Source organism: Coffea arabica, chromosome 4e (genome assembly GCF_036785885.1).
Source record: "Coffea arabica cultivar ET-39 chromosome 4e, Coffea Arabica ET-39 HiFi, whole genome shotgun sequence".
Lineage (NCBI taxonomy): Eukaryota > Viridiplantae > Streptophyta > Magnoliopsida > Gentianales > Rubiaceae > Coffea > Coffea arabica.
In genome coordinates this window covers 9,136,227-9,207,228 of record NC_092317.1, presented here as the reverse complement: position 1 = coordinate 9,207,228, position 71,002 = coordinate 9,136,227, and the positions used below count along the sequence as shown (strand labels likewise).

Genomic DNA, 71,002 nt, shown 5'->3' with positions numbered 1-71,002 from the left:
AAAAAGAAATTTGAGAAAATCTTTTCATTTTTATGTTTTTGGATCTCTTAAAGTGAAAAAAAAGAAAGAATAACCATTCCAACTTTTTTATTTTTAATTCTATATAAAAAATTTAAATACATTTAAAATTTTTTTACCATACTAATTAGATTAACGATGAGGTAAAATGTCTAGAAAATAATGTTAGGGATTAAAGCGATTGTGCCATTATAATTTAAAGAGATAAAGTGATAATAATAATGTAGTAATGTTATAAAATAAAATGGTATTTTTGTCCAAAATTTCTTAACATGTTGAGTTGAATTACTTATATGGGTGAAATAACTAAAAGATAACGTTAAGGAATAAACTGATAGTAGTGATATAGTTTAAAGGGTTAAAGTGATAATACTCCTATAAAAAATTTACTCTTTCTTTAATATTCCAAACATATCCAAGTACCATAAGTCCATCACCAAAGCGACATCCATATATGAAAAAATTAAAGCCACATACAGCAAAGAACCAAAACAAATTTTTTTTTTTAAAAAAAAGAAGAAACAAAAACAAAAAAAAGTCCATCATCTATGAGGCACGCAAAAAAGAGCTACTTTTTTAACCCCATTTTTGTTTAAATTTTTTTTAATTTATTTGTAAAATTTGTTTTGAAAGTATATCCAAGGACTTCATTAAATTCAAGAAAACGACATGTTAGTTAGCCTGGAAACCTTAATGACAATAGCACATGCTTTTGCTCTACAAATCAACTCAAAATGAAAAGCACATAGTCCAAGTGGAATTCCATTCCACTCATCAAAAGTCCTCCTTTCTTTTCTTCCCTTAAAAAAAAAAGAAAGAAAAAAAAACCCATAAAATCACATATTCCGCTTTTGGTCCAAATTTAAAATAGCTTCCAACCGCAAACATCGCCGCGACTCCAAACCAAGAAACGCCACGTAAGAGAATGCTGACATGGCAATATCAAAACCTCACAAGTCGCCACTTGTCGGCCGGCCTAGCGAACACATGGCCCTGATGGAGGCGTAGTATCCGCCAATTATCAAAAAAATTCGTTGGGGTTGGTAGGACCCACCCATTCTTTTGAAAGCTATGTCATCACATGGAGATTTGTTTGTTCCCTTTCCCTGACGATGTTCTTTCATCTTTGTTCTCTCAACCAATCTTAGCCGTTGATTAAGGATAGGTGAAGAAAAATGTGTGCTTTGATCAATGTTCAAAAGTGTTAATCGACTTTTTTGCAATGACTAGAGACAAAACTAACGTGAAGGTCATTGTTAAGGGAGGAAAGGTAGGGTTCAAATAAAGGCAGGGGCATGTTAGTAGGTGATCTCCTTTTTTTTTTTATTTTGGTACAAGGGGAAGGCTAAGGCCTCTTAGAAGGTGATGATGCTTCATGGATAATGATCAATTAGAGTCTTCTTCTTCTTCTTCTTCCTCAAGGAAAAAATTTTGTTTTGGGTTATGATCACATGGTCATGTTTTGTGATTATGGAAAAGATTGGGTTAAAATGTCAAACGCGTTTCAATAGTGATGGAATGTAAAATCAACCATCATTTTATGCGTGATGTAATCGATTAGGTTTTACTTTTTAGAGTGTTTGTTGAAGTTGTTAGGGCTTAATGCATTTGAGATTTGTTTCCTCTTTCTAGATTTAATTAATTCGTTGAGAGTCAAACCATTGTTACTATACTCGACCATAGGGAGTGATCAAATCAAGTAATGGAGATGAAGGGTCATTATTTGGTTGGTGGATTTGCTAAATCGATATCAAGGAATTAACTGTTTTGTTTTAACGTAGAAGAACTAAGTAATTGAGTAGAGACCACAACATTCATTATCATGTCACTTCTTTAACTAGATAAACCTTATTGGTAAGAATATTTCTAACCACACTCAATGATTACATATTAACTGCACCCATCGGAGAAACCACCATCAGACCAAACCGATGCCATTGCACTCGCTAGTGAAACTTCCAGAAAATCCTGAAAATGAATATAAGTTAAAGGATTCGATCCCTAAACCTCTCTTCTGATGGCCAACTACTCTAAAGGTAGTTAGTTTCCAATTTAACTTCACTTGAGGCGAGAACTTGAAAGCAAATCAAAACGAAAATCTATTTTTCTTGCATAGACTAAGCTCTGATTATGCATTTCTTTTCATTTATCCTTATTATTAAAGATAAACCCACCTTAAATGATGGGGGATTTGGCTTGACGAATACCTATTTTATTAAGAGGGGCATCAAACTTTACCTCTTTTTTTTGTTAAAAAAAATATGAATGAATTGTACCCGATTCCTAATATAAGGACATTGTGTCCTATCTAGCCTAATTAATATGAGGACGGTAGAGACTACAAGGATGCATGTTGCAGCCCTTGTTGGCTAAAGAGTCCGCAACTTCATTAAAATGCCTCAAGAAATGAGTGATAGAAAATGGGCGCATTTAATTTAGTGCTAACATGTTGGCCTGAGTGTGCAAACTAGTTATGGTACAGAAATTTTGTTCGATTGATCAAACATCAATTGTAGAAAACAATACACTACATACGAATCAAACCCTCAATGCTGAAGCTTCATGATTTCCATTTTCGAAATTTGAAGATGCATTTGAGCTTTGAAGAAGAAAGAAAATGTCCAAACGGCGCATACACACAAGAAGAACAAGAATTAGAGTCTGATGTATTCACTCACCATAAGGTGGCGTGGCGATGAATTTAATTTGGCCAAAAAATTTGACAAGAAACTTGCATCTTGGGAAGGCCATACAAGCTAGCTAGGTAGCTAGTTGATTGGTGCCAATTTTGGCGCAATTTGGCCCTGATGTGGATGATTTTGATTGGGTTTCATGGCGGGAATGGGCTTTTGCCAGGAAAAGAAAGTTTCTGCTTGTTAACTTCCTGACAAAATGGTAGTGATTTAGGCCAAGTTGTGGTGGAACCACCATGGATGGCGGCTGGTTTCCCTCAACTTTGTTGGATTCTCGTGATCTCGACAATGATCATAGATTCTGGACCAGGAAAGGAGGCTGTGTGTTATTCAAATCATTGAAAAGTCTTCCGGTAATTTACAATCTGGCTTCCTTTGAGCAACTGACTTGGTTGCGCAGGCCTCCATGAAATAAGAAGGATGATAAGATGGGAAAGAGAATTTTGGGGGAAGAAAAAAGAAAATAATAATAATAATTTTCTCTTGTATTTATACACTTTTTCTTTTTATTCTTGTATTTTCTTCATTTTATCTATTTACTTTTTCTAATTAATCTTATATTTTCAAAAATATAACACTTGAAATATATTTTAACGAGTGACCATACAAAAATACTCATTATACTTTTGAAACAGAACATTGGCTTTGGCAATAGCTCCATTCTGGTTGCGTTTTTTCTTACTTCATGTGTGGATGGATAGGTCAATTCTCCACCTTTTTCTTTTCCCTTCTTTGAGGAAATTTTCACTCTTTTTCTCTTCTTTTTTATCGACAAAAATTTAGGTGATTATGATTTTGGTCACCGTCACGGGTCAAAACAGAACGAGACCACATGCGACTTACAAAAATAATTACGGATTAATCACCAAGCCAATCCTGAAACATACATTCCAATCAAAGTAATAATTGCTTAAATCCATTCCAATCCCAAAGTACAAATTCTAATCCAATTCGATTTAAAAAACCAAGAAGGAAGAACCTCCAAGTGACATCGTGGACGCCTTGAAAAATTTGTAGTGGTTACAACGTACGTGTCACACATTTATGGGCTGATAGAGTCATTAGACAACAGAGACATGTTGGTGTGTATCAAACTATCAATCAATTTTTTCTCCATCCATTTGGGAAAGAATCTGTCACCTAATGCTGTATGTCTTTGATTCTTGACCAATCATACATGAGATTATCACATGCAGGATACTGTATTTTCACATCAGAAACTAGCAACCATATCCAAATATATTAATTTGTCCAATTAATTATTCAGGTCTCCAGCCAAAAATTTTAGTTTTTTATCCATAGTTTATAGTCACAAAGTCTGAATCTTCCCCATGAATTCATCCTTGTCTTTTTGACCTTCATGTGGTGAATATCATGCAAATCCTTGATATATCATCACCTGGTTGAACCACTTCCATTGTGTCCCCTATATAATATTGAAGGTGAGAAAAATCTAATCCCACCCTTATCACAAAAGTTGTTGTGGTGAATTAGAAAATTGTATATTTCTGATACAAAATCTTGGTTCTAATGTCACTGCATGTGTTATCTTGTACTTCTATCATTTAGGATCATTGGAATTTGAAACCTTACATTCCAAATCTACTTTTTTAAGAGCATTGGGACCCAAAATGTTTATGCTTGGATCATATAATAACAATCTTTTTTTTTTTTTGTTCAAAAAATAATGAATTCATTAACCTTAATGGCCTTTCAAATTCCAAATTCTAGAGGATCATATAATAACAGTCGAAAGTAGTCGAACATAGAGTAAAAAGCTAAAAACCTAAAGAGTTAAAATCACTTTGAAATGAGCCTCATTAGAGAGACACATTGTCTAAATAATCGGCAAAAACTAGAGAGAGATCCCTGTTCAGAACCCTTTTTTATTTACCTATGAAAACCTTAGCCAAAATTTTTTTCCTATTCTTTCTTGGTCAAAATTACCACTTTATTATTTTTTAATCCAAGGGAAGAGGAGACTTCAAATTTTACAATGAGGAAGGTGTAAAAGGAAAGGCTTGAGAATCAAATCAAAGATCTCGCAATCATTTGGCTAATACCCCGACCAGTTAAGTTGAGTTTTGGGGATATATTCATCCTTGTCATTAATAAGCCTACATAAGAGTGTTAGTAAAACTTCCCGTTTGGATAGCTATTGTTAGGAGTTTTTGTAGAAAATGCACTATAGTGATTTGATATATATGAAATAAAATGATAATTGAGAAATGCGTTTGCGAAAAACGTAAAAATTTTCACGATACAAACTACGATCCAAATAAGCCTGCACAAATTTGTAGTACGTGAAAAATGCATGGACCACAGCTGCACTTGTATAGAGCGGAGCATAGAAGAAGAAGGTATCATATGCCTGTACATGATTACACAGAGCTTCTGCATTCATCAATTGGACACATGGAAATGAAACCTGAAGATATAAACATGGCATGTGGCCAAGGCAGGAAAAAGTGGCCGGATTAAGTAGTGCTACCAATCAGGATTGCACTTTGATCTTCCAAAACATCATTCTTGTGCTGAAAGCCCAAAAGGGATGTTTAGTCTTAATTTTCTTCCATCCGCATGTGGTAGACATAATGGACATCACAACTGATACACGAATAAATTGACAATCGGGGCTGCTTTAGTTGATGTAGATTTTCTATATACCTTGTGGGGTTTTTTGGTGGTGGGAAGGGACTTGGAATCATCTTTATTTTTTCATTTTCTAGATAATATATATTTTTTATAATTTGCCTTTCCCCTTTTCTATTTGATTGTCATTTTCCAAAAGTATATTTCGGTTTTGTTGTGGGTTATGGGATGATTCTCTTTTTCATGACAAAAGGGTGTTCTACTGTTGCCTAGGCTTACATTTGTCCCCAACCAATTTTCAAAAATTAAGTTTGTCTTTCTTTCGAAATAGAAAGATCCACCAACCAATTAAACTAGTAAAAAATTTTTGGGTAAAATACACTTTACCCCCTTGTGATTTAGCAATTTTTCACATAAACCTCCTGTAATTTCAAAGTTTATATATAACTCCCTCATAGTTTGTATAAAAGTATCAAAGTGATGGAAATAATCATTTGTAATGGAACCAATGAAAATGTTGAAATTACCCTTATTTAAAAATTAAAATGACTGAAATGGCCAAAATATATAAACATAATATGCATGACACTCTAATCCCGTATGATTTTATATTTTACCATATAACCCCCTTATGATTTTCAAAATATATACATAACCTCCGGTGGTTATTAAATAATTTTCAACTTTACATAGGGGCATTTTTGACATTTTAGTTGATTCCGTTATAGAATGCAAATTTCGTCATTTTGCCACTTTAATCCAAATCATGAGGGATTTATGTATAGTTTTTGAAAATATAGGAAGATTATATAAAAAGTGCTAAACTGCATGGAGGTAAAGTGTTTTTTACCCATTTTTTTTTTCTAATAATACACAATACTCAAAGAAAAAAAAAGAAGTTTTGCAATTGAAATTTCTTTTCACCTAAAATTTTGTCTTCGTTGATGTTCAACCCCAATATTTTTAGATATTGGCTCCAATGTAATCTTGATATTGTCATTTGGTACAATTGCCACTCTAAAATTCCCAAAAGAGTTGTAATAGGCTGAATTGAAAATGAAAATAATTCCTCCTACACTTTAAGACTTGCTTGTAGAAGGTAGAGGTATCAATTACAAGCTAATTATGTTGATCCGACTAAAGTCGCCCACCAATAACCCACTCAAACCCACCAAATAATTTTGAATGCATTTAAATGAGTACCCAATTAAACTCATTTAATTGGTGGGTAGTGGACTGATTCGACCCACCAATTTATACTAATTTAAAAATAATTATATATTTGAACTCAACTTTTAGTGAGTATTAAGCAAATAAATTTAAATTTCGTACCAATCTAATAATATTTCTTGTCAAAAAACATGCAAAAATAAGTAAAATTTTAAATGACCCATAAATGGATAATTAGGTATACCCATACCTATTTATTAAATGGTTATAAATTGGTACTCATTTATTTAAATTGGTATAAATGAGTTGACCCAATTATCACCTATCCAAACTGGCTCGACTCACCAATTTTGACACCTCTGATAGAGGGAGACAAAAATTTTCATTTTGAAAAACGCATTCTTCTTGTATTTAGCTCAAGTTTTAGGTTTTTTTTTTTTGGGCAGTCTAAATTTCTACTGTATATCTTCTTAGGAAATTTTGAATGTGAATTCACGTATTCTCAATAAATAATGGACATGATTAAAAACCATCAATTTCGATTTTTGAATAACTGTTAATCCTGTACCAAAAAGATAATACTAAAGAAAAACTTAAACTCAAAACAAGAGTTGCAATTTAAGTAGATGTATTATTGGCAATTTCCCAAACATTTTATTGTCTCATTTCCTTTTCAAGTATTGGTCGCTTTCTTCATACAGCCATTTGGCTCCTCGAAATAAATAAATAAACAAACCCAAAAAAAATGAAAAATAATGGAAGGTAAAAGGCTATAAGAGGTTTTAAATTCGATTAATTTTGTGTCCGCTAATTAATTATCCAATAGTATTTAGCTCATGATGTAGCTCTACAGTGCAAGGTTTTTGTTGGGCCTTAAGCCGTCTGCAACAATACTTTGCTGATGTCGCCTTTTGAATAGCAGATACGAAGTGGGCTTCATCCTTCAAGCTCAACACGGATGGTTCCAATTCCTCCTTAGGAAATCCTGGTAAAGCCGGTGGAGGGGGACTCATTCGAACGAATGGTTGGGAGGTTTCTCCAGAAACCTAGGAGTTGCTTCTAACAATGCTGCTGAACTTTGGTTACTTAGAGATGGACTCATTCTTGCGCCTCTTTCCCTACAAATAACAGCACTAAAATATTGAAGTGATTGTTCATCTTATCAAAACTTCTAACTGCAACACTCATGCAGGACACTTACGCAGACCTTACCAGCATGCTCTTTTAAGCATATCTACAAAGAAGCTAATAGATGCGCAGATTTTTTAGCGAAAATGGGAGGAAAGCAGGAGCAAGATTTTGTATGTTTTTCTTTGGCCCCTAATTGTATTTTGAAACTCTTAGAGGATGGCTGTAGAGGCTTCAGTTTGCCTCATTCTGTAAACGCTACTTCTTAATTAATTTATCTCTCTTTCTTACCAATTAAAAAGGATACCATGTTGGCCTCAGCAATACACAAGTCATCATAAAGATAACAGTAATGAAAGAAGTTTTATGTGAATTCGGAGCAACTATTATGTATACTGGTAATGACATTAAACAAGCAACTACGATCTCTCTTTTCTTTTTTATTTTACGTCCTAGTAATAATTTTCCCTCTAATTTTTTTTCTTGTCAATCACCAACGTCTTTTCGATTTCTATTATAATCTATTCTAGTTGTATCCATGGTCCAAAGAATCAGCCGAGTCATCATCGGAACGGAATTCTCAGTTCCGATACTGGGACGAGATGATTTCAAGATATATGGAATGCCAAGAACTCGGTCGAGAAGTCTCCGACAAGGATAGAAAAATGGCCAAGTCACACCGAGTCGTCCTGAATCAACTCAAATCCAACAAAAAAAATTCGTTTTAGAGATTTTCTTTTGCTAATTTTTTATTATTTTTTTGTTTAGCAGATTTTTTTATATTATTCAAAATGTTAGAATATTAAATATTTCTAAATTTGTGTTTCGCCGAGACCTCAATCGATATATCGAAACCGATGTAAAACAGTTCGAATTGACACCGTGACTTTAAACCATGGTTGTATCCTTCCACCTTCCCCTTTTAAGGCCTAAGAGTTGATCAAAAAACACACACACAGGTCAAATCTAGTCTTTAGTTCAATTCTCGAGCCTTTCTTTTACTCATTTCTCCTTGTAAGGCTTACAGTCTATTCATCTTTGAACTACAACAGAGCATCACTCATGTCATCAGATTTACATCTTTGGTTTGACCTTCAAGACGTCTCATTTCCTATATCCTTTCAGTCACCTATAAATAGATAAGGGAGCAATACTCAGGTCAAATTCAACTCTAAATTGGTTGCATAATTCGTATTAGCATGTGACAGATTTTTTTTCATGACTGAATGTTGTTCAAACAAGGCGGTTTTAGGCTGGTTTAGAAGGGATCCACTTTGCAACTAAGAGAAACTTGGATTTCTCCATGACACATTTATATATATATATATAAAATGCTTAGCTAAAGTTCAATCTGTGATCCAATTCTTTAAGGAAAAAGATAGGGGAATAGCTCCCCCCCCCCCCACCCCAAACACAAAAAAAGGCTTAGTTTGAATAGTCATTTTTCCGAATCACCTTTTTATTTATCAAATAGTAATTTTTCTGTATCACGTGTATCACATCTCAAAAAAAAAAAGGGGTTATATTATATTATTTTTAAAAAATTTTCAAATAATCTTAAATCTAAAATGGGCCCAACGTTGCAAGACAAGTACATGACAATTCAGGTTTTTAGCCCAAATGGAAAATCAAGTAACCGCTTAAGACCTCCTATTTTTTGGATACTGAGCCCAAGAGGTGGTTTGACGGTGGAGAGCTTCTTCATTTGTATCCTAGCCCAATGATAAAAGCTATGGTACCCGGTAGGAGACCAAAAAAACAACAATAAAAAAGAAAAGGGTATTAGCTGTTGCCATTGTAAGAAATTGCGGGTGCTTAAGCAAAGCAAATTGCTGAAAGTTTGCTATTGTCATCGAGTAAGTCTCCAATTTTAAACCACAGTCAAGATGAAAATTAAACCTGAATGATTTTCTGAGACATAATTTATAGGAATTCTCTCATCAATTTGTAATCAATAATTTGACAAAATAGTTTAACATAATCTTAATCCTACCACGTAAAGCATGATTAGTCACCTTGCTGATGCAAAAAAATTGCATTCATTCTTTTTCATTTTTAGCAGAAAAAAGGTGAAATATTAAGAAGTACGGAAAGAGAAGGAGAAATTGAACTTAAGACAACTAGTTCTTAAAACCTCAACCTCAGCATCTATTGTTCATTTACTAGTGTTAGTACTTCTTTAATGACTTATGTTTGTCGATTTGATGATCAGGTTTGTTTGGACAGTAGACTATTTGTCCAAATATATTTGCTGACATCACCATTACAATTTTCAATACAACTTTTTATCTTCCTAATTACCTTTTTATCTCACATACATCACATCACAAAAAATGCTACAGTAAAAATATCTCAAATAATTTACAATCCAAACAATTGCACCTAGAGAATTTTGAATTTCTCCATCTCTTCTAAGAAGTTTTGGATTACGGTTTTCTAAAGAAAAATTTTTACATTTTTCAATCACATTTTTACCTCATATATATCAAATCGCTACAGTATTTTTTTTAAAAATATATAAAAGCTCCTAATAATAGTAATCCAAAAGGGGACTTGGTTTCTAATAAAGTGTTATTTAATTAAATTTTCTTGTCCTGTTAGTTGACATAGTGCAAATCATGCATTCGTTATTTTTGTTTGCTACAAAACAATTTATACAAACTGTCGCATGCTCCTTTTCCAATTCCGTAGTTGGCCATGGGATTAGCAATTAATTATTTCCCTGACCTAAAAAACAGAAAACTAATTATGTCCCTCTCTTAGCCTTTTTTTTTTTCAAAAATATTATTATTATAATTATTATTCTAGTCCTAAAAACTTGAATGGCAATGGCAGATTTCCATAATAATTGAGCTCACTCAAGTTTTACTCTAGTCCATATCTAAATTATTCATTTTACTAACCATAAAAAGTAAAAACCAGCTATATATTGTCATTAGCAATTCATGCTCATCAACTTAATTAATCTTGTCATTTGTCGCTCTTTAGAACCCACGAGTCTACATGTGTAGTTTGAAGCCAGCCAATGACTCTTGAGTGTCCCGGGGGCAAAGTGTTCGTGCTTCCTGGGTGCCGGGAGGAGAGTTGTATGCAAGATGTGAAACAAATAAGAGGAGGTGCAGGAAATCAAGGAGCAACATTGACCTAAGGATAAAAACAAAACCTCGCAGAATCTCTCTCGGATGTTCTTATATCAAGATTGTTTAGTTTTATAGTAGATTTGTCCAATGAGTGTCTTGTAGATGATACTTGTTACGATGGATTTTAGGTGTTATTTTTTGAGAAAATAAAGTTAAACTGGGCATATATTTGAAATGTTTAGGGGTAATTACATATGAATGTATGAATGTATATAGTTATTTAGGTATATTGTCAAGGGAAAAAAGGCAGAAACAATTGTCAATATAATTGTTTGAAAACCGTGCGTATCAAAAAGTTATATAAGTCATTGTTAATCACTCGTACAATCTTATACAGCGTCATAATTCTTTTCGAAACTGTCTTATCAACAAATTATAATTCATTGTTAATTACTTGTACAACCTTATACAGCTACGGAATTTTTACATATAGGCCCTATGTGAACTGTGACCGAATATCATATCATTGTTGTGAAATAGTACAAGTTGTTAATAATGAGTTATATAACTTGTTTAGATAGTGTTACCGTTTAGGAATAATTGCACTAACAACTGTTCTTATTCTTGTTTAGATAGTGCCTGTACGGCTCGAAAAATCCTCAATTAAAATTTTAATCTTTATTAGCTGCAATTAAAAATCTCCGGTTATAAATAACAAACTTTTTAAATTCCGATATCTTACCTTGAATCATTTTGGAAACAATTTGGATAGTGAAATTATTCCAAATAATATTTCGCTTGCATCATAAACATATTTTCCAACCCACTTTTTTATATTTCCAACCATTTTTTTATCTCACATACATCACATCACAAAAAGTGCTACAGTAATTATTCCAAATAATATTTTAAATAATACTCTATCCAAACAAATACATACGAAACATGAAATGTTCATCCCCCAAAAAAAAGTAATTTCTTTAATTAAGATGTACAATTTCGAGCACTACATGGTAATAGATACAAGTTCAAGCCACTCTAGTATTTATTTACTTCTTGGCTACAAATTTGAAATATAATAAATAATTGATCTAAGTTCATCAAATAGACTTTGAATTTTGAATTATAAGACATCTCTTGATTTATAATTATGTACTTAAATCCAAAAATTCTAGTAATTTAACTATACATTCGTGAAATCTACTAATTCTATTAGGATAGAGATTTTTTTAGTAGGATAGAGAATAAAATCCTTCCAAAAAAGGATAGAAATTAAATTTCACAAGAACAAAAAAATAAAAATAAAAAAATAATATATATATATATATATAGCAACTACAGCAAGAAGCCAAAGGATAGAATTTCACAAAAAGGTCGGGACCATTGTACTAATTCTCCCAAACCAAAGATATCAGATCACTAAGGAGTAGTCCCCTTCGTTGCCGTTAATCCACGCGCCATCTATGAAAAGTCGACTTTACGAAGTTACAACTTACAACTCCCGAACTGGACCAGACCAGAGTCGCCAGCTTTACGTCAAACAAAGTCCGAACTACCTACAACTGTCAGCAGATGAATTTCCCAGAAAACCCCTACTGTCCTCCATCTCCCAGACTCCCTTGTCTTGTCTACCCCTGTGAAATTCCCAAAGTAGCCTTACTCCCTCCTCTTCCTCCGCGGAATTCTCTGGGCAAAAACAAAATGAATAGTGACGTTTGGCTCATCTTCAGAGATAAGAAAAGGAGCCGTTTTCCCATTAAATGCTAGCATGACCTATGTATATAAAATTATACATCTTCCTCTGTCCATATAGCCATTACATTTGCTTTTGTTTTTTTTTTTTAGAGCAGCCATTACTTTCGTTATTTGTTAATTTCACAAATGTTACATAAAATATTTAGCCCGTTTGGATTGCATTTTTTTTCGAAATTTTTCTAAAAAAAAATAGCATCGTAATACTTTTTAAAAATGTGATAAGTGAAGAAACTTTAGTCTAGTAATTAAGGTTGGAATTTCAAATTTTAATTATATTAAATTCCGACCTCTTTTCTCACTTTGAAACCTCATCGCTTTCGAAAAAAATGATGTGATGTATCTAAGGTGAGATGGTAAAAAAATGCATTCGACATCAATCTCAAAAAATTTGAAAATAATTCTCAAAAATGGCAATTCAAAATTTTTCACAAGTAGTGTAATAAATATAACACATAAGATATTCTTGTAAAGTGAGTGAAATGTGTATATTTAAATTCTTTGTTACAAAATTTTTTAAAATAAAGCTCTATCAGTATTGAAAATATTAATTCATAACGAATTGAGACAATATAATATGGTAAGAATTTAAATTTCAGGTGCGAACATCCAAAATGCAATTCCATGTTGCCAAACAAGCACTAAATGACACGTCCAAAATTGCACCAAAATGGAGCATAATAAGAGCCATCAATGACATTTATCGCACTGCAACTTACCTCCTCTACTTCTTCATTTCTTCTTCTTCTTTTTTGGCTTTATTGTTGTCAGCAATGTACATGCTTTTTTCACTCAAATACCAAGACCCTTCTACCCTTTTTGATTGTAGGCATAAAGGGTCTCTTCTCTTTGGTCGTCCCACTTTTCTCGCTTCTTGCATTGGAAAATCTCGTGACTCTCAATGCAGATTGGTAATTTAATTACACCCCATTTTCCTTGCTTCTATTGCAACAATCCACAGGTTTCCTGTGTTTTCATGTGTCTGCTTGTTTTTCTTGAAGTTTTTCAAACTTGTCGTATTCACATTGTTGGTTTTCTAGGAATAATACTATATTAGTTGAGTATAAACATGGTTTCATGGCAATTAGTATATTCTATTCTTGGTGCATTTTGAATTCAAAAGATTCTTTCTTTATAAGTTATACTCAATCTTTTTATTTATTTAGTCGATTTTCTATTCTTGGGGAGAAGATGGGGCTGACCCTTTATTTCTAGCTTTCAGTTGAGTGAAGGGGAGGTTTGTTTTTTAAAAGCACATTTTCTAGTGTGTGAGTGTGTGAGGAAAGGTGTGGTTGAATGATGATTTGTTGTTTATGTTTGTTTTTTATATCAGGTGCAAAAATGGCTAGTGGCCTCTCCAAACTTTTGGCAAATGTCTTTCTTTGAGGAAAGGTACCACATCTAGCTTTAAGTTGTTTATGCAATACATTGAGGTTGAACCCTTAAAGTCTGTATGCTTTTTGTGTTTTTTTTTTTTTTTTTTTGTATAAAATCTTTATCAAAATGTCTGCTAGAGGTTACCAAGTATTTACTTTTTAGCTGAAACACCTAAGTTGCTTTTTGTTTTTTTAATTTTTTTGTGGAAATAAAAGCTCGAATCCTGTGGAAATCATACCGTGTTACTTTTGGTTGATATTTTTGATGGCTTGTTCTTTTTTGAGTCTTTTGGTGTTTGCTATGATGATCCGTAATTTTTAGCATTTTAATGTACTTTTGGTTTTCTTTTCTGGAGAAGAAAATGTCTGGGAATTGTGTAATTCAACTGCGTATGCATGATTGAGTGGCTTTTGGGGTGAAAATGGGCTTTTGAATGTCAATTTCCGGTGAATTTCAGGTTGTGAATGGAGCATTCTCTTGTAACTTGTGAAAGCTAACAATTTTAGTGCCTTAAGTGGTATATGCCTTTCGGAGGTGATGGATGGAAGGAGGCATTCTGTTGATGTTCCTATCTCGAGAGCATTAGTAGCACTTAGGAGAGTGAGATCTCTTAGAGATCCATCAACCAATTCACTGAGCAAGTTTTCTCCTTTGGTGGAGAATCTGAACTGGGAAACGAATTCAAACAATGCAATTACTTTGGGTTTTGAAAATAAGACAAAGGAATTTGTCAATGTTGAAACAGGCATGTTTGATATTGAAGACCGGAGGCTAGATGATGAAAGGGATCGCCATGGAAATGGTCAACAGCTGTACTACTCAAGAAAATCTAATGCCGAGTTAGTCTCACATGAAGATTCTTGTCAGGATGGAAACAAGGGCTCTGCCCCTGTCAGGAATATGCATGTTGAAGGATCTACTATAGGTCAACCAAGCCTGGAGATGTTATGTGCAAACAAATCACTAAGTGAGAGATATTGCAGCAATCACAGGGACAAAGGATTGGAGTTGGCTTGTGTAGCATCTTCCACCGACTGTTTGGAGGGGGTGGGATCATGTAATGAACCAAATGAAGGATCAATACATGATGAAAAGCTTTATCGTAATAGATATAGTAAAAAATACCAAAATAGGAAGCAAAGTAGATCATGTAGATCAGCAGCGGGTGATGTCCTGAGTCGTGTTGGCAGTCCTTCCTTATCCATGAGTGATGCTCTGCTTGGAGGATCAAGCTGTGGAATATCTTTGAATGGAGATGAGGATGCTGATGCTTTGGATTCTAGGCAATGTGGATGTGGTATAGGCCATTGTTGGTCAAGACCACCTAGGCTTAGAGAGTCAAATCATCATCTTGATGCAGAAGACCAACCTTTTTTACCAGCTGGTGCAGGGGAGGCACACACTTCTGAATGGAGAAGGGGATGCAACCACATGAACAATGGAGTTACTTTATATTCAGAAAGTCCTCGAAGTCTTAGTCAAAAGTTCAGGCCAAAATCATTTAGTGACTTGGTGGGCCAAAATCTGGTGGCGAGGTCTCTTCTAAGTTCAATCTCAAATGGGAGGATAAGTTCCTTTTATCTCTTTCATGGTCCCTGTGGTACTGGTAAAACATCTGCTGCTAGGATTTTTGCTGCTGCATTGAATTGTCTTTCACCTGATACTGCCAAACCTTGTGGTCATTGTCGAGAATGTTTCCTATTCTTCTCTGGAAAGGGAAGCAATGTCAAGGAAGTGGATTCTCTGAAAGTCAATAAAACACAAAGGATTAGAGCAATCATTAAGAATGCTGAGAATTCTCTGTCATCTTCACCTTTCAAGGTTTTGATAATTGATGAGTGCCACTTATTGCGAGAGGATACATGGGCAACATTTTTGAACAATCTTGAGGACATTTCTTGCCGTGTTGTCTTCATAATGGTAACTCCTGACCTTCATAAGTTGCCCCGTAGTGCAGTATCACGGTCTCAAAGATACCATTTTCCAAAAATAAAACAAGCCGATATTGCCAGTCGATTGGGAAAAATTTGTCTGGAAGAAGGATTTGACTTTGACCAAGATGCTTTGGACTACATTGCCACTAAATCAAATGGCTCACTACGAGATGCTGAGATGATGCTTGAGCAGTTGAGTTTGATTGGGAAAAAGATTACGATGACCCTGGTCTATGAATTGGTAGGTGTTATACTCTGAATTCAGAATTCTTTTTCTCACATATCGGCAAACTAACTTTGTGTTGCATTGGTCAGATGGGAGTTGTTTCTGATGACGAATTGTTTGATTTACTGCATCTAGCACTATCGTCTAATACTCCTGAAACAGTTAAAAGGGCCAGAGAGCTAATGAGATCAAGGATAGATCCCTTGCATCTCGTCTCACAACTAGCAAATATCATAATGGATGGTCTTGCTGGAAAATGTCAAGAAGAAGCCTCCGAAATCCCAAGAAGGCTTTTTGGAAGAAGTACATGTAAGTCTTAATTTCAAATTTTTAACCTTAAAGGACAGTAGGAGTATAACTGCTTTCATAACTATCATTGCCTTATTTCAAAATCTATCTTATACTAATTTAAAGATATTTGTTAATACTGATACTACATCACATATATCATTTTCTTCATGTCTGCTTTCTAAAGAAGTGCTACTTTTATGGCATAGCTGAAGCTGACATGCAGCAATTAAGTCATGCTCTTAAAATACTTTCTGAAACTGAAAAGCAACTGAGGATGTCAAAGAACCAGACTACTTGGCTTACTGTAGCTCTTCTTCAGTTAAGTTCTGTGGGGTCTTCACTGGATTCTAATGAATCGAGGTTGTGCATAAAAACCATGCAGCCAAGAGGTGAGAATGGTTAGGATATGTACACTACTCTTATTTCCTTGCTTTAGGTACCAAGTGTTTGGTTTTTATAAGAGATTATATTGGTGCATTTCATGTTTAAGCTCTAGTTTTTACTGCAGATGGTGATTTTTGCAGCACCTCATCCACTACTGAGAGTTTGAAGCATCTTGTAACCTGTGCACGCGACAGCAGCGAGTCTTGCAAGATGGGGATGCAGGGCCGTGAGCAGACTTTAGAATCTGTATGGAAGACAGCTGCTGGTATATGTGAATCTAGTTCATTGAAGAGCTTCCTGCAGAAAAGGGGGAAGTTATTGTCTATTAATCTTAGACAAGGTATTATTCCTGCATATATTCTCACACTCAAAATAGATTGTTGATGGGAACTTACAGAAAAGGGGGAAGTTATTGTCTATTAATCTTAGACAAGGTATTATTCCTACCTATATTCTCACACTCAAAATAGATTTTTGATGGGAAATTGACTTGCTAAGTTCAATGGTTATACAAAGGGCTTTAGTGGCTACTTGTTTTGAATGCAAAGTCTTCCTAAAGTAGCTCGTTCAGTATGTTTCACTTCCCTATGTTTTTCTTGGTTTACACTGAGGGAAAGGTGCAAGAAAGATTTGGTCTGCTGATTTTGATAAATGTAAGTTCCAAACTGGTTCTTTCTTCTGTTTATGCAATGTCTGTGTTTCAATTAATTTTGTAGGATTCATAAAACTGATCATTATTTTGAAATATATGGCAAATAATTGTAAACATTTAGAAGATATTTGTGGAAGGCATGTACTTGTGTTGAATAACTGGGACCGAACTGGTCAACTTCTATTGTAACAATGATTGCTTTCCATGGTCAAGTACTCTTCTTACAACTGATCTTTGGGTTTATACCTCATAGTGCACAGAAAACTCGACAATGGGGATCTTAAACCAATCATCATAGAAGAATGGGAAAAAAGTTTCCAATACAACAAAAAAGGAAATATGCCTTGTCATTTATATGAAGGATTGATAATAGATAATCATCAAATTTAAACTCTTTTACGCGAGGGATTCCACACCATGGCTTTTTGAAACACCTTTTAAAGTTGTATTGGCCGTAAGAACTTTCTAGCTTAGTCTTTATCTCAAGTAGTATGGCAAACATCTGGTCCCACAGAGTGATAGTGGTCATCACTGTATGGTTTATATGGGATACAAGAGAGCTATTTGGCTGCATATTGCAGCAAAGACAAGCTCTTGGCAACTTACATGACATTAACAGTCAAGAATGGACTAGCCGATTTGTCAGCTAAATTTGTTTTTGCTAGTTGTTGTTACTTATACATTACTCCTTGGAATTTTCAATTATCAATTCAGAAGTATTAAAGAAAAATGAATAAAGAAAGTCTTACGGCTTAGGTCCATCACTGGTTTGGTTTCTGCTTTTGTTTTTTGTCTAACCTGCTCTTCCGCTGTTGACGATCTAATTGATGTTACAAAGTCCTTGTACCAGTTCACACAGTTCTTACTCCCGTTTGACTTGTAACTATAGCAGATTCTATTAAAGCTTCTGGTTTAACAAAGTTGTTTTTTCAATCTCAGGTCTAGCTGTAGTTGAATTGGGGTTTTACCATTCAAAATATGTGTCAAAAGCTGAGAAGAAATGGAAAGTCATAGCAGGTGCACTTCAGAATGCTCTGGGCTATAATGTTGAAATAAGAATCAATCTTATTCTGGATTCTGCTGGAAAAGAACACGCCAAAGTGAAGAAGCGATATTTCAGCTTTTCAAGTTGTTCCAGGAGGTTGCATCATAGGTCACAATCCACCACGGAGTGTGAAAGCAACCCATCAGAGAAATTGGATTCCATTTCTACAAAACCCTTAACAGTGGATAAGTATGTCGAAACGGGTTCCTCTGAAAGTGGTTCTCATAATTCACATGCCTGTTGTATTGGAAAAGAGCTGGTGAGAACTATAAGAAATACTGATGGAAATGCACTAAGTATTGCTTTGATGACACCAAAACATCAACTGGGAGCTGATAAGTATCGAAACTGTGGGTGCCAAGATCTATTTGCCCCAGAACAAGGGAAACAACCTGGCTGCTTTCCTAGAACACTGAAGTTTCAAAAGGCAAATGCCTCAACTACTTCTGAGACAATTTTCTGGAGGACCTGTTTGGAAAATAACCTGGCATCAGCAGTTCCTCATCCTGTAACTCAGACACATTTCTGTCCAAGCGATCCAGTTGTTTCTTGCTGCAGATCAGTCAATCTCAATAACAGCTGCAGAAATCATGTTCGGTGAGTTCTCTAAACTGCTTGCAATATGTTTCTCAATTACCTGTTTTTTTTTTTGTCTATTGCAAGTATCAACAGCTACCATGAAAGCCATGCATATACATCGATCACATTTCCTAAGGTTCAAAAAGCCTTTGTTGAACTAATGAGAAAATGTAATGATTTTTGCAGGCTTGGCAGTTAAAAGATCAACATCAAAGTAAACACCAAAAGAATGGATTGTGCCTTGCTGCTGATGAATATGTATCGGTAGCATAGCAGGGATGGTAAAAGCATACCAGTAGAACATTGAATTTGCTTCATAGAATATCAAATTTGCTGACTTCGCAATTAGATAGCAAAACTATCTAACTTCATGACTTTGCCTCTTGTTAGTGCTAACCTAGCTTGCTTGGTGTTGATAAGTCTTGATAGTTGAAGGAAGAGATCCATATCAGTTGCTGAGTCTCCGGTCCAAGGTCATCAGCTAGATTTTAGTTTACAGCTAATATTATTGTTGCCAACTCCATATCTGGTGCTGTAACCGTGGCTTTATGTATGAAAAATTCATAACTAAATTTTTTTTGGGAATGTTTTAATTTTATGCACAGATTAATTCTATCTTTAATCTGCTAGCTAGTTATATTTTAAGTTTTCATCTTGTACCAATCCACTATAATTCTATGCCAAACATTTTCTTGGCACTAAATTAAATTGATATGTGGTGAAATCAGATGGAAGTTTGAGACATAAGAGCCATGAATATGGTGATAGAACAATAATGTAGGCATTCAAGCAACAATTGCAAACCCGCCAAAAAAAAAGGGTAAAATAACAAGAAGATTTTCACTGTTTCCTTGAAAATGGCTCATCTCATTTCAAGGTGATTGATGAGGCCTCGATCCTCAATGTTCTTTGGACTAAGCTCTTTTTGCCATAGATTTTCTTTCAATTTGTTTGAATTGGTTTTCACAAACAAAACTTTCTTAAATAAATTATAAATAACTAATTGTTATTTAAAAGTTTCTTTTAGAAATCAAATGCATGGCTAATTAAGTTTTTATGTCAAACATTTCAGGGAGAAAGTACCTAGCTAAAACTAATTTGCTTAAAATCATTCAAAAGTGATAGGTTGCATTTTTGTTATAACTTTTATGAATTGTTTCCCTCTTTTATTTTAGTAAATATTGCATTAATTGATGAATTCTACTTATATTTGATAATTAGTGTTGATGGTAAGGATTCGGAGTGAAAAGGAGTTAAGAACATGAATTTTAACTAATTTCTGTGTAATTCAGCGTGGGCACATCAAAATTAAAACTCTGCGCGTCCGAAAAGCTCAGGAGTTGAAGCGCAATCTCCAACCGTGAATTGAGGTTCCAAGAGTCTCCGATGTTTCACCAGATGGATAGGATGATTTGTCTTGTTGGGATAAGATATGATTTGAAGGAACAATTTGAATTCAATTAGTGGTAGTAGTAGGAAACAAAAACAATAGCGTATTTTTATCGTTTCCTTATCTCTTCGTTTGAGAGGAGCCTAGTCAATAGTTAGGAGGTATTCCCTGACAAGAAACAAATAAACGATTTCTTTTCTTCTTGATCGCAATTGGAGAATGGCCGCAGGGATTAATTCAAATATTTTGATGCATGGCTTTTTCCATTACGATGAACTAAGCTTTTAATTCTAGTCAAGAAACAACGAAAGACTTGGTTCATCTAAAATTGTGAAATTGAATTAATTATATTTATTTCTTTTATTTACTGACATTCGTATGTCCTCTGCTTTAATTTCTTATGGCTATTATGTTGTTTGAATATCAAGAGCGCCCGATATTTAATGCAATCTAAAAACCTAAAATCAATTAGAGTAATTAAATCCGTAATTGTTTAATTGCTTTAAACTAGTGGTAACTGGAATGATTGGATTTGTGTCAAGGGGATATATGGGATAATTTAAAATAACCCTTGTAGCGTGTTATTTGATTAGAACATGGCTTCTTTAATTCTTAAAGCAATTGAGAAATTGAACTCTAAGGTCATACCTAGGGTTATTTCTTGATTAGGACAATGGTTAACGGTCGTACCTTAACCACCAATACAATAAGAAGGAGTTGATTGTCATCGATTGTTTGGAAGTTATAACTTATTTATCAGTGAATAATGAAATTATCATTGCATCGATGATCAATTGAGTGAATCATTTCCGAAGTTATTTCTTGACTAGAGTTTATTTATTATTATTTCATTTTTAATAAATTATTAGTTAGGCCTTTTATTTGAGTTGTTTAATTATTCCCATTTTTATTAAAACCCCCTTATTCTGGACTCTAAATGAAACAAATTTTCTCAAGTCCCTGTGGATTCGATCTTGTTCATTGGTATGTACAAAAATTTGTATTTTATTTGAGTAGGTGTTTATTATTGCACAGACTCGACACCTGTTAAAAAGTGAGATTGTGTTCATTTCTAGCTACTCAATGATATAATCACAACTAAGATATTGCAGCTGTACAAACCTAGGGTGATGCATCCTCGATCTTTCGAAGGATATCAAAATTTGTTAAACAGCATATTTAAGGTAATATAAAAAGGCCTTGAATTTGTAGTAAATCTTCTAAATTCTATTGTAATTTGTTTACTTTCTGAAAATGTATTATTAAGTTCTTTTTCACACATGTTTAATTGAAAGAATGAGTAGCTACATAACAATGCCAAGACAATGGCCAACTTCTAGAATATAGACTTTTTTATATAATAATTCGCTAATATGAGTAATTTTAAAATTTTGTGGAATTTAATATCTGCAGAAATTCCTTAAATTAAGTAAAAAAATGTTGAGATCACTTGATCCAAAAGCCAAAATCAAGAAAAATAATCACTTCGCTGCGAAGAACTTGAATCACATTAATAAACCAAAAAACCACAGTGGTAATAAAATCTTTCAATTGAGTTATTGAAATTTTCTTTATCAAGAATGATAAAAATATAATCTCTAACTCTTGGACAATTACACTTTTAAGATTGATGCTGGTGCAAGCTTCATGATAGTGTGGAGCAACTTCGCAGGGGAATAGACAATAGCTGGAACAGCTCCTTAGAATATGGGATTTTTTTTTTTTTTTATCAATTATCAATTGTATCCCTACTCCTACACCTACTCTCACTACGGGGAGACTCAACTGAACCTACGGGGAACAGAACCACCACCGGACCAGACAGGTCCACAACGCACCCGTCTGGATTTGAAGCATCTATGTTTCTTTGCATATTGATTTCTCATTCTTTAAAAGTAAAATAATATAAATAAAACAAAATAAAATAGATTGATAATGCAAAGCTTTGAGACATACCATATATCTTGTACCCACCCCATGGCTGAATGAAAGGACGGTGATCTGAAAAGAAGCTATTGTATGAGCAACGCTTCATGTCATGAGCAAAATTTACACAATCTTCAAAAGTATGATGATGATGGTTTCCAAATGAATCAATAATCAATAATTTGTATGGGAACTCAAGATAGACATACACCAGTTATTTCAGTATTTTCTTTCTATTATAATTAATCGAACTGGAGAACTATAGCTATGTTTATTATTTTGTTAAACAATTTTCAATATTGGTAAGAAATTATTTTTACTTGGCATCGATATTCTCGTAGAAATTATTGTCTCCGTCTTGGTCAAAACGTTGGTTTCTATTGCCGACAGCAAATCTGAGTCTCCCTGGAATTTGCCGAGGCGTCGATCGTACTTGAGATGATATTCATCTTGATATGGGAAAAGAAGACAAGTTGAGCAGTCAAAAAGACTATAACACTTCCTAATTTCTTGAAAAAGTCCACGTTACTACGATGTGCATACACACCACAACAAAACCATAAATAATGCATTGATCCTTCTGCACGAAATTGTATACGATTTAGAGGTTGATAGTAAGACGAAGTTTTGGAGAAATAGGATGGGGTTGGTAAGACGTTTCATTTCATCTGTAACCGATAAGTCATGGGTTCGAGTCATCAAGGGAAGTAAGTGGAAAATCACTGTTGATCCTCTTTTTTTTTTAAAAAAAAAAAGACTCCATCCTATTTTCTAATATTTTATCACGTGAATAACCAGTATTCTTTTTCGAATCGGCGAGAATAACCCGTAATTTTTTTTAAAGGAAAGGAGGAAAAGAATATATAATTCATACACAAAAGAGTTATTTACGTAGAAAAAGTTAAAAACTTTTGAACTCCGTTGAATAGATCAATTTTACAATAAATCCACAATCACAAAATCATTGTAGTAGAAACTTTGATTTCAATTCAACAGTGTGATGCATACATTAACCACATTTTAACATAAAAGAGGGTAGATAATGGTTACCTTTATATAAGGTTTCGAATTCTTCTTTGTCTTCACAAGTCGGTTGCTTGCAATCGGCTATTTGTATTGCATGTGTAGATAGAAAAAGTTACCCGTCTAATTAGCAAAACTTATAATAGTAGTTTCCTATTAAGTCAAGGAAACAGCTTATGTAATTTCACATTGCAAACAAGGAAATACGAAGATGTACTACTGTTACCATCTTTGGCAGCCAACAAACCCCCCACTTTCTTTAAATTAACCCTTTAATCACTTAATCTTGAGTTAAGAATTGATAACTTTTGAGAATGACAAACATAAAATAGCTTGATGGCTGCATAAGCTACGTATTATTTTCCACTCTATATATTAGGAAAGCAAACTCCACCTCAAACTTGAGGTCAAATATTGATAGGTAGACACAGAACAGAAGCAGATACCAGATTGTTAAAAATAGAAGATATACGTACACCACCACACATTGTCTTTATTCCAATTTAGAGAGGTAAATGCTCCACAATGTCAGATGTAACATGGCACTCTGTCACATCAGAGTGAGTCCAACAAAAAGTCACAAGCATGATTCTCACGCAAGTGAAAATTCTCAGTAAGGTTTCCTTGTGCAAGTAACTTGCTCCCCTTTCTTGACCCGGAAAACCTTGACAGTGAGATCAAAAGAATTCACCACGCCATGCATAGGCCGAGTAGACTTGGCTAGTTTCAAGATACCTGTTAGAAAGGTGTACCTGCATGCATACACTTGCAGATCTAGTTTCCAAAAAATGAAGCCTTCATATTTGATGAACAAGCGCCAATACTTGCTTTGATTAACTATTCCCAACATGGAACCTGGATTTCTGCTAACAGAGCCTAGCGGATTCATTTCCTGTAAGAAGAGATGTTTGTGGAAAAAGGACTCTTGTTGTCCACTTTGGTACCGTCAGGTATCAGAGAAAAGTTTTCTAGAACTGACTAGCAATTTGGTCTTTGCAAATATGGGCTTCAAAATGCAAATTTTCTGCACTCTTTGTGCATGAACAACATTAGGCTCTCTCAAGATCCCACCCAGCATTTTTGGTCAAACTTAATTGAGGTGTAGACAGATCATGAAGCATCTATCATTTGGCCAACAAGGCTCTTAGCGTGAGACGCTTTTCCAGTTCAACTTGCTTCTAATTTGCGTCTGGGATCTGCTGCTGCAATTGATTTATCGCAGAGTGCTTAATCAGTAGACTTGGCAATGCAAGTCTTGCAAAGTGACAAACTGGATTTTAACCATGTTCCCTGTAAAAAAGCTTCAGTACTAAGAGATTCTTCAGCTCTAAATGACAAGCATCTTTGAGTTCTATCAGGGTCATAGAAAGAACAAACAGTTTGGAGCTGAATGTAGGCTGACTTGAGAGGGATATGTCTATGAAAAACCTCTATATTAGTCTCCCACTGCTTCAGAAATACTCGTGGCCTCTTTTATAGGTTCAAAATGGACCTTCTGGCAATTCTTATCCTGCATTTGCTACTTTGTTCTTCCATCAGCAGAAAGATGCATATAAAAATAAACAACTTTTTGCTTGAGAAAAGGGTTGTGCAGGAAAACCTGGCGTCAAAGAAAAGAGTGAAGATAACATCCTAGTTATTAAAGCTACAAGTAAATGAATATGAAAAGTTATTGTACAGCTGTAAATGCCTCAAAAGGACAGGAAAATGATAGTAGGTAACACAGCAAATATTGCTCAAACACTAAGATGATCCATGATGATCAAGGTCACAATACATGTTATTCTTTTACTTTTACCTCTTTGCTTTCTCTGTGTGCATTTTAGGAAAAAGAGTGTAGAGGGAGGCCTGTATTGCATTGACAAGGTCAAAATGCAGGATCCCAAAATAATCAAGCTCAGTAATACCAAAGCGTGTGATAATAGATAACGTCGCCTCGTCGCCTCCTTTATTTAACCAAACATGTGATAACATATACAATCTGATTACCAGAGACCACTGTCTCATAGGATTTAGTAAACTTACTACTGAAAGACTAAACATTCAGAGCATTATAAGGTAACCTTGCCTTGGCATAATAAAGGCACTTGTAGAGGAGACGCACTAAAGCACACCTATAAATGATGCATGCTAGTGGACTGTGTCTGGACATCCAAATAAAATTTGTCCTGGAGGCTGAAATAGAAATGATACTACCAAATCCAAAGTTTGCAACACTTAAAATTTCATTTTGTCAGCTAAAAGTTTCACATCAGGTCTTTATTAATGACCTTTTCAAATTTACCACTTTGCACTTAAGCATTCCCTTTAATATTATCTTTTCCAATTCCAATAATTTCCCTATATGTTACAGTAGAAGTTCTCCAACCAACTAATGGCTCTAAATTATTTACAAATCCATACTTCTATAATTTACCACACTGTGATATAACAAGTCAGATGTAAAATGTACTTGCTCAGAGCAAGTCAAAAGTTTGGTCTACCACAATATAACATACTTAAATTGTCTCAAACAATAACATTAAGTGTCACAACTACATCCAATATCTAAGTACGAAGTACAACTGAGAACTGGGTAAATGCACTTGAGGTAGAATATCTTCTGTACTTGATATACAAGTTTCTTCTGCAAAAATAGAAAACAGGTTCATGTACTGGTTGTCCAATGACATGAAGAAAAGAAGAAAATAAGTACAAGAATTAATAAAAATCAAGAACAAGAATAGCAGTTTCTGTACAACATAAATCAATGTGATTTTTCACCTAGTTGCTCAGAAAAATTCCTGATACATGGAGATCAGACATCATCTAGCAGTCTAGAATTTTCAAGCCTTTTTTATGGATATGGTCCAAATCAGGTCGCTGTCAGAACACACAGTTACAATCTCTCCTTTAGCAGTATTTGACGTGCTGATTAAGCCACCAAATTTCATCTCCGTGTTGCCTAAAAGGAAAATGTTCATCAAACATAAGCTTTTATACTCACTGTAAATTATAGCTACAATGAATACGTTACAGACTAGAAACCGGCAATTAGAACAACACAACATAGATAGCCATAGCCAATAAATCAAAAGGAATAACACAACCTTCCCCTATTCAGGAGATTTATGCCCAAATTAATTGCTTCTGTACAGTGACAATATGTGGTTGTGACAATTGACAAGTACCAGCAGAAGCATCAAAAGATTAAAACAACCACGCTCAGATGTTAAGAAATAAAATCAATAGTATGCAAATGATCTCGAAATACTCACGCAGATCCCACTGCAGGCCAGTTGTCGTCGTACTTTGAGATGGCATACCAAAGGGAGCAAGTCCACAATGTGGGCCCTCAATAGAGGGATTAATGTGGATCTCATGATGATGAGTCCCAGGAAGAAGTTGGATGAGGCAATCATCATTCAGAAGAATTATACGCATGCTTGAGAAGTGATATAGTACGTTGATGTTTCCAATCTCATGGTCAAACCTCCCACCAAGTGCCCCAACAACAAGAATGCACAACTGAAATCAATCCAGTATCAATCTAAGACACAGAAGTTAAAGTATCCCTTGAAACAGAGATGTTTTCAATGCCCTGAATCCTGTTAAATATTGGGAACGAAAAGAACAAACAGCCAACATGCTTCATATTGCAGATTCATTTTAACATTCATGCTGTTAGGTTTGAAACTCAGTCTTCAATTGTTTTAACCCAAAAATTAGAGTTCTTGGTGCATGGGGAACCACGCTGCTTCCCCTCCCGAAAAAAAAAAAAGACATACCATGTAATAAAGAAAAAAATTGCAGAGAAGATTAGTGCAAATTTCATGCAAATGATGATATAGACAACCAAAACATCAGTAGAGGAGTTCGAGTTAACAAAACTTTCGTACACAAATCAGAAAATTCCAACAGAAAACTAGACTCACATTTGACTTTTGTGGATCTGATAAGCCATGGATGTAGATCACACATTTATGCAAATCCGTGGTGTCCTGATCATAAGAGGCATCTATTATGGCAGTACCCTGCATTTGATTAGCAATCCAAACATTGAAAATATGATTCTTGAAACACTCAGGCAAGTAAAATGCATGTAAGATAAACTACTAAAACCCACATATGAACAAACACCTTGAACAATCTTTGATTAAATGCAAACTGACATTTCCGGTTCATTTCTACGCTTACCTGAACATCGCTGCAGTTTCTTTTACCAGAATTAACTTTCCTTTTGATAATTCTGCTAATAAAGAAAGAGTGAGAACCAAATCATGCCTGATTAGGCCAGTTCCATTTACCTCTTCTGGCTTCGAAGCAATTTGCAAAACCACAGACCATATGGTTTTTAAAATTGGATTTTGTGAGCAAATGAAATATGGAAAATACCTCAAGGTATATCGCACGATCAGGTTAATTCTAATCCAATGGCAAGTATGCAATTAAGATAAAAGCTGTAAGAATTTGGCCACTGCTAGTGCTGTGCCAGTTAGACGGAATTTGGCAAAGAAGAAAAGAAGTATACGTGTGGGTCTGTGGTACTATGAATAATTTTACAATTTGCAATAAAAAGGCAATGCTTGACTAAATAACCCACATTAACTAGTCAATTTTGAATTTTATATCTATTGCACATTTTTACTTATAAAAACATGATTTTGCAGAGAATTAGCAGCTTACCAGGTTTGAATAAAAATCTACAACCTCAGTCCTGACAGAATCCATGTCTCCCTTTATTACATCTGGCTTGTACCTTAAAAAAAAAAAAAAATCCAAGCATTTGAATTCAATACAGCAACCTTAATTCAGCCATCAAACGTAAAATTACTCATCCAAAAAATCCATATAGAAATTTTCAGCCTGATCAAGCATTGAACACTATATATATATATACGCGCGTGCGCGCGCACACACACAGAGTCAAAAACGCAAGAAATTTGAAACAAAGGGAGAAATGAAGGTTTTTAAACATTAACATCCCATAAGAACTGCAAATTTTAAAAGTTGGGAGCTGCATACTTCTTACGGACAGCAACGGCGTCATCTTGCGGAAAGAACTTAGGCAATTCATCGAACAGTCGATTGGCGCCACCGTCCGCACATACACGAAGTTGAGCTGCACAAAGCAAAGAATCGTTATAAGCATGGAGGAGTAGAAGAAACCAAAACGGCGTCGTAATCAGGTTACAGTAATAGTAGTAGTACTTAATTACCGTGGCTCCACAAGAGGGGAGTCATTCGAGGGAGACGCTGGTTAAGGATGATGAGAGCGTACTTTCTTGGTCGTGAAGTTAAGCCGTTGATATTGTCGGCGGCGGCAGCGGCGGCGGGATTTGGGAGGAGAAAGTTGGAAGAATGAATCATCACGTCCATGGCTAGACTAACTTGCTCCGCCGCCGTCCCGGCAGCTGAAGCCGATTGACTACGCTTTGTGAGCGAGGAATATGCAGTTTGGTTACGGCGGGAGAGGGAAACAGAAAAGACGATCGACTCCGTTATCTTTCCGCTACAAGACAACTACCAGCATATGCCGATCGCCGCATGCCCAATCCCGCATTCCGGGCGACTCTGACTTTTTCTCTATACAGTGGGAAAAGCAGAGTGCAGATCCTCTGTCCAATATTTTGTGTCCAATTTCACGTCCACGTGAAATTACGTAATTTCACTTATTATATCTGCTGATGTGTCAATTAAAAATAGGTGGCTGTTTGACTGCCTTATACTTCTTTTTATTTTTCTTTTTCGGATTTCCTTTGTTTACACAACTTTGTTACAATTCCCATCTTTTTTAAAACATTTGAAATCCTTAATACTTTGTTTTAAAAAAGATGGGAATTGTAACAAAGTTGTGTAAACAAAGGAAATCCAAAAAGAAGAAAGAAAAAGAAGTATAAGGCAGCCAAACAGCCACCTATTTTTAGTTGCCACATCAGCAGATATAATAAGTGAAACTTTGGACAGCAAATTGGACACAAAATATTGGACAGAGGATCTGCTCTCGAAAAAGCACCCCCATAGGTGTGCAAATTAAGAAAAAGTCAAACAAATTTAAATTTAGTTGTTTATATTAAAATCAATAGAAGTAAAAAAAAAAAAAAGTAATGACAATGACTTTTTTTGACAAACAAATAAAGAAACAAATAGAAGTTATTGGGTGTGGGAGTTATTAGAAGTTGCCAAATTAGAAGTTATTGGAAGTTATTAATAGTTATCTTTAGTAAATTTTTACTTTTTATAGGGGTAAATTTTTTTTTAAAAAATGACACAAAATTTTAATACCAAACTCCCCCTCACACTCATACATAGAAAGATGCGTGTGTGTGGACCGTTAATATAAATGATTTTTTTAATGAGTTGTAATAAAAGTAAGCAAATTGAAATTGTGTTTAGATTTTAGAGACTGCACCTATATATTTTTGAAAATTGAAATTTGATCAAAAAAAAGTTGAACTAAAATTTCATTTTGATTAAAGGAAAAGAGAAAAAAATAAAGAATATATTGTCATTAACTGATAACAACCATTCAATTTCGATCACTACTATGGGTTAGGGAATGCCTGGGAGATCATATGCCACTTGTAGAGAATACTCGTCTTTATCAATTAAATTAACTTGTGTTAGTATAAGTGTCACTGAGTGCTAGGTGGTACACTCAAGATATCATATAGTACATCCATAGAATTATATATCTCTTACGCCTTCAAGCCCTTACATTAGGCACTTATCCAATTTGATTTTATTTCTTTGAAAAAAGTAGGGTTAATTATATTTATCTTTCCTAAGATTTAACCAAATAACATATCAAATTCTAAGGAGTAACCAAATAACAAACTAAATCTTGACATTTAATCAAAGTATAGTTAGACTTCTCAAAATTTGAGTATGTAAAGAATACACCCCTTCAATTAACTCATGCCTTCCCTTCAACTTTCACTAGAATAATATTGGCTTCGTATGAATTAGGTGCTTTTAAAAGTGTTTTTAAAATATTACACTATAACATCATGAAATTTTTTTTTATTGTAATTCTTTGTTGGAGTATTTTTAAAATTTAAAATTTTATTGAAATATTTTTTAAAATTTAAAAATAACACTATTCATCACCATCTACCAACACCTACCACCATGGCCACCTCCTTTCTCTTCCCTCTCTCTTATCCTTTCTCTCTTTCTTCCTCCCCTTCCTTTCCTTTTTTTCCTCCTCTTCTCCCGTTCCATCCCTTCCCTTTCCCGACTAGATCCCCTTCTCCTCCGTCATCCTTCTAGTCGCAATGGTCTCAACCAAAGAGAGGTCAAATTTGGTTGCGACTAAAAGGGCTTTGGTCGCAATCAGAAAAGGTAAGGGAAGGGGAGGAGCTTTAGTAGCAAGAAAGATGCAAGGGAGAGGAAGAGTGAGGAGGAGGTGGAAGGAAGGGAAGGGAGGAAGAGCAAGGAGCAAGGAGGAATAAGGGGGAGAAAGAGGGAGATAGAGGAGAGAGAATGAGGAGACAGAGGGTGATGGCGGTGGTGGATGGTATTCTATGGTGATGGTAGGAATTATTTTATTTTTTAATTTTTTTGTTCGGTGTATTTGAGACAAATAGTTTGTGGAAAAAAAAACAAACTTTCCAAACCCGCCATCATTTTGTATGGTTTCTAAAATATTCATTGTTTTTCTTATGTTCTTCTTTATTCCCCAAATCCATCTATAGTTTCAAACAGTATCATTGGGTGGTGGCAAAATTTTGGCAAGTGCTCTAGCCTTTGTTATTCACGCCAAACTAACTTAAAAATCATACAACTTGAAGAAATCAAGAAAAACATAAAAACCTTTTATTGTAACTCATGGTAGACATTTTAAAAGTTTTAGAAAAAATTGATATTTGTCTAAATATTCAAAACATCCATTTTTCCCACTACCCATCACAAGCCATCTTCTCCATCCTCTCTACTATGCTTTCTCAATCATTGACCACCACCCTTACAATTTTTTTCCCTTTTATCCTTCTTCTTCCACCACCTATTTCCTTTACATCTATTTTCTTCCCCTTCCACCCATCACTAGATTCATCTTCATCTTTTCTCACTTCCCCACTACCTATCTCTCGCTTATCCATTATCGCCGCTCTCTCTCTTCCCCCCAACCCTCAACTTCTCTTCTCTCTTCTCATACCCTTCACTCCCCCCTTCCCTACTTCTTCTTCCTTTTCTCTAGTCCTGTAATAAATCTATCCAAATCAAGAGGTGTAGTGGTAGGGATAGAGGGAAAGGAAGAGAAAGAAGGAAGAGAAGAAGGGGGGATGACTATGAGGGATGATGGCGAGGTAGGGAGATCGGATAAGCAAGGGGAAAAGAGAGAGAGAGGAAAAGGAAAGAGGAGAAAAAAGAGGTGGTGGATAGTTTTGGGAGGGTTTTTTTTGAGGAGGGGGAAAGATGCAATAATTGGTTTTTGGGCTAAGTGGTGGAGCTGATAATGGTGGAAGGACGTTGGTATTTTTTTTTCCTTTTTAATACATGTTATCTTAGATGGTTTGAAAGAAAAACTTGTCTTTCTAAAACATGACACAAACTCACTTGCTAAGAACATTCTATATTTTAAAAAATATATATATATTGGAAATGGAGTTTGGCTTGAAACTCACTAGAGTCCATCTCAACCGCTCATCGCCATTTGAGATTGATACCAAATGATCTATAGACTCTAATTGATCAATAATGCATGATTACAGGATTAGCAGTTGAGATCGAATCAAAACTCATGGGAGTCAATCTTAAATTGTTTGTCGTCTTTGCAATTGGTGCTCGATGGATATATAAACTCAAATGATCGGGAATGGATTCTTAGCCATCACAATTCTATACTCAATGGATGTAAAAAGTCAAATGATGGGTTCTTGGCCATCATAATTCTATACTCAGTGGACATATAAAGTCAAATGATCGGGAATGGGTTCTTAGCCATCACAATTTTGGTTGTAGAGTAAGCTTAATGGTAGGGACTAAATGGACTTGAAATTTAGCACAAAATTTGTAATAATTCCACATTTTTCTTAGGAGTTAACTTGTATACACTAGCGTCATTGAATGTCTGCATATATGTATTAAAATGAAGTTCAAATTTAAATTAAAATTGAATAGCATGAATTTAATGGTGCTAGTGTATCCATGGTTAATGTATATAAAATTAATACATTATTTAAGAGTACAATTTTGAATAGTAATAGATACATTATTTCTCACAATCATTGATTGATAAATGGTATAGATCTCAAAGATAAAAATCTATACACAAAACAACCAACTCTCATCTACTGTTTATTGAATCAATATAAATATGCTTACCAAAAAAAATCAAAATTAATCTATATCATTCATATTTGATCCGATATTCTTTATAGATTATCCAACTAATCCTACTATTCAAATCTTGTGTTCAATACGAAACACAGGCCCATGACCAAAATTGAGGGATTGGGGACTCGTACCATCACAGATTTAATTATAGGATACAATTTTTATTAAATGTCATTTTTTTTTTTGTGTTTTTACATATTATTGTCTTTAGTATCTGTAATTGTTAGTTTGATATCTATAAAATCGAGGATGAGCTAAATACACACTTCTAATTCATTAATGACTCGTACTATGTGCATTGATAACTTGTACAATTATTATTAAAAGTGTGAATTTAGTATATAATTATCGTATTGACGTATATTGTGCGAATCGTAAAAGGTTCTAATCCAGGATTGTGTCTTGCTAATTAAAATGGGATAACTTTAAAAACCTTTCTAGAGATTTCTAAGAGTTGCACTAGCCTTCTGTCTATCATGGATTCCAATGCTTATATCAGGCCTATTACAATTGCTATCAAGTGGACATCCGAAATTATCCCTTTTTTTAAAAAAAAAAAAGAAATTATCCCATTTAAAATAGAGACTGTCCTCCCTTGATCACTATCCAAACAAATAATTAAGACAATACACCTAAGATGACACACAGTACCCTTAAGAAATGCTGTCGTTTTCAAGGTCCGAATATCTTATAATGTCCGGCAATAGTATCTCCCGGTCTCTCGCTCTCTCTCTCTCTCTCTATCTCTCCTCTTCTTGTCAGTCCTAAACCCAGAACCCTCGCCCGATCCAAACCATGGCCCTCTCAGTCGAGAAAACCTCATCCGGGCGCGAGTACAAGGTCAAAGACCTGTCACAGGCCGACTTCGGGCGGCTCGAAATTGAGCTGGCTGAGGTAGAAATGCCGGGACTCATGGCATGTCGGGCCGAGTTCGGGCCTTCGCAACCCCTCAAGGGAGCCAGAATCACTGGTTCTCTCCACATGACTATCCAGACCGCCGTCCTCATTGAAACTCTCACCGCCCTTGGCGCCTCCGTCCGGTGGTGCTCGTGCAACATCTTCTCCACTCAAGACCACGCCGCTGCCGCCATTGCCCGCGACTCCGCTGCCGTTTTCGCCTGGAAGGGTGAAACCCTTCAGGTAATAGCCGGACGCAGAATTTCTACTCTCTTGTTTTGTTTATGTAATATATTTTTTTTGTTTACCTTTTTAATAATTTATATGCTTGAATTTTAATTTTGGTGGGCGAAGTTTATTTTTGAGGTAGAAATTTCTAAACTTTAGTAGATTCTTAAGGGTTATAATCAAAAGGTTTTGAAACTTGGGCTGAATTTCTTTAAACACAATATGAGGTTGTTTAGTTGGAATATGAGGTTGAAGAAATTTTTGTTTGATTTTGTTGATGATTGACAGGAGTATTGGTGGTGTACTGAGAGGGCATTGGACTGGGGTTCAGAAGGAGGGCCTGATTTGATAGTGGATGATGGTGGTGATGCAACTTTGCTGATTCATGAGGGGGTCAAGGCAGAGGAGGAGTATTGAGAAGACTGGGAAGTTGCCGGACCCGAGCTCAACTGAAAATGCTGAGTTTCAGATAGTTTTGGGGATAATTAGAGATGGACTTAAGGTGGATCCCAAGAAGTACCACAAGATGAAGGGGAGATTGGTTGGTGTTTCGGAGGAGACTACCACCGGTGTCAAAAGGCTTTATCAAATGCAAGCTAATGGAACCCTGTTGTTCTCCGCTATTAATGTCAATGATTCTGTTACTAAGAGTAAGGTAGTATTATTGATTTGGGTTCAAGTTCTTGTTTTCGGCCACTTAATTTCTGCATTTGCTGCATGCAGATGAATTTAAATGAAAGTTTGAATTACTGAGTAGGATCAGAAAATTGTCACTAGTGTTATTCTTGTATTCAGTTTTTTTTTTTGACCAAATTGGCATTGCCTACTGAATTGATGATAGTATGATTGGTATAGCTTGGTTATTGGCTTGAACATTGGCATCAAAATATAATTCATGCCCCATTTTGGTTAGTTACAAAAGGTTCTTTTTGTTTCTTTCTATTTTAATGGATTCTCAAAAGTATTCATTTTGGGAAATTCCTTCTTGAAATTGAGTGTTTTACAGTTTACATTTTTTATTGCTAGCAAATAATTTTTTAGTTGTAGATAACTTTTGATTGTAATGGCAATTTAGTTGGATGAAATGAAAGCATTAACAATTTGCTGAGCAAGTCTTGTAAGTTTGTTATCTTTCAGTTGTGATTGTGTTTTTCCGGTTGTGTCAGTTTTTATTGTTCATTTGATTAGCTTAAACGTATTCTTAATATGGTATGGAAGATATTGATATACATTTTGGTCTAGTCGATCAAGTATTCAGTGACTAATTTTTGCATTGGATATTTTGCTAGAGATCATGATTTTGATGCACCAAAGTGAGATTCTTGTATGTTTATTGTAGAGAAGTTCTCTTTAGCCAGTTCTTTCTGGTTCTTATATCTATTAAATGCATTGCAGTTTGACAATCTGTATGGGTGCCGTCATTCCCTCCCTGATGGTCTCATGAGGGCTACCGATGTGATGATTGCTGGTAAAGTTGCTGTTGTCTGTGGATACGGAGATGTTGGTAAGGGTTGTGCTGCTGCTCTCAAGTCAGCAGGTGCTCGTGTGATTGTGACAGAAATTGACCCAATTTGCGCTCTTCAGGCCTTGATGGAAGGAATTCCAGTTCTAACTTTGGAAGATGTTGTGTCCAAAGCTGACATTTTTGTGACAACCACAGGAAACAAAGACATTATTATGGTGGACCACATGAAGAAGATGAAGAACAATGCAATTGTTTGTAACATAGGTCACTTTGATAATGAAATTGATGTGCTTGGTCTTGAAAACTACCCAGGCGTGAAACGGGTCACCATCAAGCCCCAAACTGACCGCTGGATTTTCCCCGAAAATGGAACTGGCATCATTATACTTGCTGAAGGACGGCTGATGAACTTGGGCTGTGCAACTGGACATCCAAGCTTTGTCATGTCTTGCTCCTTCACCAACCAGGTGATTGCACAGCTTGAGCTTTGGAAGGAGAAGGCAACTGGCAAGTATGAGAAGAAGGTGTACGTGTTGCCAAAGCATTTGGATGAGAAGGTTGCTGCCCTTCATTTGGGAAAGCTTGGAGCTAAGTTGACAAAGCTCACTTCTGGCCAAGCTGCCTATATTAATGTTCCAGTAGAGGGTCCATACAAGCCACCTCAATATCGGTACTGAGAGATGAACAACCTGGATGAAGGGCTTCTACTGGTACTTCTTTGGGTGTTGGTTTAGATGCTTTCGGTTGGCCGTTTCCTCGTTGATTCTGAGTTATGATAGTTATAGATCGTTTTAGATTGTGGTTCGACTCTGCCGTCTGGCAAATGAAGTCGTTTATGTAATGATGAGTAACGAAAAATGGTGAACTAATAAGTGATGTATATGAATCAGTTTATTGTCAAGTTTTAAAGCCATTGCTTGTTGCATCAGCTAATGCTGTTTTGTAATCTCCAGATGAAGCTTGCATAAACATCCTACCTTGCTGCTTTGATGTTGCAACATATGCAATGAAGATAAAAGCATTGTCAGAACTGCAAAAAGATTATCCCATGATGTTCTGCAATTGCACATGGGCATACAGCTTGAGACCAGAAATTTTGATTGGTGTCATTTTGAAGAGATGAGCTAAAAGAACAACCCCTAACTAGAGTATAGATCTCTGGTTTCATAAGAAGTTTATCCTTTCAAAAGAGTAGAGAGCCACAAGTCCTTGGGCTAGCATATCCTTCTTTGATGGAAATTATTGTGGGAATCATGGATTAAACCCTCAACCTGTATGCTGTAACTCCCGAAAGAGTCTCCAAATTCACCAAGTGGCCACAAGCACAATTTGCTGGTGGTTGGTTACTTTTGGAAAGGTCAGAGTTCAAATTCGCCGAGTATATCTATAGCGGTTCAAGGTTGTTGGAGTTCTGAATTTGGATTCCAAGATTTAAAATTCAGTTTGATGCCTCAGCACTTATTCCACTTCTGAATTCTCATTGATTTGAAATTGATTGTCGAAAATCAATAACAGAACAATGATTTTTGCTGGTACTCCAAATATTGGATGGTGAAATGTAAATCGATCAGGAAACATCTTGTTTGGATTGCTATTTTTTTCTAAAAAAATATTATATTTTTCGTGAACCATTTTAATCATTTTTTTTCACTTCATATACATCAAATTATTATCGTACACATTTATTTTAAAAAAAATCAAATTATTAATATTTCAGTGTACGTGACTAAAAAGTATAATTGAGCAATATATTGTTATGGACTATGCTAACAATTTGCCCAATTTGGCTGTTTCCAATAATATAAGAATTAGAGAATTTTCTGCTCTTCCTTATTTTGACCCTTTTCAGTTTACGGGTTAACGGTTATAAACCCATTCAAAACCCTGTCTGTCTTCCCCGATTCAATTCATATAAAAGTCCAAAACCAGTTATCGTGTTTCAACACAAGTAATAATCCATCCATGGATACCGATATCCAGAACTCGAATATCCGGATCCTCTGCCGGAAACTTGTTCTCCCAAAACTCCATGATCAATCGGCAGAAATCCCCCAAATTCGGTGGCTAATCGGCTCCCCATTCTTCCCTTCCCCCACCATCATCGCAACTATTCGATGCATCAATTCTGCAGATTTCTCCAAAGAATCAGGTATTCTCTTGTCCCTTGGCTGCATAATGTACAAAACGATGATCAAAATTGTGATTATTTTTTTGGGTGTGGGGTTGAGCAGATGATATAAGGATACTGCTTCCAAAGGGTTTTGAGGTGATTGGGGCATTGATAGTGAAAAATGATCCAAATTTTGAGAATTCGGTTGGCGAGGCTGTTGATGCTGCTGTTAGATTGAGGAAGCTGTTGTATGGTGATGCTGGAGGAGGCTTTTCCGAAAAGGATCAAATGTTGGTTGGAGGAGTGGTGGATTTGAATAATGCTGGCGATGTCCAGTTCTTTACGTTCAAGACTGGAAATGTGAAAAAGATTGAGAAGATTAGTTCAATTTTATATGAAGAACAGCCTGAGAAGTATGTGTGGGAGAGAGGTTGTTTACTGCAATGCGAGCTTCAGATTAAGTTTCCAGTATACTATCCACCCAAAAATCCGAAAGGTAAATCATTTCCTTCTTTTTTGGTTTGACTGAAAAAAATATGTGGTTAGTGTGTGGTAGTTCAGAGTATGATATTGTGAATCAGATGTGCGCAAATTTAGTTTTATGGTTTCATAGTTAACTATTGATAGGGGCTTATTGGTGATCACTCGGTGTAAGGATTATGGAGGCATGTTTCTTTTTAATGTTGTTGCATTGCTTTTGAGATCAGCATTTTAAGAATTATGATCAGTGGGTCATTTAATTCAATTTATACGACAACCAATGTTTAGGTTAAGATATTTGTTACAAGTTGCTCTGAAGAAATAAATCCCTCTGCATTGGTTTATGGATTGGTAACCAACTTGTTGACAAGCTTTGCCAAATAAAATGGACGCATATTTTTCAATCTTGTTGGTGAATGGAGAAATAACATCAGTCATACCAAGCATTCATGGGATCTATGTGTGAGCTTATATTGAAAATTGCTCAAGACATGTGTCCTCCTGTTAGGATAGTGTAAATAGTTGGCTGTTAAATTACTGGAAAATACAGAATTTTAAGGAATTTGAAAGGTTTGAGGCACTTCTTAACTTCTACTGGCAGTTGCGTCTGTATAAGACAAAAAATTGTTTTGTGAATTCATAATTGATGCTTGCAGCTGGTTGAACAGACTTGATGGTGTTTTTTTCTTGAAGGCAGAATAAAAAAGAACAAAAAGTAGAAATGCTAGGTGTAATAGTGGGCTCGAAGAAATGAGAGATAAACAGTTTGATTGTCCCAAATCAACAGGAATTGATTTATTCAAAATCAGCATATTTTTTTTTGAAATAACTGTCGGACATGCTCAATTGCTCATAAAGCTTTGGGCACTAAAGAATCTCAACATTTATGATGATTGTAAGGTTCAGTTTGCTTTTGTAGAGTTTACACACTATAGGAATCAAAGTCCTGCATTAGGTCCAGTTCTAGCCAACTTTTGTGTGACAGAGCATTATTTATGCTTAAGACTGAAAGAGATGCTCAGTCCTTGTCACGCTAATCCTCAATCGGTCTTTGTGGTTTTCCTCCCAATTTCTATCAATTTGCTTGTTGGTAATCCACAATCAACATGACATCTAGGATGGAGTTCCTTTATTCATATTATGCTTTATTCGGCCATCAGGAACATCTGTCCCTGGACAAGGCGGTGGATGGGCCAGGAAATTGCCTGATTACATTTCCTGGACTTACTGCTATAACTAGTAGTCTATAGTTGCGTTCAATAACCAAGTGCAAGAGTATGTTACTCTGTTACATATTGGTTTTCAGTTTGTTTGAATGAGTAAACAGATTATGCCACATAGCTTCTTTCTTCATGTTTCTATAATTTTTTTTCTTTTTGTTTTAATTTGAGATGTGTGTTTAATTGACAAGATCTTTGAGGTTGTTAACTACTATATGCATTTGACAGAAGTGGAGAAGATGTACATTCGTGCTACTGAAGTTGTCGTGAGTAATTTGGTGGATCTGAAAACCACATACATTATGGAAGCTAATGGACCTTCAGCAGGCGAACAACCTGTCGTCCTTTCTGGCACAGATTTGGAGCTGCACAAGGAAATGTCAAGTACAACTTCTCAAGAATCTAAAGTAAAGACGTTTGCTTGTTCTGACCTTTGCTTGAAGGCTGGGAAAGCGATATCTTATACTTCTATTGAGGAGGTAAATTTAACAAGGGTTTCTACACAAAGTCCTTCTCATGTGGTTCTGTATATTTCTAACAGACTTAGGAAACATTTTTAAAAAATTTTCTGTGTCTTATCAATCTTTTTGAGTGCCCTTTTAATGGTTACACTTCTTAGTATGCAGATATAATCCATGTGAGTATCCTGAGTAACAGATCAAAAAGGTCTCTAAAACCTGCTGCACCTATTGCTGAATATTATCCTGGTATTGACTTTTCACTGAGCTATGTCTAGTGAATCATTTTAACATTTAAAGATTCATAAGGGTTCCCTATTCATTCAGCTTTGTCATTGTTTTGGAGTGTATCTGTATTGATAATTTATTCTGATTTACAAACCAGCTTGTTCACTAACTTGTTCTCTTTTCAGCAGTGGAAGATGCTAAAGTTTTGGTTGTGGATCATAAACTAGAAGTGCTCTGTTATGCAGCAAAGGATCTTTCATTGGCCGCTGCAGTTTCCAAGTTGATCATTCCTGCACTTGTTGATCAGATACTTTCAATGAGAAACAAGATCTTGTCCCATCTTTTAACAGAACATCCGCAGGTTTTTGTGACCAGCTTCCAAACTCCGGTTAATTTTTTAATTATCCATGAAAACGATGATAATTGTGTCAGGAATGGGTGGCTGAAGCTGATCATTCTTGCACTTCTAGATATCAAATTAATAAAAGCTTACTACTCTTGTGTCACAACGAGCATCACATTAATGTGCATGCATCTCAAGTTTTTCCACTTTCATTTCATGAAAAGTTTGTCATGTTGAGTTTTCTGTAGAAGCTTTTGCTCATTCTTACTGGGAAAGCATTTTGCTGTTCTCTAATTTAGACCTTATTGATTTGCTTTGTGAAACTTTGATAGCTGTTTTTGTGAAATGACCAAAATTTTTTGTGATTGTGCAGCTACAACCATACCACTTTGTTCCTCCTGGATTTTTTATTCCCATTACCATTTTTTATGAACTCAGTTATGGGGAAATGGAAATGAAGCAAGGTGATGTGGATTTCGACCTTAAATTACCAGTTAAATTTTGCATGAAGTAATGTACGTTATGCGTAAAAAATGCTGAATAAGATGGATCTTAGAAGAATCTAGTTCCTCCTTTTTCCGTTTTTTTTCTGCGCAAAATTTTAAAAAAGAATTTTGTCATGTCACAAACGATGAGGATCTGATTGAGAAGCAGAACACACTGAAGAATGAAAAACTCTAGCTTTTCTGGCATGATTTGCAATATATGGGTGAAAGATGCTCTGGTCACATTTATCAAAATGGTTCAGTGGCAAATTTTTCTTTCCAATTATTCTTTGCTTAAAGTTCATGTGTGCTGCAGAAAACATCACTTTGTGCCCCAGGGTGAGTGAAAAATGAAAAAAGCAAAAGGAGAGATTGAAAGACAAAAGTATCTGCCTTTATCTAGGGACTAGAAGTTTCTAAATGAGTAATCATTTGTTTAGTATTATTATTCTGCGTATGTTTCACAGGCTCTTGAATACTTTGTATCTAATTTTCTTTTTGCAGTTGAAACCAGAAAAACCCTTCATATTAGATTTGGATTGCCATTAGATCGTCCACTCCTAAGAGTCGTGAATGCCATTAACTTATCTGTTAAGGACAATAAAACTACTGGCAGTGCACTTAGGAAAGGTATTTTTAAACAGAAGATTTCATTTCATGTTACTGGAAATGCAAAGCTATAGTTTTGTTGCACTGATGTGCTCATTGTCTTGTGTACATTTGATTCAGGTTCATCTTTGCTTAAAGATGTTCATCTTGGTATCCCAAGCAGTGGGGGTAAGTGACTTTCTTGGTCTGTACATTTGCACTTCCATGTTGCTTGAGAGTGCATCTATTTTGATGCTTTATATTGGATTGTACCATTTTGGTATATCCTGATGATTTTTGCAGTCTCTGGGGGCACAGTGTCTCTTATTCAAGGTTCCTATGAATACTATCATTACCTCCTTGATGGATTTGACGATTCGGTAATAACCTTTTGGTGCAATTCAATAAGTAATTTTTTGGGATAGAACCTGCCATATGTCATGTTTCTTAAGATTGAGTTGTATTCACTTAATCTTGTTTTAAGTACATGGTCAGTTTCCAGATTGCCTGGAAGTTTGTGAATCAACTATTGACTAGTAAAAATTTCAACTTTTATTAAGCGGGTGAGCTGGATCTTCACTTTTGCTAGTGCAGAAATTAGAACATCTTGGTATTCTGAATTTGCATATATCCTTTTAATCAGTACCTGGAGGCTTTAGGCTAAAGCACAAGAAGGTGGAAAAGTAACAGCCTTTGTATTCTGAAAATACTTGTGGGTTGTGTTAATTGTTGACGAAAAGTAACAGCCTTTACCTAAGGTTCTTAAGAAAGTGAAGCAGCAATATATTTGAATTTGAAATTGATAATACAGTTATATTACCTCAAGAAGTTAAGTTAAAATTGACATATCTAAGTCTTTGAAAGCTTCCTTAACATTATCAAAAGGTTGGCCTCCTAAAGATCAAATGGTAAAAAATCAAATGCCTGAATAACTTTAGTATTTGGAAATAGCACAGGATTATATATCAAGTGAGTCTTCAAATTACAAATTAACTGAAGTATAAATGTCAAAACTAACTATTATAAAAGCTGCTATATACACCTTTAGGATAGTACTTTTTCAGCTTCCTCTCTGACAATTAAAATTTTCATCTGCTTAGTTTTTGTTAGGCGAGAGATTATTTTTGGATGCTCATTGGTTTTCAAATTTTGATGGCTTTTGGAAGGTCCAACCTTGAGATTTTAGGGCATTTATGTTTATATTGATTTTTTAATTCAGTTTTTCGTGTTATACTAATAAATGTCATCAATTTTACTCTGGATCTAATATGTGCTTATTGTGGTTGATATGTTATTTCTCAATTGCTTGGCTAATTACTTTTGTCATATTTTGGATAAATAAATGCTTTCTGTTGTTTGATAGTACAGATTTTTCAGATAGCAATTGAGTGCCATCCTTTTTATACTTGTAATTCTTGGTTTTCCTTACAATTGATTATATGTGAAAATGAAACTACCAGGGCTGGGGGTGTGCTTATCGTTCTCTGCAGGCTATTGTTTCCTGGTTTAGGCTCCAACATTACAGTGGAATTGATGTTCCTTCACACAGGTATCAAAGTTTCTTGCTGAGGATCACCACTAATTTTTCCTTTTTTGGTCAAAAACTGAAGATCACCACTACTGCTTATTTGAATTTGTAAAAATGATGGATTAGTTTTGTTATGCTTTGCTTGGTGTAAGGCGAGTTCATTGTCATATTCATTAGACAAAGAAAACTCTATGCACATTTTAGTTTTTCAAACTTTTGGCATATATGTGAGTCCTGATACAATCAAGTTAATTTAAGAAAAGGAACTTATTCTGTTTACAATCAGTGGACATTGTATCCGATTTCACATCCATATTTGCATGAAAAAAGTATACTTACTCCTACGAACCAATCAAGATAAAAAAGGCAACAGGAATGAATAGATTGAGTAAGAATATACTAGATTTTGTATCTCTGAAGCCTAATGAATAATATTGTAATAAACAACATTCTACAAGAACAGGAGTTTGATTGTCAAACTTGTCACTGGATTTGGAGAAGTGCTTCTGTTCAAGTTTCAAGTGAGATATTATATAAGTCATGTTTCAAAGTAGAGAGTAATGCCATGTAGTTATAGTGACCACATTAGCCTATACTTGACCTTTGAAAGTAGAAAGTCTAAAATATCTTGAAAGCAAATTATTGCAGTTATGAGTGATGGGTAGAAATAATCTCTTGTAGATGGCTATGCATAATACTTTGCTGCAAAGTAGCCTAGTGTTTGGTATTTTTAGTATCCATTTTGCTTCATCTTAGTGGCAAAATCCACTTTTCAGGGAAATACAACAGACACTTGTGGAGATTGGCGACAAGGATCCTTCTTTTATAGGGTCACGTGAGTGGATTGGAGCTATCGAGTTGAGCTTTGTGTTAGACAAGCTTCTTGGGGTATATGTGAATTTCTTCTTATGACTCTGATGTGCAGTATTGGAAATTTAAATTAGTCATTTTGCTGTTCTGTGTAAGTCATAAGTGCTTTAGCAAATTCTTTTTCTGTTCTAGATTGGTACATTGCGGGAATCACTTGCTTGTATACTTGATACAGCATTAGTATAGATCTCGATCCACAGATGTATTCTTTAAACTTATAAAGTAAATTGTTTATCAACAGGTTAGTTGTAAAGTGATAAATGTCAGATCTGGAGCTGAGCTTCCTGAGAAATGTCGAGAGCTGGCATTGCATTTTGATACTCAAGGAACACCTGTCATGATTGGTCAGTTATACATATTCTACTCTTTCCTTTCCATTAATATATGACACTATGTGTTTTTTTTTTTCCATTAATTTATGATGCTTCAGTAATCAAGGAAATTTGCTTTTGTGACTTATTGGCCAGTCGAAATATGTAGTCAAACCCTTACCACTCAATATATATTGCAGGTGGTGGTGTCCTGGCATATACTCTTCTAGGTGTTGATTATAATGAAGTAAGTGGAGATTGTGCATTTCTTATACTTGATCCTCACTATACCGGCACTGATGATCTCAAAAGGATAGTCAGTGGTGGATGGTGTGGCTGGAAAAAAGCCATTGACAGCAAAGGGAAACATTTCTTCTTGCATGATAAGTTCTACAATCTTTTGCTGCCTCAAAGGCCTAATACAGTCTAGTTAGTAGTTGCTTTAGCACTAGTTAGTGCAAAACCATTTTGAAGCCATTTGCCTTTTAATGTAGACTTGTAGGACATAGAAAAACTGGTTGTATTTTCTTCATTTTTGGGAAGAAAAAAGAAAGGCAAAAGGGGACGGGAGGCGGGGGGAGGGTTTGAAATTAATTGGTGATAGGATGCAATTTGATTTGGTTTCATGTAGTGGGAATTCTTTGTTTTTGATCATGTACTGGGAATGAGGTATGTTTAGAAGTCACTGTTGAAGATTGTGTGGTGTAAATTATTCATTACTTTGTTATGCTAAAGGTTGTTTTTCATTCCATCTACATCGTTTATTACGACAGTTTTCCATCTCCTGTTCTTTTTAACAGTGTCGGTACTGGAAAGTTGAATAGGGCAGATACCTTCAGCAGTTGGAATGGGACATTGTTTTTACCCCCCTTTTGTCTGAATTGCGTCAGATGAGAGAAATCCTCTCATCATGAGTCTGGGTTATTAACTGATTGTGGTAGGCTCATTAAGAGCATCTAAATATGACAATTCTATAGGGATTTTCTCTTGATACATGAACATCAATGATTTGGAAGGCACTGGAACTGGATGCAACACAGCGTCAAGTAGTCCCAAGTTCTTCTCATTGATCTCTGCAACTGAGCTACCAGCAACAAAGATCGCCCATTCCACCACCTTTGAATATCATTAAGGGTTTTTCTTGTCATCTCCCTCAGTTAAAGCAACGAGGATCATGCAATCAAATAGCTAATCCAACAAGAAAAACAAAACAAGCCAACTCTCAGCTGTTGCATGTTCAATCCAAACAGTCCTAGGCCTTGTTTGGATTGCATTTTTTTGTAGAAAAATTACTGTAGTGATTTGATATATGTGAGATAAAAGGGTGATTGGAAAATGTGTTTATAAAAAAAGTAGCAATTTTTCGTTGGAAAATTGCTGTACTAGTTCAAGGTTTTTAACACTTCTTGAAAGTCTTGTATTCAAGTCTCATCAGTATGAATTATAATGTAGCCTTCTACTCATGGAACAATGAAAGAAATACAGCTATTTTGAAAAAAAGGCAATATGCTTTCTTAAGCAATTTACTAACAACTAATAGTAAGTACTATAAAAAATTGACCAAAAACTAGTTAGGCAGCATTAGAACATCATATGTCATTAACGTACTCAAGGATGCCGACTAACAAGCGACTCAAAGTCAAGAATAGCATTTCCATTGCGAGTGAGGAGGACAGAAGGCTGAGGACTGGAACCTTGTTCAAGCATGCACTTGTGGCAAAATCTTAACCAACCCTAGTAGGCTCAAGTGGGTTAGTTATGATTAAATTTTAAACTTTAAAAATAAAAACCGTCAATTGGATCGGTTTATGTTAACTTAATTCTGTTTATCAACGTAAATGATACTCGTATTTCTATGACAGTTTCGGCATAAAATGCTAAATTTACCTTTTTCAAATCTAAACGTAATTTGAATTTGAGAAAGAGTAGTAATTTTGTTATTCAACAAAAGTTGTTGTGAAAATACAATTTGGATTGTAACTGTGGAATCTAAGTCGTGATCTTGACAAAAACTTGATTTCAACTCATAGACTAAAAAGCTTGAAATACATGTTGAAAAGGAATTCGAGATGATCAAAGAGACATGATATGATTGATGTGACTTGACTCAATTTAATACAGTACAATCATAAATAACGAATTTTTTTTTTCATTTTCAATATGAATCCAAAAGTATTTGAAGAATTATATTTTTTTTGGAAAAATAAAAATTAATTTTTTTTTTTTTGGAAAAAAACGAAATTAAGTTTGAGAATTTAGACTACAGTATGACAGGATGTTTCTATTTATCTCTGTCAACCTTCGGTTTATTCTTGTAGCTGCTTGCCAGCCTTCTCAAACTCAAACAATGGCGCTTCTCAAATATTATCCCATCATCCATTTTCCTTCTTCTCCTCCTTCCTTTCCTCTGCTTAACGATCATCATCCCTCAACACCTAAACTCTTCAAGCTTACCAAAGCATCCCATATTCAAATATCCGTTTCACTTTCCTCCCCTTCTTCTTCTTCTCCTCCTCCTCCTCACACTTCTACTGTTTCTCAGTCGTCAACTTCACCAATTTTCCTACCATTTCTTCAAGGAAACTCAAATTCAGAAACCGAACTAAACCCACCTCAAGAATCGTCAAAAGATGAAAACTTTGACTCCAAAGTTAACAGAGATGACCCACTTATCAGATTCTTCAAGTCTCAAACTTCGAACCCGGACCCGGACCCGGGTAAAGAAGGCAAAATTTCCCTCCGGGAAAACCGAAAATCCTCTTGGCACCTAGCTTTTGAAACTGATAATTCACCTCAAGGTGATGAAGAAATTGAAAATTTTCAACTGGGTTCTCCTTTAGTTGACTCAAATTCAGTTAGTACCAGTGAATCAAAAGTAGGTGGGATGGTTGGGGAAATATTAGAAAAGGCGAAGACTTTACCGGACAACTCAACTCTAGGTGAGGTTTTGGGAGGATTTCAGGGGAAAGTGAGTGAGAAAGATTGTTGGGAGGTATTGGGAATGCTGGGTGAGGAAGGGCTAATAAGGAGTTGTGTGTATTTTTTTGAATGGATGAGATTGCAGGAGCCTTCTTTGGTTTCTCCTAGAGCTTGTTCCGTTCTGTTTCCCCTTTTGGGGATAGCAGGAATGGGAGATGAGATATTGGTATTATTCAGGAACTTGCCTGATGAGAAAAGATTCGGGGATGTTCATATTTATAATGCTGCAATTTCAGGACTTTTGGGATGTGGGAGGTACTAATTTGTTTGCCTTATGGCACTCATTTCAGTTTCACGTTGGTTTCCTACTCTTTTCTTTGTGTAATTTATAAGTTTTCTTGTGCATTTCCGTAGTTTATAGTACCATCTTTAATCCGCTCGAACCTTGAAATATCCTCTCTTGAATTTCTAATGGTATGTGTTTGTGGTAGTACTAGGTTGGCTTCTTATACAATTGAGGTTTTCGTTATTGGATCATATTTTCATAGGTAATGAAAGTCCTTTGCCACGCCTTGCTTATCTTGTGATAGAATTTTGCACAAGAAGGTTTAAGGATGATGGCAGTTTTCTAAGTTGTGCGCTTTTCTCGTTAAACCAGCATTATTGTGCTTGATCAATAAAGATAATTGAATGCACTTGCACTTTCGTAGTTCTTGCCAGATGCACATACCTTTTAGTATTTTTTAGATGTCACCCTGTGTATTTCTCTCTCTCGTATTGGCATGTCTTAAACTAATTCTAGCTATATCTGCAAACATAAAGGTTGATTTTCCTCGTGTTTGCTTTACTGCATTTGAAGGTATGATGATGCTTGGGGAGTATACAAATCAATGGGAGCAAATAATGTCCAACCAGATCATGTGACGTGCTCCATTATGGTTACAGTTCTGAGAAAGAAAGGTAATAGTGCTAAAGATGCATGGGAGTTGGTTGAAAAGATGAAAACAAAAGGAGTCAAGTGGAGTTTGGAAGTTTCAGGTGCGTTAATCAAGTCCTTTTGTGAGGAGGGACTGAAGAAGGAAGCTCTTATTATCCAATCAGATATGGAGAAAAGAGGGATTTCTTCCAATGCTGTTGTGTATAATACAATCATGGATGCATATTGTAAATCAAACCAGATTGAAGAAGCTGAGGGTCTTTTTGTCGAGATGAAGGCTAAGGGAATTTCACCCACTGCTGCCAGTTATAACATTCTAATGGATGCTTATAGCAGAAGAATGCAGCCTGAAATTGTTGAGAAACTGATGCTAGAGATGGAAAATGTGGGGTTGGAGCCTAATGTCAAATCATATACATGTTTAATTAGTGCTTATGGAAGGCAGAAAAAAATGAGTGACATGGCTGCAGATGCATTCTTGAAAATGAAAAAGGTTGGTATAATTCCTACGTCACATTCTTATACAGCTCTCATTCACGCCTATTCAGTAAGTGGCTGGCATGAGAAAGCTTATTTGGCCTTTCAGAATATGCAAAAGGAGGGAATTAAACCCTCCATTGAAACCTATACTGCTCTGCTTGATGCATATAGACGTGCCGGTGACACCCAAATGCTGATGGAGATTTGGAAGATGATGATAAGGAATAAAATTGATGGCACACGGGTGACCTTTAACATTCTCTTGGATGGATTTGCTAAACAAGGACACTATGTTGAAGCAAGAGATGTAATATGTGAATTCAGAAAAATTGGATTTGAACCAACCATAATGACTTATAATATGTTAGTGAATGCGTATGCAAGGGGAGGACAAGAATCAAAATTGCCACAGCTTCTGAAGGAGATGGCTGCATTGCAACTGAAACCTGATTCTATCACTTATTCTACGATGATATATGCTTATCTACGTGTCCGAGATTTTAGAAGGGCATTCTTTTATCACAAGCAGATGGTGAAAAGTGGGCAGGTTCCAGATGCCAAATCATATGAGAAGCTTAGGGCAATCTTGGATGTGAAGGCCAAAATAAAGAATAGGAGGGATAAGAGTGCTCTTATGGGTATAATTAATAGCAGCTTGGGTTTGATGAAACAGAAGAAAAAAAGGAAAAAAGATGAGTTTTGGAAAAATAGAAAGAAACGGTCAAGAACACATGGCACAGCCAAAGCTGGAAACTGAAACTTAGGTCCTTGTCTTTATTTTCAGATTGGAGTTCTTTAACTTTGATTAGCTCTTAAATTCAGCCCTACATTACTAGGCTGGACCATATTTTAATTGTCCAGAAGTGCATAGGAGATTTTGCTCGAATTTTAGGTTGAAAGCTTGAGATCTGCTGCTCTTGGAGCAGGATCTATAGCTTTTACGATGGAGCCACCAATGTATTTCTCAAGAAGTAATACATGAATTTAGAAGCTGGAGAATGACCATTGTAGCAAGGTAAAAGCTACTTTTGAATTAGATACTTCTTATATAGAGGCTACTTTTTGTACATCTACATGTCACAGAAATGTAGTTGCTCTTCTTTGTTTTGGGCATAATAATGTATCTGCACAAACTATATACTGATAATTTCCATATCTTGATAGTATTTCTAGAAGAATAGAGATTGAATAATATGTAGTTATTACTTTAGTTCTGCGACTTCTCTTGGAGGATTTAAGTTTTGATGTTTATTACCATTACCATGTAAAAATAATTCGGAATTATAAAACAACTGGATATTTTGTTTACTTATCGAGCAAACGTAAATTGGCTTCAGTAGGTTCATTTAAATACTTTTCTTGACTAAATCACAAAGAAATCAGGATTTCGAATTCAGAAAGCGTGAAATCTCAGGAGTTCAATTTGCTTAGTCTTCGTAGTCTAAGATATGTGAAAAAATTACCTGAAGCAAGGTAAAATTGTTGTGAACATGGAAAACATGGATAATCATGCTCTTAATTCTTGTACTGAGCTTGAAGTTGAAGTATTCAGATATTGGGAACTCATAGAATAAAATGTAAAAATATTTGGACACTCTTAGATTATAGCACAAAAACATTGTCCAAAGCAACATACTGGTGGACGCTATACCTCTTGTCATCAAAAACGAAAAATGACAAAAAGCTTAGTTTTAGATTTAGGCCAAAGAGCTTGTTTATTTGGACTTTTGTTCGATTAATTTAAGATGTGAATATTACAGATGAATTTGCCGAGTAATAAGAAAGCAGCAATTTAGCTTAGTGAGAATCTTGAAGAATTGAAATTTCCCAAATGAAGCTAGAGAGTATAAAGGCCATTACACTTGAAATGGCAAGGAAGTTAAAAATACATCAAGTGTACAATGATGAAGTTGAGGATGCAAAATGGCTACTTGAGCATCATGTCTTTTCCCCTATGAATTTTTTAATTAATTTCGGTTTGCTTTCAGGTATATTTCGGGTGGCTTTACATTTCCTTCCGAGGATCCATCTGCATAGTTTTACCAGATGGCCTTCAAGGTACTCATAAAGGCTGGCTGTGACCAACACGAGATAAGTAGTCATTGCATGAGTGGTTATATATGCAGGCATAAACTTGTTCTCAGAAGATGAGAATATTTTGTGGATTTGGTCCTGGACCCGCAATGTTTGAAAACTAGAAAGCTGAAAAGACTCTCTGAATTATGAGCGGCATTTGGAGGATGTTGTGGCGAATTCTGAGGACTGAGACAGTACTGTAGTGGAAAGACTTGGCAATGGACATTGTTATGCTGTCTCTGAGAACTGCTAAATGCTTAGTTTTGAGGACTTTCAGGGAAGCCTTTTTGGATATCTCAAACGCTTGGGGTCATGGGATCACAGTCTTAATCTCTATGAATTAATTGATCATGTTCTGAGCTCTCGTTTGACAAGCACTGATCACCATGATGGCAGATAAAGTTTCCTGAAAAGGTCAAGATTATTGTTTGGCTGATTCCACATTTCATTGGGGGATATTCTGGTGTAACATGTTTATTTTCCTCGTGATCTGCTAATCCTAACTATATGGAATCATAAGTAGGAGTAAACGTCATTCAACTGGTTATAATCCTCATAGAACTTCGAGCAAAAGATGTTTGTTGGGCTGCAGGAATTAAAAGGGGAAAGCCGGCTTGGTTCATGTTAACATAGTGGAATTCTATGTTGCATGCTTAAGACAGACTTGCATAAGAATATCAATCAGAAATAGAGATGTTTGTAACATATCTCACTATCTCCACACACTCCTCCTCACCCACACAAACACCCCCCCCCCCCGGCTTCCAAAGATGTTGCTTGGACCACGGGCGAACGGTTGCAGGTGCAACTGTTTCTAGCGGTTTTCTGCATTTTACACATCGCGTAATTTTATTTGCACAATGTGTAACTTTAGAACCAATTTTTGTGGATTTCACACACGTTGTTAAAAACGAGGTACAAGAAGTGATCTGGATTATATAATTTTTTTGGGTCAAATCCTGGTCGTGCACTGTTCAGGGACGGTTATCAGGTCCTTCTGATGATCGTTCTTGCTTCGTCTCTGTTGTTTTTGGGCGTTGATGAGACCCTTTTACTTTTCTTGGATTGAGAGAAAAGGAAGAGTTGCCAATTCATTGAATGGTAGCAAGAATTTATTCATGATGAGGTTGGGTTCTGGACACTCACTCGAGGTATTCTTGGTGAATATCTGCCAAGAAGTTTCTGTACTTCTAGGTCTATTTCTTTCAACAATATGAGCACATTATAAAGATCAAAGAACTGCTTTAAATTTGTTTCATAACCAAGAATTTAATCTGAAGTTGAGGTTAAATATGGTGTCTTGTGCCTGCGTTTTTAGTTGTAACAAGGCGCTAAGGTTTGATGTTTGATTTTCACTTTAGTATTTGTCAAAGCTAAAACAAAAAAAAGACACAATTCTTGGGAATGTGTGTGTCTTGGGACTCATTGAATCAATTAGATGTTTTAACCAATTGATGATATCATAACTTGGGTCTTGTTTGTATTTTTTGTGAATATTTGGCCCATATACTATAAATAATCAGATTTGTAAAGTGATTTACTTTCTTTAATGGTATTATGTTTCATGCTTATGTATATTCCCCCGATTTCCTTTCTTGAATTACTTTGGACTAAAAGTACAGGAATATTACAGGTCATAATAACTAGGACAAAAAATCTCAGCGGCCATTAAACTATTATCCGGATCATGTTTTGATTATCGAACTATTTTTTATCAATAATTAGCTACTAAACAACTTAATCAGTAAATTCGTGACTATTTTGTGAAAAATTGCTCTTAATATCTGAAATTAGCATTACACACGTGACAAAGTGCAGGACAATTTTATCTAGCAATTTACTGACCCTATAACTCAGTTTTCATTAAACCATCCAAGAGAAGGGAAGGGAAAATCTTTTGCAGTGCATCTGTCTCTTTAGGCTAAGTTTGGGAGTTTAGGATAGAAAAGAAAAGAAGGGAAAACTTAAGTTATGAGAGAAGAGAAGGGATTGTTATGTTGTTTGGGAGTTTTGAGAATTAGTGGAATGATTTTGGATGTGAAAGTCATTAAATATTTGTTCAAGACATTTTTGAGGATAAAATGGGTATTTTAAAAAACTTTTATAAGTTTCTTCCAACTTTCTCTCCATTTCTCTCCAATTTGGAAGGAAAAATTTTACATACTATTCATCCTCTTAAATCATTCCATTTCCCTTCTTTTCTTTCCTACTAAAAACTAACAAATGAAAGAAAAGCTAACTTTCTCTTCTTTCCCTTTCTTTTCTGTCCAAATCCTCCACTCCCAAACGAAGCCTTAGTCTCGAAGCGGTGGCTCCGTCTACTCCACTCCTCCACCGTCGCTCTCTCTCTCTCTCACCTTCATCAGTACTCCCCATGCCCTTTAGTCTCTCTCCTCTTTCCTCTCCCACCATCCCTATCTCTCTTCTCTATCGCTCACCGACTCCTCTTCTTCCTCCTCCTCCTTTTCCTCCCATCACCTCCTTCAGTCCGTCGCCTTTTCTTGCCCCAATCTCCGTCACCTCCGCTTCTTTGCTGAGCCCGTTTCTGGGTTCTCTCTGCTTTCCCTTTCCAATTCTTGCCCTCATCTCTCTTCGCTCACCATCACTCTCTCCAGACCTCTCTGTTTCCAGTGGCTCGCACCTCTCCGCGCTCTTAAAGAGCTCTCGGTCTTTATAATCGGAAGTGAAACCGAATTGTTCAGCTACAACGGCTTCGCTTCAGTTCTTGATGTTGAACTCAATTTAGAGTCTCTTTCCCTGTGTGGAAGTCGAGGGGTTGATTATGGCCTCAATTTTCTATGGAGGAATTGCAAGAAACTGGAGAAATTGAAGCTGAAAAGCTGTGAGTGCGTGGGAGATAACGTGTCTTTTTCAGCATTTATCAAGGGATTGGAGACTCTCAAAGAAATGGAATTGAGGACTTCTAGGACTCTAGCGGATGGGGTTTTATTAAAATTAGCAGAGGGCTCTGTTTCTTTAAGTTCTTTGCTGGTCGACGATGGCGGTACTAAAGTGGGCTCGCTTCAATTAATTAGTCAATGCAGGGCTGACGTGCAAAAACTTGATTTGAGGTTGCCTCTTGATCTCGACAACGATCATCTGATAGCAGTGGCTGAGAATTTTGAGAATGAAAGTTAGTTTAATTGGCTTGCACTTCTTTTTTTCTTTTCAGTTGATGGGTTTATGTAAGTAAATGGTCAGTAAATTGCTGGATAAAATTACCCTGTATTTTGTCACGTGTAATGCTAATTTCAGAAATTAAGAGTAATTATCGACGAAATGGTCATAGATTTACTGATTAAGTTATTTAGTGGTCAATTATTAATGAAAAATAGTTTGATGCTCCAAACATGATTCAGTCAATAGTTTAATGGCCGCTGAGATTTTTTACCCTAATAACTACTATTACTCGCATAAGGGGAAAAAATCTAGCAAGAACATAATTGAGGAGGGGAAAAAAGAAGCAAATTCTAGTTTTCTCCGCATCTCCCTATTCATCAGCATGTGAAGCGTAACTATATGTTGCAGTTCAATTTATACTAATAAATTTATAGACTGTACTAAATAACAATAATTTGGTATACTTGAATTTTCTTTGAGTTTGTGGCCATTAATTAAGTTGCAATACCTAATAGTCATAATTTCTTTTGTTTATATTCTTTTATCAATTTGTTTTGCCCCCATTTTGCATTCAACCCAATTTTGATAGGAAGAGAGAAAGAAGTAATGGAAGGTCTTGATCATATACATCACCTCTTGATTTTGTTTCTTAAAATATCTCGAACTATTGTACCTACTAGCATATACTATTAGACATTTCCTTTTCTAAAATGTATCAAAGGTAACTATTAGCTCTTCATTAAATCCATTAGACTTAAATATTGGTACAAAAATGATTGTAATCTTTTACATATCTCCCCTACTTAAAATGTAATATTTGGTAATTAAGAATAAGATTCGATCTTGTATTCATTTCTTCCTAGAAAGGGTTGTTTTATTCAGAAGATTTAGGCATATAAGTCTCATAAGAACCATAATTCAATTCAGTCAAAAAAGGTATGGAGTATGAAAAACAGAAGCAACATCAAGAAGAACGACAAAAGCCTCAACTACTAATGGAGGGACAGAATATTCATGGTGGAAATTTGAACAATGGAGATGACATGTTTGTGAAGGTGATGACTGATGAGCAGATGGAAATCCTCGGGAAGCAAATTGCTGCTTATGCAACCATCTGCGAGCAACTAGAAGATTTGCATAGAGCCCTCATCTCGCAGAATGATCCTTCGCATTTCATGCTGAGAAATCCGTATCTTACCCCGTTGATGACAACTTCTTCCCTCCATAGGATTCCTCGAAGACAGCGTTGGAATCCAACTGCTCAGCAGCTTCAGATTCTTGAACGTGTTTTTGATCAAGGCAATGAGACTCCATCAAAGGAGAAGGTTAAAGATATCACTGCTGAATTGGCAAAACATGGCCAAATTTCTGAATCAAATGTCTACAATTGGTTCCAAAATCGTCGCGCTCGAATGAAAAAGAAGCAAGTTGTGGTTGAGAAGAAAAAGACTGAACCAGAAACGCAGATGGTCACTGAATCATCACTGGAGGAGGGAGAAAAGTTGAAGCCATCGGAGCCCATGATCGAAGGCCAAAATTACTGTGTTCAGAAGGTAAGTGCTGGGAACTCAATATTTTCCTTTGATGAACAAGGGATGGAAATGCAGCAGCCCTTGTTTGCCATAGAGGGCTTCCATCGAGGCATGTCATCAGACAAAGCGAAAATACATTACTTACTTGAAGATATGGATGTGAATCCACCAGGGTGCTATGACCCTTATATTCATGCAGAATAGTATAGTAACATGAACGAAAAATAATATATCTTTGCTAATTAGTTATAGACTTTTCAAGTTCTTGAGTTCTTCCTTTTTTCTTCTTTTTTTTTTATAATAAATTTTCTTAGAAAATAAAGGCTCATGCCTTCATGGGTTGGAAATTAATTTGTAGCTAGTGTCTTCTGGACTTGGCTAGTACATGATGATAATTTCTCTGGGCTCTTTTCTTTTTGTGCCTCTCTTTCAATTATTTCTTTTGATCTTTATGTTATGTTTACCATAATACTATTGCTACTTATGTTCTTGCATTCTCTTCAATTGTTTTGTTTCTCCACATCCTAGTAGTCAATATGTAGGTATATTTGATACATATTGGACTAACAGAATTTGGACTGGGGCATGTTGCATGGGGCCTTTGGCCCTTGACTTCATTTTGCAACCTTTTGCTAAGATGGGAATAATGTGCTTTCAAAATCTTTATGGTGTGAACCAAGAAACTAAGGAATAATAATGATTACAGATTTTAGTCGAAGGCTCTTCATGATCAGTACTACTCTTTTTCCTTTGAACAATTTATATCATGGACAGCATATTAACTGTATATATAAATGGCAGGTAAAAAAAAAAACTTCTTGTAAATAAATGTATACTGCTAGAAATATTTATAGAAAGCTAAAAAGCTTTTGTTGGTGCTCAAATCTGAAATTTGTCACTAGATCAAACAAACTGAAAGGATGCTCCCTGCAGATTTGGTCAACCACTACAGCTACATATACTTTTGGCTGATATCCAATCACAAAAGTACTCATAATCAAGAAAGTTTGCACATTCACTAATTAGTAATTATAAGTACTAATACAGTATCCAAACTCATAAGATTACCAAAGAGGTCCATCAACCAATCTCATTCATTCATGATATTCAGGTTCAGATTACTTATTAGTTCCTCCAGATGATGATGATGGCTTAACTTCAGCTTGACCATTATCCGGATGATCCGCCTTACGTTCTTCAACTTCACCATCTTTTTCTCCTGGTGATGATGCCTTGGCTTCTTCTGCTTCACCGTCAACACATGAAACAGGAGTACTATTATTAGTTCCATTATCAACATTACTGGTCTTACAAGTACTCCCTTCCTCTTCCTGTTCTCTTAATCTCAGTACAACAAAGGCAAAACAAAGCTCTTCGTTTATACCAATTCTAATAGCCCACAACTGTACCATCTGGCCTTCTTGGAGCCTGTTCTCTGTCAAAACTTTTTTCCAATCTCCTTTGAGCACATAAGATACACTCGGCTTGCCAAATTCCTTCCTCATCTTCCACCTGCTCAGGCCCACTTTCTCTACTTTCCCCGATGGCTCAATTATCTTTACCTCCATTGTATTCCAATGCGCTCCATCAGGGGTACGGTCTTTAAGGAATTCTAATTCTTCAGGGAGAAGAAATTCCTCCTTCATCTGGTTTACTGGAATGGAGAATCGGTTTTGAGCGAATTGAGTATCAGTTCTTGTTAGGCTTTTTTCTATCACCTTTATCTCTTTGCCTACTACCCCGCCTTCGGCTTTGGCTTTAATCCGCTCCTTGAATTCTTTAGGCAGAGGTGGAGAATCAAAACCAACGATAGTTACCTTCCTTTTCCTATCCTTCTTCTGCTTTAGGCCATAATCATCGTCATTATTATCATTATCACTAGCCGCCTTGTTTACTTTTCTCTTCTCTTTTTGGCTCGTAACTTTCCTGAATTTTTTTTCTACTTTCTTCTCTTGATGATCACTCGTTTCTTCCACTGCTGGATCTGATTCTGGCTTATGAAGATTACCCAAAACTTCCTGATGATCATCGAGATGCATCATTGATGTTGTAAGCTCTCGTCTGATTGACCTTTTACCTTTAGACTTTGCCAAGGGTTCGAGTTGGATTCCGTTCTTGGGTAACAAACGTACTTGTTCTGGATTCCTTTTCTTCCTCTCTTCTTCTTCATCTAGCTTTTTCTTTTCTTCTTTAGCTACTGTAGCCAATAAATCCAACAGGCACATCGCCATTAATTTTGTTTGATCAAGATTCAAGATGACATTCGAGAATATTGATCATCAGAAAAAGAGTAATGTTTTTGGCACTTCTCACGGGTTCCATATATAAAACAAACAACTTTCGTTCTTTTCATTATGGTATTGGGATTCCAAATCATGCAGGTTTCGGAAGCGTGAACTACTGGGACATGTTTTAGTTTCCCTTTGGGATTTGGAAAAGGTCAGTTTTAGGAAACTTAAAAAAAAAATAATAATAAAAACAACGCCTTCTAATTTGTTTAGCCATTCGTCAATTTTGTTTGTGGATTCCTTGCGTTTCAAGCTTCAAAATCTTGGTTTAAGGGACAAAAAAAAAAAAGTGAACATAGTAAATTAACGTACTCAAGAGGATTAATTATTATAAGTTGAATAAAAAAAGAATACCAATTTATAAATTCTGGTTGAAGAAGAAATTGAATTTTCATAGAGATTAATTTCGTTTGAATGATTTCCAATTGCATATGCTCAGAAAACTGAAAATCGATGCAAATATATGGTATAATGCAATGATATGGACTTCGACGAACTTACTTCAGCCCCATATTGAGATAAAATTTAAAGTGTAGGAAAAAAAATAAAAACTGATGCGTAATGCAAAGAAATGCAAAAAAAAAAATGCAAGAAGGCAAAAATAGAAATCATAAAATTTGCTAAAAGTTCCCTTTCCCTCACAGCCACTTTTGAGTTTTTTTAAAAAATAGGTCACTTTGAAAAGAAAATATTTAGCTGCATTTTGGCTAGCACTAAACTGATAGAAAGGGAAAACCAAAAAATGAAGAAAAAGAAAAGGGATCAAAGAGAGGCCAGACTAGAGAGAGAGAAATTCACAAGCACTCTTTTTTTCTTTTTTTTTTTTTGAAGAAAACACATCATCGAATTTGAGCACAAAAAACTCAAAAATTGATTTAAAGCATGGCATATAACATTGACAGGCGTCAAACCCTGTGCAATAATAAATACCTGCTCAAATAAAATACAAATTCTGTATATAGCGGTAAGCAGGGTCGAATCCACAGGGACTGGGGATAATTTAATTTCTTCTCAAGTTCCAGATATGGGGGGTTTTTGAAAATGATAGTAACTAAATTACTTGGAATAAATTAAAATAAAATAAAATAACTACAACTCAAATAACTAATTATCACAATAAAAATAATAATGGACGAACTCTAGCCAAGAGACAACTTCGGAGATGGTTCACTTAATTCGATCACAGATGCAAGGATTATTCCAGTTACTATCTGATAAATTAGTTATAGTTGTCATACACGCGATAAACAACCAACTCTTCCTCAATTTGTCGATAGTCAAGGTACGACCGTTGACTATTTCTCTAATCAGGAAATAACCCTAGGTACGACCATAGAAGTTCAATTCCCTAATTGCATGAATAATTAGAAGAGCCTAATTCTAACCAATCAACACGCTACGAGGGTCTCTTTAAGTTAGCCTGCCTATCTCCATGACATAAACCCAATCATGCCAGTTGCCACCAGTTTAGAATAATTAAACAATTACGGATTTAACTACCCTAATTGGCTTCAGGTTATTGAATTAATCTAGAATCCGGGCCCTGGATAATCGAATAATAAAACAACCATATGAACATAAAGCAGAAGATAGACAAATACCAGTGAATAATGGGAATAAATAAAAACTACTTCGATCTCACAAATTTAGTAGAACCAAATCCTCCGTTGTTCTTGACTAGACAAACTTAGCCACGCCTCATGAGAAAATCTTCCAGTAATTCCACTGAGGTCCAGGCCATCAAAAGAGCCAAGAAAGAATAAAAACTAAACTATGCTAAAAACTAAGTTAAAACTATTGATTGATTGATAAGAGTTCTCTGTATGTTTGTCTCCTTTTTAAAGCCAACAATGACTAAAGCTTCTTATCCCTGTGGTCCCCTGCTGAAATTGAGAATCAACCCAAAAGTGGGACTCTATCGAAGTCCTTGCTTTTAGTTTCCTATTGCCCGTAGGACTCCAATCTCCTAATCAGCAAAGGAAATGCAATCTCTTTGTAGTACCATGTGGGCCCGGTTGTTTGAAATCCCAATTATCTCCAAAAAGTCCCTCATTTTTGTAGTTTTCTGTTTCACTTCCTGAAATTGAGTCAAATACCAAATATAAGTAAATATTAATAATTAAAACAATATTTGACAAGGATAAAAGGGAAAATTAACAATAAAATAACCAGCAATTAACACCCTATCAAACATCAACCTCATGCTTTGGGTAGAATATTAAGTAGAATTAGCAATCTCAGAAAAATGCTTAAATTTCCAAGTTAGTCGTGCCGCTCCTTACATGACTTGTGTGCGTTACACACACATATTATATATTCTACACTGTTAGTGTATACACTGACAGCCCTAAATACATGTTACTTCATCTGAATTTGAATTTAAACACTATAAGTCTACAAATTTGGATAAATAAAAATATGCATTACTAGTATCCAATCCTTGATTAGCTTGATTATTGACTGAATGGTGATCTTAATCTACTGACTGCATGTTACTGCAAAACTATTGACACCGTACCTCAATTGTAAGAATGTCAATAATTGATAACTTCATTTGATTTAACTTCTCAAATTGTTCAAACGATCCCAATATTTACTATTACAAAAGAAGGCCCTCAGTTCATTAATATTAATCTTGATGCATCGTGATATAATTCGTGATTTTCTTTCTTCTAGAAAAGCGATTTAGCTGATTATTCTGATAAATATTTTGTTTATCTCTAATTGGTTTTCTAGCTTTGAAAAAAGAAAGAAGTTATTATTATTATTTTTTTTGGAGAAACATTTCGAGAAACTTTCAATTAAAACCTACGTGCTTTTCAAAAAAAAAAAAAACAAACATACACTTCATCTCCATACCAAAATAAAAATAAAAATGTATATTAATTTGAGCTTGTCTTACAAGAGTGCTCAATGGATGTGAAATTCAAGTGCTAGTGTTTTGGTAAGTGAAATTGAATCAAATAATTGTTTAATTGGAAGAAAATCTAAAATTAAATGTGTACATGCATATGATGAGTTGTAATTAAGTGTACTAATGAGCATTACCACACACTCTTTGGGAACCATTCCGTGTAATACAGACCCTGGTGTGAACATAATAAAACGCTTTCTATAGACGTTAAAGGTCTTGCTCCTCGCGACTACTCCTCAATCAACCTAACAACAATTGGCAAGTAACGTATAACAAAAAAGGACAAGCCCCTTATCTTTTACACGCCCAAATGCTCATGCCCATGTCCATAAATACAGCTTTGAGAGATCGATCCCAGAAGCCCAGAGAGCTGTTTAAGTTTCAGTGCTGAGTCCTCTTGCAGCTGCTGCAAAACTGGGCAATCATCGTTGATATTTGGGTATTCATTATTACCGGAGATGGAATTCTCTATGTAGCCTTGTCAAAATTTTTGGCTATACACCTGATTTACTGCTATGATGTTTCTTTCTTTCTTTCTTTATTTTTTTTGTTCTTTTTTTCTTCCTGTCATGATTTCCTTTCCCATAGGGTGTTGATTAAGAGTTAAGACCACTGTTTTCTTTTACAAAAATAATCTATTCTCAGCAGTTTTTTGGTTTTGTGGCTGCAAGATTTGCTAATGCAGAGAAGTGAACGTCAGATATGTACTCGATCAAAATCCTAGAGACCACATATGCAGGTACCCTCATTTGTTTCAACCATGGTATTCTTTTTTTTTTTTTGGGTTTTTTTTCTCGTACAATTAATTAGTAATGGTTGAGAAATTAATGACTAATGATTACTCCTGCCTCGTTTTCTTGTTTTTACTCTGATGACAGCTCTGCATGTCGACGTTTTGCTGAAATTAAGATTTCACAGAGATAACTCAAGCAAGGTTGCTGTTCATGGCACGTCACATCACATCGACGGCTGGTTATCTCATCTTATGAAGGTCAGAATTCCAATCTACATTTTCTTGGATTTAGAATGAAGAACAGATTATAATAAGTTCAGTACCTTTTTTTTTTTTTTTGGCTCTTCGAGAGTTGAAAAAAAAAATCAGACTCTTAGCCATAGGGTTTTCTGTAAAAGAGATTAATTACTTCCCTCGTAAATTTGATGAACTTGCTTTGCTATATGGTTTTCCCCTTGACATTTTTGTGATGTAGCTTCTTTTGCAGATTGCTCCTGCCGCAAAAGTTATCTAACCAAAGGCAGGAGCCATTGCTACGGATTCTGCTTGGTCCAGGCCCTGCAGAAGCAGCAGGACCTACGGCAGGATCCAATAATCTTCCGGCAGCTGCATCGGAGCACCGGCGCCACCAAGAAAAAAGATGGGGAGTGAAGCAAATGGTCCGTTTTTATTTTTATTTTCTGGGAAGAGATTCAAGTGAAAATTAGAGAAGTAAGAGAAATTCAAGTAACTAGTTTTGTACCATATACATATATGGCAAGTAAACTCTTCCTTGTATTGAAGAGGCTTGTTAAATGAACTTGTTCTTGAGTAAAAACGTATTACTGATCAAACTTTTTTTAGTAAAAACATATTTACTTGTTTTTTCGCATCTCAACATACATTACAAGTTGATGTCCTATCAATGAATGCACTAGAAATGGTAGATTTGCCAATCACCAAAATTTCTCAAGTACAAAATCAAGAATATAGAACTCCAAAAACACCTTAATAACGCCTGAGAAATTCTGGTATCAAAGTGCTACCACGAAAATATAAACACAGTACTGGAAACACTGGAAAAGCCCATGATAAGTTGCAAACAGTTTTTGTTTTCCTTTGCGCATTTTGAATTTCTGGTTTTTGTAGCTAGTGAACCTTTTAATTAAGGCATTTTCCTACCTGCTTTTAGAAGGAATTACAAGAAAATTTCAAATGTGGGATGAATTCTCGAAAATCAAAGTAGATTCCTGGATAACAACTTAAATGCAAAAGAACAAGAAAGTCAGGGGGGACTTGTTTGCTCACATTTAATATTTTTCCTATTAAAGTGAGAAGGAAAAAGAAATAAAAAGGAGGTCAGTTTGAATTTTTTTTCCTTCTAAAGCAAGTCTAAAAAAGGGGAGAAAAAAGAAAAGAAAGAAGTCAGTTTGCTAAGTACACATACATAATATACCTGTATGTGTGTGTGTATACACACACCAAAGATTTTCTTTCTTTCTTTTTTCCTTAAAATGGTGCTTGATTGTGTTATGTGGTGTAGCTTTGTTTATCATGTCCTAAGTATCCCATGGGTTATTTCTCTTTAGAGGTATGTATACATAAGTTTTGGCTTCTAAAATACTCAAAACATTGATGACAAAAAAATCCTTATAGAGAAATTTGTAGCTCTCAAATTTTAATTATTCCTATTTAATGGCCTCTCAAGCCTCCAATAAAAATAAAGTTAATCAGTACTTGTACTGATTAGAATATCATGTCACAAAATATGGCAAGTTTGAACCAAAAAAGAAAAAAGCAACTCGTTCTTATGAACATTTGATTAGAGAAGAAGAACTCGCGCAACGCACGAGAGTTTGGTACCTGTGGCTAAAAACAATTATAAAATAGTTTAATTATGCATCCTATCTCAAACGAGTAACAACAAAGAATGACCTTCATAGTAGATATATTAAATAACATAAGCCTCAATTGGCTTTGGCTGCAAAAGTTTCATCAAACAAATACTACTCAATTAGTACCATTACCATCCTAATCAAACATACAAAACCAAATATAAATTAATCAACTTAGGTACTAATCAATCAACAAGTATCATGACAATCAAAAAGTTAGGTAATTACAAATATGTCAGACAATCGCTTGCATCCACCAGTAATAGTTAAGATTATTCTAAAAAATCCCCGTAAATCTCTCTTTTTTTTTACAGAAGTCACAAACCTATTATTAAATCCAAAAAACAAGAATTTACATGCTAAATCAATTTACTACCACTAATTTATCAAATGTAAGAAACAAAACTCTAGTTTCAGAAACTAGATATTGATCAATCAGGAGAGAAAGAACACAAATCTCAAGCTAAACTACCAAACATAGCTTCGAGCAAATATATCGAAATACTAAGTGAAACAAACTATTAAGAAGTAATGATATAATAGAAGTTGAAGAGAATCCAACGGAAGAAAATGGAAGAGCAACCATTAATTCGAACAATTACTTGTAACTGTCGAAAGTGACACTCGAATATAAACATCCAATTAATTGAATAACACATGAGAAAGGGGCTTTTAAGTAATCTATCGGAACACAAGTTCAATTCAGTCGTAGCTAATGCTCAACCTGACACCGAATACTATCAACCATAGTTATTAAACCCGGTCCGGCCCGGCCCGGCGGTTCGACCGGTCAACCCGGCGAACCGGCCACTAAACCGGGCCGGTTCTTCAATTGGATCGTTTCTGCATATGAACCGTTGACTTTTCAACGGACCGGTGGTTCAACCGGATTAAACCGGAAACCCGGCCGGTTTTGTGGGCAGACTGGGTTTGAGGAAAAAATGTTTGTCCAAGCCTTTGCTTGAATTCAAACTTCAGACCTTCGGTATTGTTTGTGCGTAGCTCACCACCAGGCCACTTTGTCATTTGTTCATTAATGGCCATTCGTATGCTATATGAATGTTTTGTTAATTTCATCTTTATTTTTTTAAACTCTCCAAAACAAATGTATTTGGAATCTTTTAATAAAACTTATGACCCTTATATTCTATAAATTATAAAATAGATTTCAAAAATAACATATTACATAATTTATTTTAAAGACAAATATTGTTTTTAAATATTTTTTTGCATTTAAAATTTGTAAATAATCTAGATAATTACAATAAACATCTACACTTGAAGTTTGGTGGATTACTAATTAAATTTATGTTTTGCTGATTCTTATATGAATTAAATATTCTATAGCAAATTAAATTAAATGAATATTTGTTATGACATTATTTATTACAATTTATCTCATATATCCTATATCAAAATTTATAAAATATAATATTTAAATATATGTAGTGACCCACTGGTTCAACCACTCACCCACCGGTTGAACCAATGACCCGTTGACCCACCTCCTTTGCCGGTCTCCTCTCCGGGCCGAGTTTAATAACTATGCTATCAACTACTAAACCTGTTCTCAGACTTAAATGTCTGAGAGTGGACATCTAAGTATTGCAATGAAATCAAAGCTACTCAGTGCTCTAATTACACTTCAAATATTTTCACATTTTCAAACTATCCTTATCCTTGCGGTTGAAATTCAAATACAACTCTTTGATTAACGCAGGGAAGAGGATTGAAAGAAGATATATGCATGGCAACATGTTATATGCGTGACTCCAAGAGCAATATTTACTTCTGCTGACCTTCTACCACTTATTTACTACAGCTTATCACCTTTCTAAGATAGTGGTTTGGTCATATTGCTTGGGTAGAATATAAAGCTTAAAGTTGGTTATGCTGTAGTTTCATTAACCAAGTCCATGAACATAGCAGTAACTTGTGTTCACCATCAAACACCTAATCCCTCAACACTGACAAAATCAGCTTCCCTCACAGGCTCTTATAAGGTAATCAGATATTGAATGGGAAGACCAAAAGCGACGTAGGTACAGAATTGACCAGTTGGTGCCAACAACTCTACTCCTCTATTTAGTGCTTTTCGCCATAAAGCTAATTCAGAACTGAACGTCCATGGAATTCAAGCTAATTCAGCCTCCATTTTTATCACGTCACTTTTCCTAGACTTTGTTTTTAAATACACAATATTTGTAAGTCTCCTAAATACGTTGCCTCCTATAAACAACATGTGACGCAATGCCAATCATTGTACTTTCTATAGGGGTTCTTAAAAATAACTAACCTTTGATATTCTATTTTTTTCTGCATGTCCGCTGTTTATCCGCTATTCCATTCTTTCCATGGATTTGTCCTTGTTGCAAATGATCAGCTAAGTAATTTGGCCTTGTGCACAGGCTTTGAACTGACATGTTCCACTATAACATAACCATTTACAAATGAAAACTTTTTCTATTTCAGGGAAGAAGAGCACAAGCAATGATATACGGTGGTGACATTCATTTTTTCAAGAGACATTTCTAGCCATTCCGTCGATACTATATCTCCAACGCAAAACTTGAGACAGTCCAGCCCAGATATAATACTTATAGCAACGAATACTGTTGGGTTATTGACAATTCGACCGTTGTGCAGCAAGTTCATGAGTCGGAGCCTCCGATGCTACCAGATGTCTTCAACTTCAAACCGTATGGCAGAATCTATGAGCACATTGACACAGATGAAGAAATAGGTAACATTTGCCCCCTTTCATATTATTCTATAATACATTCATCCGAATAGACAACCTATCTCTACTACGCAGATCTACTTGAAGTTGCTATACATGTTAACCCAAGGGCCATAAGGGGACCAACACTTACCAGAGAAATAATCATAGTCGATAAAAGGTACATATTACATCCATCCAATTAATCAAAATAATATTTCGTTTTAAATAAGCACGGCTAACTTGTACATGTAGCTCCCAACCTCTTGTCTTAACACTTTGGGGTGAGCATGAATTTGATGAGGGCCAACAAATAGCTGACATGATCCACACACAACCAATCATTGCTGCTCTAAGAATTAAAGCAACCTCCTATCATAGTAAGTCTATGCATTTGACTACAGTAATACTTCTGGTTATCACTATTACATACCTTTGAATATGTTAACCCTATATTCACCTCAAATATTAATGAAATAAAACTATTCTCTGTGACACATAGCTTTGAACCTGTCAACCAAGTTTGCAACTTGTATCTTGATCAATCCTCCAACTGCTCAAGCAAATGCGCTTCGTACTTGGTAATGTCACCCTCTAACATTCAGCATAAATTAATAAACGTCCTACTCTTAAAGATCAAACTTTACATCATACCTCCATTACCTAATACATTTTGATACTTGCAGGTCAAGCAAAAATCAAGAAGTACTCCTGAAATTCATTACAGAACGAACATATGCAGATCGCTTAAATCTCTTCCCAGCTCCAATCGATGATCGACTATTAAAAGCTTGACAACTACAAATACGGTAACCACATATTCTGCAATACTCTCCTGCAATTTAAAAACCATCTAAACAGCTTTACAACAAATGAACAGAAGCGGCCATACTGGATAAGGGAATACCAAACCTATTTGAACGAAGCCAAAAAATGTGGTACAATGCATGCCCTATCTGCTACAAGTACCTTAGAGCACGACCGAACTTGGAATTTGACTGCACCTCATGCCACAAATGCATCTGTGTAAGCCCAAGGTATATATACTCTTCTGCCCAGTTACCTTCTTCCAACTTCATCATTTAAAGTCAACAGCAAACCAACAGCAAAAGGATAGCCCAAATCAATTACAACAATGATGAGTGAGTTCTGTAATAAGTTTCACTTTTTTGCTCTTATTATCCAATCTTGATTAGTGGACTCATTTTAGTTTCACTGAAATGGATTGTGAGTTTTGTAAGTTATGAAGACTTACAGAGAAACAGTTTTGTTAATCCTACGTTTTGACTGGAAGAGTGCTACTTTACTTTGATTCATTGCTGAAGTGCATGTCATTGTGATTGTTTTCATTTTTATTGATTTTGGAATTGGTTGGATTATTTTGTCATTTATCTTGTTCTAAGTAAATCCGCTGCTTTTGAGGGACCCATTTTGTTATTCATGGTACTCATTTATAACGTGGATCTGAAGTTACAGCACTTATACTAGAGAAATTGTGCATAATATGTCCTCATGTTCCATATTACAGTAGGCTAAGTGGATTCTTCAGATCTTTTTCCCCCTTGTGTAATCACAAATGGATTGTGGCAATAGTGTATAACCTCATGTTCTGTTGGTAAATTTAGTTGACACTGACAACCATCGCATCATAAACAGATGCAGACTGACAGTACAACTTATAGATCACACCGGTTCAATCACCCTTGATCTCAACGGCAATGATGCTGAGCAACTGCTACCTTTCACTATCGATGAAATCCAAAAGCAAGAGATACAGGTACAACACACAAATTGCACCTTAAACACAACTCAAACTCATTAAATAATCCATTATTAGCTTATCTTTACATTTTCATAATCCATTACAGAACAAGCTGGACTATACCACCATTGAGGATTTTATCAAACAAAACAACTTGGTTTGTTTGGTGAAGAAGACCCAAAATACATACAATTCAACTGCTGCAGCAAAATACATAGCTATCATTGCTCATATCAGAAACTCAACTCCTGAAGAGCTCGCTGTCATATCAAAGTATACTACCAACTATGCAACCATATCAGCATCCTGGAATTCTGGTAGTGCAACAAGCTTAGCTGAAGGAGCAGAAAAAACAGACCTCATCTCTCAAGGAACGGCAATAGATGTCGTAATGATAGAAATGGAGACAAGGAAAAGAGCCGGCCCAACCAATTTAGTCAACTCATCTTCCACAAAATCCAGTGAAGGAACTAGTGATGCAGCACCTGCACAACAAAAGGACGGAACCGCCAAGAAGCAACGCAACTGAGTACTTAAGGCTGCCTATTAGGGACACCATAACTATAATAAAGGCTGCAATCTAATAAGCTTGCTATTAGGGACACCATCACAGTTTCGTTTAAAGGTTGTCTACTACTATTACTATCACTAAATAAGAGACTCCATGGAGTCAGAACTACAGCAATTACTCTCTTTCTTCACTCCAATCTTTCCTTTATGGACTATTACTACTGTTCAAATTCCCCTACTTTATGGACTATTTCTGGTTTGCAATAGTAACTGCTTCTCATTATTTGATGGCTATTTCTTCTCACAATATACTATTGTTAGCATGGAAAACTAATTTTTAATAATAGAAAGATAACCATGAAAAGATTAATGATAACTATATATTAAACTTCGTAAGAATGGAAGATTGAGTAAAAACGAAATCCATAAATTTCATTCCCTAACGGGTACTCATATTTACATGAAAGTAAAGTAGTACGCTGCTGCATTTAGTTTGTATTGCACATGGTAGTTGTCTGTTGTAGTAGTAGTAGCTTTCCTTGCATTGTCTTTGTTATCTTGTAGATATGTTGAGAACTGAAAAATTGCTAGATATATTATTAGATTAAAATCTCAGTTTTAATTTCTCCAAATCATTCTCTACATTCTCCCAGAGCAAAACCTTCACTTTCGCAAAAGATATTATGAGTCAGACAATGAACAATGAAACTTGACTATTGCAACTTCCTGCAGACCCTGAGCAAACAGAAGAGGAATATCCCCAACTTAGAAATGAGAAGCATAAGACTATCCAGACAGGAAAAAAATGTATTTTAACAGGAAGAAATAATACATAGAAATGATTGTGCTTAACAATAGATGACATTGGATAGTACTATCTGATTCTTGTACACAACAAAATGATACCAAGAATAGAATCAAATCACACTGGTGAAAATCAAGATTCGCAAGCTACTACTACCAACAAACAAATAATAGTACATTTTAAAAAGAAATAATCATCAAATACGACAAAGAAAGTTTGGAATTCATTGTTCAATACTAAAGAAGCTAGAATTTGAAACCTTATGTAAAACGTGTTTAGCACCAGCATAAAGCATGAGTCTTCGTATTTTATCATCTTCAAGAAACTCTTTCCCTGGACAAATATTGCATAAAAAATGCACTTATGAAGTCATAAAGGCAGAAGAATAAATTATATTGCTGTTTAAATGTCTATAGGAACTTTCATCTCCAAACAGGAAACTAAGAAAAAGAACTGAACAGGAAAATAATCGTTAGAAAATTGTGTGCATTGCAATGATTTAACAGTCTAAATAGACAATCTAAAATAATAGGAGCTCCACCAAGTTCCCAACAGTTAGGAGAATTCCAAATGTACTAAAAGGTCTACGGAACAACATGATTGCAACGTTCAGAATTTGATCATCAGTGCGAAAATTGCAACTAAGGGGGAAAGGACTTGGCAAACTACTTGTTTGACTTTTGGAGGTAGATTTACTTGGGATTTCAATTCTTATTGGTAGTTATTCTTTATTGGTTACAACCTTCCAATCATCCACATTCAAGTCAAGTACTTTGATGAATAGCTTAAGCAAATATACAAATGAATACATGAAACAATAAACTTTGATACAAACTCAAATCAGTAGGACAAAGTATTAACTACCAATTCAAAATGACTCGGAATCTAACTATCACCAAAATCAATTGCATAAATGAATCACCTTATTACCAAAGCAAACAATTAGATAAAAATCACACCATTCAAACAATTCAATTGCAGTAGAAAAATCAATTGCAGTATAAACCACACCATAATGTATCAATTGCAGTAGTATTTTGGCCTACCTTGTTCCAAATACTCCATGCAAAAACTTTTTTCTCATTGTTGCTCCAAACCTATTCCAACAAAATCACACCGTTTAAATTGTACACTACAACCAAATTTGTGGAAAAAATATTAACACTAAATTACGCTAACAAAGTATCTAATTTCGGAATAGAAGCATTTAGCTCACAATAGAAACTATGATTTTACAAAGCAAATCATACCATAAAAAATAATAAAAGCTCACCTCAAGCTAAACCACCAAGAATAGTTTCAGCATAAAACCATATTGAAATCTAGAGTACAATGGCAATACAAATAAGTATTTACTGGAAGATGAAAGGAACATAACGGAAGAATGTGAAGGAGAGGACTTTTGAAGAAATGAAGATGAAACTGATGCTTAGTCATAAATTCCTTAATAAATGCTTTAATTGAGATGAAAATGGTATTTGAATGTCTTCAAGTTATAACAGTAAAGCAATGGTAATAATTGATATTACTTATAATTTAACTAACACATGCCAATAAATGCCTCTATAAGGACATTTAAATAATTACACCAATAAAGAAACTATCATGGGTTATACCCATTATAGAAAAGATAACCACATAATCACACATTCCTAAAATACCCAAACCTTTGAACAAATCACAAGAACATTTCAGTAAATATAAAAATACACATGCTATATTAAGTAGTACCCAACGTTATAACTACATTCAAAACAACCTTACAATCCCAAAATGCCCATACTCTTACGGTTGAAATTCAAAGCCATTTTTTGACCCAAACTCATTCTTATATGCTATCATGGGTTATATCCATTGTAGAAAAGACAACCACATAATCACACATTCCCAAAATACCTAAAACTTTGAACAAATCACAAGAACATTTCAGTAAATATAAAAATACACATGCTATCTTAAGTAGCACTCAACGTTATAACTACATTCAAAACAACCTTACAATCCCAAAATGCCCCTACTCTTACGGTTGAAATTCAAAGCCATTCTTTGACCCAAACTCATTCTTACATAGTATAAGGATATATAAAATATAATATAAAATAATAACTAAGGGGGAAGCAGTCACTAAGCGCGGGAGTTTTAACCTATGTGATAAAATATTTATTCAAATAAATTTATAAAAAAGATAGTAGAATTAGAACTGCATGGTAATTTGTTTAATTGCATTAGTTGAAGTGCATGAAATTATAAGTAAATTGGCCAAATCAACAAACTTATAAAGGAAAACAAATTTATAAGTAAAAGAAATAGGATTGTAGTAAATAATAACATCATACCACAACAACAATAGCAAAAGCATCATTACCTTTGTTACTATAAATACCATTATAATACAATCATAGCCATATCCAATCAACAATTAACATGTATCAACTATAAGGTCAAATTTAGATCCTACCTTGGTCATGAAATTGCAGTCAATAGATAATCTTTAGTCGCAGTTTAACCACCTGCAGTCACGAACATCAAATTTTGGAAATATAG

General features: G+C 35.2%; 5 protein-coding genes, 1 long non-coding RNA gene and 1 pseudogene across 11 annotated transcripts; 6 read left to right on the top strand and 1 right to left on the bottom strand.

Annotated features, from left to right (window-relative positions):
- Window positions 1-13,248: 13,248 nt before the first annotated feature.
- Window positions 13,249-19,514, top strand: LOC113741599 (protein STICHEL-like 2). The gene is made up of 8 exons (XM_027269162.2): window positions 13,249-13,344; window positions 13,767-13,825; window positions 14,268-15,985; window positions 16,060-16,279; window positions 16,468-16,650; window positions 16,770-16,985; window positions 18,237-18,939; window positions 19,108-19,514. The coding sequence occupies exons 3-8, from the start codon at window positions 14,348-14,350 to the stop codon at window positions 19,118-19,120; spliced, it is 2,973 nt and encodes a 990-aa protein (XP_027124963.2). The 5' UTR covers window positions 13,249-13,344; window positions 13,767-13,825; window positions 14,268-14,347; the 3' UTR covers window positions 19,121-19,514.
- Window positions 19,515-25,645: 6,131 nt separating this feature from the next.
- On the bottom strand, window positions 25,646-28,887 carry LOC113742860 (thiamine pyrophosphokinase 1). 3 transcript variants are annotated; one of them, XM_072047552.1, is made up of 7 exons: window positions 28,459-28,887; window positions 28,265-28,361; window positions 27,926-27,998; window positions 27,175-27,273; window positions 26,518-26,767; window positions 26,024-26,204; window positions 25,646-25,886 (listed from the first exon to the last, which is right to left on the bottom strand). In XM_072047552.1, the coding sequence occupies exons 1-6, from the start codon at window positions 28,616-28,618 to the stop codon at window positions 26,086-26,088; spliced, it is 798 nt and encodes a 265-aa protein (XP_071903653.1). In that variant the 5' UTR covers window positions 28,619-28,887; the 3' UTR covers window positions 25,646-25,886; window positions 26,024-26,085. The 3 variants fall into 3 exon arrangements, with proteins under 3 accessions (XP_071903653.1, XP_071903654.1, XP_071903655.1); XM_072047553.1 differs by having other exon boundaries at window positions 25,646-25,914; window positions 28,459-28,881; XM_072047554.1 differs by lacking the exon at window positions 26,024-26,204 and having other exon boundaries at window positions 28,459-28,881.
- A 4,301-nt stretch (window positions 28,888-33,188) lies between these two features.
- Window positions 33,189-36,096, top strand: LOC113741782 (adenosylhomocysteinase-like; annotated as a pseudogene). Its single transcript, XR_011813572.1, has 3 exons — window positions 33,189-33,718; window positions 33,992-34,358; window positions 35,099-36,096. The product of XR_011813572.1 is annotated as an adenosylhomocysteinase-like (transcript).
- An 840-nt stretch (window positions 36,097-36,936) lies between these two features.
- On the top strand, window positions 36,937-44,540 carry LOC113742785 (probable Ufm1-specific protease). Of its 2 annotated transcripts, none has more exons than XM_027270743.2 (13): window positions 36,937-37,317; window positions 37,400-37,774; window positions 39,207-39,457; window positions 39,598-39,685; window positions 39,853-40,025; window positions 40,381-40,471; window positions 40,997-41,122; window positions 41,222-41,269; window positions 41,384-41,460; window positions 42,541-42,629; window positions 43,385-43,496; window positions 43,720-43,822; window positions 43,990-44,540. In XM_027270743.2, the coding sequence occupies exons 1-13, from the start codon at window positions 37,131-37,133 to the stop codon at window positions 44,217-44,219; spliced, it is 1,950 nt and encodes a 649-aa protein (XP_027126544.1). In that variant the 5' UTR covers window positions 36,937-37,130; the 3' UTR covers window positions 44,220-44,540. The 2 variants fall into 2 exon arrangements, with proteins under 2 accessions (XP_027126544.1, XP_027126543.1); XM_027270742.2 differs by having other exon boundaries at window positions 36,938-37,317; window positions 39,850-40,025.
- A 1,537-nt stretch (window positions 44,541-46,077) lies between these two features.
- On the top strand, window positions 46,078-50,906 carry LOC113741395 (pentatricopeptide repeat-containing protein At5g50280, chloroplastic-like). Of its 2 annotated transcripts, XR_003460616.2 has the most exons (3): window positions 46,078-47,023; window positions 47,568-49,140; window positions 50,114-50,906. XR_003460616.2 is itself a non-coding variant. In XM_027268917.2 (2 exons), exons 1-2 carry the CDS (start codon window positions 46,137-46,139, stop codon window positions 48,880-48,882), a joined length of 2,202 nt encoding a protein of 733 aa, XP_027124718.1. In that variant the 5' UTR covers window positions 46,078-46,136; the 3' UTR covers window positions 48,883-49,344. The 2 variants fall into 2 exon arrangements, 1 of the variants encoding a protein (XP_027124718.1); XM_027268917.2 differs by lacking the exon at window positions 50,114-50,906 and having other exon boundaries at window positions 47,568-49,344.
- LOC113740687 (uncharacterized) lies at window positions 49,616-55,270 on the top strand. The gene is made up of 5 exons (XM_072046439.1): window positions 49,616-49,669; window positions 50,114-50,183; window positions 50,463-50,524; window positions 52,587-53,334; window positions 54,249-55,270. Exons 1-5 carry the CDS (start codon window positions 49,616-49,618, stop codon window positions 55,055-55,057), a joined length of 1,743 nt encoding a protein of 580 aa, XP_071902540.1. The 3' UTR covers window positions 55,058-55,270.
- A 5,154-nt stretch (window positions 55,271-60,424) lies between these two features.
- LOC113741748 (uncharacterized) lies at window positions 60,425-61,598 on the top strand. Its single transcript, XR_003460706.1, has 4 exons — window positions 60,425-60,494; window positions 60,727-60,794; window positions 60,934-61,046; window positions 61,264-61,598. It is a non-coding gene; the product is annotated as an uncharacterized lncRNA (long non-coding RNA).
- The last annotated feature ends 9,404 nt before the right edge of the window (window positions 61,599-71,002 follow it).

Bases quoted from the DNA above. Each gene is read 5' to 3' on its own strand.
- LOC113740687 (XM_072046439.1), top strand. From the start codon at position 49,616: ATGGAAAACATGGATAATCATGCTCTTAATTCTTGTACTGAGCTTGAA. The intron at 49,670-50,113 runs GTATTCAGATAT...GTTTGCTTTCAG, and splicing joins GTACTGAGCTTGAAGTTGAA to GTATATTTCGGGTGGCTTTA. The intron at 50,525-52,586 runs GTCTTAATCTCT...CATGCCCTTTAG, and splicing joins CTTGGGGTCATGGGATCACA to TCTCTCTCCTCTTTCCTCTC.
- LOC113741395 (XM_027268917.2), top strand. From the start codon at position 46,137: ATGGCGCTTCTCAAATATTATCCCATCATCCATTTTCCTTCTTCTCCT. The intron at 47,024-47,567 runs GTACTAATTTGT...CTGCATTTGAAG, and splicing joins GGACTTTTGGGATGTGGGAG to GTATGATGATGCTTGGGGAG.
- LOC113741599 (XM_027269162.2), top strand. From the start codon at position 14,348: ATGGATGGAAGGAGGCATTCTGTTGATGTTCCTATCTCGAGAGCATTA. The intron at 15,986-16,059 runs GTAGGTGTTATA...TGCATTGGTCAG, and splicing joins TGACCCTGGTCTATGAATTG to ATGGGAGTTGTTTCTGATGA. The intron at 16,651-16,769 runs GTGAGAATGGTT...TTTTTACTGCAG, and splicing joins AAAAACCATGCAGCCAAGAG to ATGGTGATTTTTGCAGCACC.
- LOC113742785 (XM_027270742.2), top strand. From the start codon at position 37,131: ATGGATACCGATATCCAGAACTCGAATATCCGGATCCTCTGCCGGAAA. The intron at 40,026-40,380 runs GTTTTTGTGACC...GTGATTGTGCAG, and splicing joins TTTTAACAGAACATCCGCAG to CTACAACCATACCACTTTGT. The intron at 41,123-41,221 runs GTATTTTTAAAC...CATTTGATTCAG, and splicing joins TGGCAGTGCACTTAGGAAAG to GTTCATCTTTGCTTAAAGAT.
- LOC113742860 (XM_072047552.1), bottom strand. From the start codon at position 28,618: ATGGACGTGATGATTCATTCTTCCAACTTTCTCCTCCCAAATCCCGCC. The intron at 27,999-28,264 runs GTATGCAGCTCC...TTTTTTTTTAAG, and splicing joins GCCGTTGCTGTCCGTAAGAA to GTACAAGCCAGATGTAATAA. The intron at 26,205-26,517 runs GTGAGTATTTCG...TTTTCCTTTTAG, and splicing joins TGGCCTGCAGTGGGATCTGC to GCAACACGGAGATGAAATTT.